Source organism: Salmo salar, chromosome 03, assembly GCF_965601325.2.
Source record: "Salmo salar chromosome 03, fSalSal1, whole genome shotgun sequence".
In the NCBI taxonomy this organism is placed as follows: Eukaryota; Metazoa; Chordata; class Actinopteri; order Salmoniformes; family Salmonidae; genus Salmo; species Salmo salar.
In genome coordinates, this window is record NC_138293.1 from 36,619,948 (window position 1) to 36,692,036 (window position 72,089).

General features: G+C 46.6%; 2 protein-coding genes across 2 annotated transcripts in view; one reads left to right on the plus strand and one right to left on the minus strand.

Moving 5' to 3' along the window:
- Positions 1-1,958: 1,958 nt before the first annotated feature.
- angl1 (Angiopoietin-related protein 1) lies at positions 1,959-38,124 on the plus strand. Its single transcript, NM_001173952.1, is given in 4 exon segments — positions 1,959-2,046; positions 23,269-24,135; positions 36,087-37,104; positions 37,238-38,124. Coding segments are annotated over 2 exon segments (1,032 nt in total). The 5' UTR covers positions 1,959-2,046; positions 23,269-23,333; the 3' UTR covers positions 36,317-37,104; positions 37,238-38,124.
- A 29,462-nt stretch (positions 38,125-67,586) lies between these two features.
- Positions 67,587-72,089, minus strand: part of LOC106600409 (leucine-rich repeat-containing protein 52) — a 10,439-nt gene continuing 5,936 nt past the window's right edge. Inside the window, exon 3 of the mRNA XM_014191727.3 lies at positions 67,587-70,277. Coding sequence (XP_014047202.1) covers positions 69,931-70,277 — 347 coding nt within the window. The 3' untranslated portion in view covers positions 67,587-69,930. The remainder of the gene's footprint in view (positions 70,278-72,089) is intronic.

Genomic DNA, 72,089 nt, shown 5'->3' on the forward strand with positions numbered 1-72,089 from the left:
TTCAATATATGCCTATCAAATATACAGTTTTTCAATCCAGTGTATAGATGTACAAGTTGCCTTGGGGAGAGACCATCTTTTCACCGCAAACATTAAGAAAATCTCGAGACAACGAGACATGATAATACCCATTCTTGCACTCATAGAAAATCACTAAGGCTTTTGTTTGATGTTTCATGGAAATTAAAATCACTTCTAATGATGTACAACTTTGGCAATCAATAATATTATTGTGGCTGATCCATACTAGTATAGACTGGAGGAAAATAATATATATAATATATAATAATATAAAATAATATATATAAAAACTAAATTAAATTAAAATGTACATTAGAAGCACTGGCCTACAGTGTCCAAATCCAACAAAGCAACAGAATTATTAATAGGGCAAGAAAAACTATTATTGGCTATAATACCTTTGTCTTTATTGAAGACTATGACTCTTAATAATAAAATAAATGTGTGTGTGTGATGGGTAACAGGTTACTTAAAGAGTGTTGAGGGGTAGAGAACGTATTAATTTAAATGTAAATCAATTCCAGACAAGGAATGCTACATGCTTTGTGTTTTCTTCACTCTCATAAGGGACTTTTTCTCCAAAGTTAAGAGTTACCTCTCTTTACATACAAACAACCACCTTTGAGAGACAATGAAACACCCAAGCACGCACGCACGCACGCACACACACACACACACACACACACACACACACACACACACACACACACACACACACACACACACACACACACACACACACACACACACACACACACACACACACACACACACACAGCAGACAAGAAAGTTTAAGAAAGTTCCCTATCCCAGTATTTTCCAAGTAGTACCCTTCTCCCACACTCACAAGTATTTCTTCCATTGGGTTTTATGTCCAAAACATTTTGCCTAAAGCCCTCTTTGTTTGCTAAGACCACATATTGTGTCCATAATCAAATAAACACAGCTGCCAATAGCACTGAGATGGCCACAATATACACACCCTGCCTTGTGGGACAAACACACATAAACGCACACCCATCCCTCACAGAAACCTCTTTTATAAGAGCCAAAACACTGGATAATCAAGATCATAAGTTCTTTTAATGGGACTTCTGGAAATAGAAACAGAGTATGTATGAGAGAAATGTTGAAAGTGATTGAGAGTGAGTTGTTGATAAGTGGGTTATATGGGAAAGTTTCAAAGCTTAACCACGAGATTGAAAGTTTAAGATTGATTGAGAGCGTGTGTGAGTGAAGCAAATACCAAGCACTAAGCTGCAACAAGAGCAAATGTGAGTATGTATGTGTGATCCAGAGCGGGTTTAAGTGTCATCACCACACACACCAATTCCAGGCAACCAGGCACAGTGGGTTTCGATCTTTTCTTTTTTCTTTCCTGCCTTCTTTCCTTCCTTCTTTCCTTCCTTCCTTCCCTCCTTCCTTCCTTTACACCTCACGGCACAGCGCCTCTCCCCTTTTTAGTTTGTGCGTATATATTGATATGTAGGCTACGTGTTCCATTTTTAAATGTATGTAGTTCTGTCCTTGAGCTGTTCATGTCTATTGATATTCTGTATTTGGTCATGTTTCATGTTTTGTGTTGACCCCAGGAAGCGTAGCTGGTGCTTTCGCAACACCTAATGGGGATCCTAACAAAATACCAAAATACCTTCCTACCATTAGCAGTTGAAACCTTATATTAGGAGTTTTGTTTTCCTTTAGAAGCACTATGACATCAAAGGTAGTTGGCAGGACAACCTCCCACTCCACAGTGAAAAATTACCATCACCCCAGGCTAGCTCAATCTTTTTGGACCAGCCTCCATCCTACTGTGAGTGTGTGTATGCATGCATGTGTGTTTGAATGCCAGAGAGAGAGAGACAGAGAGACCAGTACTAAGGAGAAGGCATGAGAGTCAAGAGCATGCAGTTATACAGGAGCCACAACGGAGACTGAGACATCGGCTCCGACAAGCCTGTAACAAAGACCAGCAGGAGGAACAAACGCCATTGGGACGCATAGACTGTCTTCACACAGCTACAGGTGTGTACACACTCCTCTTTCCTGTAGCTTATCCTGTCCTGTTTGTCTTTTCTTCAACTAAGTTAAACAGCAAATTCCAGTTACGGTATTATTTAGATGAGAGATAACAACATGTTTGTAGATCGTATCTGTCATCCTCAAGAGTAACATAGTTCTGAAATTGGGTTCTATTATCATTATGTAACTCATTTATTTAGTGGAAATGTCATTACAAAGGGCTTGTATTTTAATGGAAGCCTCCCATAACTTAAACCATTAACCACAATGAATTGTTCATCTATTTTAATACACTCCTGCTGTTTATTAACACTTTATTCGCTGATGTTAAAGGTTTATTAACTGTTATCAATGGTTTATTAACTTACAAATGTGAGCCATTATTAGACAAACGCTGGGTAAGGAGAAAAGACTGAGTAAACATCCCCCCTGGGTCTGCCTGTGACTGGACAGACACACTTCAGTCACAGCAGAACATCCAGTGACCCACTGGCACTGGAGGACAGTCACCCCAAAGACTGTCCTCTGCCAGCCTACTGTAGGACAGTCACCGCAAGTTTGACCAGTCTGGATGCAAACCGCCCCATTAATATAAATGAACTATCGGTCTGGCTCTACCTGAGGGAGAAAATTTACTTTGGAGACTTTGTTTTGCTTTTTATAAGTCAATGAAAAATGTAATGCTCTGAATGTGGCTGACTTAATGAAGAGTAGCAGGCCTAGGGTGTTAGCAACAGAGACATACTATACAGCAGTAATAACACACTATTAGATTAATAGTCCTGCTATATTGATCCTTTTCTGTAAACACTGTCACTTATCTAAATTGGTGTTTGGGACTAACTTTTAAGTAGGGTTAGTCGCTGAAGCCTAATTATTGATAGTGATGATGAATAAGGGTTTTGATAAAAGAGAGAAAGAGAGAAAGAGAGAGAGAGAGAGAGAGAGAAGAGAGAGAGAGAGAGAGAGAGAGAGAGAGCGAGAGAGAGAGGGAGGGAGCGCATAGTTCATGTTCACGTCCCAAGTCTCATTGACTTATTATGGCTTTAAAGTTCTAATATATCTCTTTCTAAATCTCTCCTTCTCCAATTTTCCTCAAAACTATTCTCCATCTGTAAGTATGTTTTTGGATGTTTTTGATTTGATTTGCCTGAAAGCCTGACTCAAAGGACATTTATGGATTTCCAGTGCTGGACTGGTAATGATAAATAACACTTAATCAATAGTACATACATAAATAAAGAACATCTGATGTTGCCTTCTGCTTGACGTCAGGCAGTAATACAATGTTTCTCTCTGTTGACAGTGAACAATTTTGCCACCACATTGGTTTTGGTTTAAGTAATGCTACTGGACCCCTCCCATTAAGTATGGTTGGGATGGGACCCTTCAATGCACCTCAGAACATTTCAGAGAAGACCGCAGGCAGAAATGATTGCGTGCCCCCACTACTTTTTCCATCCAAGACATATTGAGTCCTTACTTCCTCAGTATGTTTGAATCCAGAGGATTTGTTTTTATGGATAGCCTATTGATGTGAAGTAGGTCATATTTTGCACCTGTCTAAAGTGTTGGATGGATGAGGGTTCTATTTCAAATACTTGTTTCAATATCTCACTATGGGATATGCTTGGGCGTGGCCACAAGCTCGAAGTAACCAATCAAACAACATCTGTTGGAGACAGACAGGTCGATGGGCGAATGAGGAGAGTGCCCTTTCTCCATAAAGGTAGCCACTCGCCCGCCAAACTGGTCATTCTCACCTCTCATCCTTGTCGAAGTGACTGCATTGACTAAAGCTCTCCTCATCACGGCTGGATTTCTGTTTTCCTACTGAAACGTCCTCAGGTAAACCGTGAGGTTAACACTGCCAAATGTAGAACCTCAGCTCCTGTTGATAGTGTTGAGTACAGAACAAAAGGTTTTGCTTCGAGTAGAATTCATTTTCTACTCATCAGTCTCTCTTGAGCTAATTCCACATGGCTAGCTGTCAAGATTTGGTTAACCATCACCACAAGGCTTTAGCTAACTTGACTAACCAGCTGCAAGGCTAGCTAAACACGAAAGCAAAGGACTAGCTTTTCCCACCTGGCTAGCTTGCTGTAATGCAAGCTAACCACACCAGCACTACTACCTACAACAACAGTAGTGTTGCTAGTTCCCGTCTTTCGTCTTGCTAGCTGTAAAACTAGCTAACCACACTACAAAGGGTTAGCTCTCGCCGCGAGGCTTAGCTAACCTGGATAACTGCCCATACAAACATGTACCATGGTACTACTATGGTACTTTAATTTATAACTGTCACGAATCCCACCGAAGGTGGCTCCCCTGCCTGTTCAAGCGGCGCTCGGCGGTCGTCGTCGCCGGCCTACTAGCCACCGCTGATCCCTTTTTCCTTTTCAGTTTGTATGGTCTTATTGGTTGCACCTGTTCCCTATTGCGTTTCTTGATTTGTGTTTATTTAAGCCTGTTTAGCCCGCCCAGGTTTGTGCGGGAATATTTTTGCTGTCTTGTATTTTGGATGTGCTGGCTGACGCCTTATTTTCTCTCTCCGGACTGTTTGCCCGTTGTTTTGGGTTGGTAATTTGTTTTACGCGCCCGTCTGTTTTGGCGTGACCGGTTTTGTGCCGGAAGAAATAAAGTACGTTGTACTTTACCTCTGCTCTCTGCGCCTGACTCCAACCACCACTCCTAGTATCCCGTGACAGAATCCTGCACCAGTTATGGAGTCAGCAGGAGCATCCACGCCCCCTCTCCCATCGATGGAAGAACGGGTCCTCCATCATACCAGAATTCTCCACCGGATCGGTTCAGCCATGGATCAAATGATGGAGAGGATGGGCCGATGGGAGAGGAGTGGCCTCCCTACCTCATCCCCAGCTCCTCTTCCGCCTCCACCTACTACCCCTCCTCCAGCGTCCGGATCCGGGGCCCTACGCCTGGCTCTCCCCAGGGAGTACAATGGAGCGGCGGCTGGGTGCCAGGGGTTCCTGCTACAGCCGACTCCCTCGGGAGAGGAGAGCGTCAGCGTCCTCGTCTCCTGCTTAACGGGTCGAGCCCTGGAGTGGGCCAATGCAGTGTAGTATGGCCCAGACTCGGCGAGGGATCACTACCCCGAGTTCACCCGCCGTTTCTGGGCCGTGTTCGACCACCCACCAGAAAGCCGGGCGGCGGGTGAACGGCTGTTCCACCTGCGGCAGGAGATGAGGAGCGCACAGGACTTTGCTCTGGAGTTCCGGACCTTGGCTGCTGGGGCGGGGTGGAACGACAGGGCCCTGATGGACCACTATCGTTGTAGCCTCCGGGAGGACGTCCGCCGGGAGCTAGCCTGTCGGGACACTACCCTCTCCCTAGACAAACTCATTGACATGTCCATTCGTCTCGACAATCTGCTGGCTGCCTGCGGGCGTCCAGAACGGGCCCTGTGGGTTCCACCTCCAGGCCCTCCAGCTCCCATCCATGGAGATAGGGGGGGCCGCATCGAGGGGGACCGGAGGAGGAGGCTCCTCCTGTACCCGGTGTGGTCGGAGAGGACACACTGCCGACCGGTGCTGGAGGAGCTCCTCTGGGAATCGGGATGGTAGGCAGAGAACTCCTCGTTCACCCCAGGTGAGTAAGCACCAGCCTCACCCAGAGCTCCCTGTTGGCCATATGTTTGTGCTAATACATTTTCCTGAGGTTTCTTCCTCTTTTCAGCATAAGGCGCTAGTCGATTCAGGCGCAGCTGGAAACTTTATGGATCGTGGGCTCGCATTAAGGCTAGGGATTCCCCTGGTGTCGTTGGACCAACCTTTCCCCGTGCACTCCTTAGATAGCCGACCATTAGGGTCAGGGCTGGTCAGGGAGGCCACGGTTCCACTGGACATGGTAACACAGGGGGATCATGGGGAACGGATTAGTCTCTTCCTCATTGATTCGCCTGCGTTTCCGGTGGTGCTGGGGATTCCCCTCCTGGCCAATCACAATCCTGATATTTCATGGAGACAGGGGGCTCTCAGAGGGTGGTCAGAGGAGTGTTCAGGCAGGTGCAAAGGAGTTTCCATCGGTGCGATGACGGTGGAGAGTCCAGACCAGGTTTCCACTGTGCGCATTCCCTCTGAATATGCCGATTTGGCTATCGCCTTCTGTAAGAAGAGGGCGACCCGATTACCACCTCATCGACGAGGGGATTGCGCGATAAACCTCCAGGTAAACGCTACACTTCCCAGGAGTCACGTGTACCCATTGTCACAAGAGGAAACGTTGGCTATGGAGACATATGTCACTGAATCTCTGAGACAGGGGTACATTCGGCCCTCCATGTCACCCGTCTCCTCGAGTATTTTACATTGATTATCGAGGTCTAAATTCCATCACAGTGGGGTTTAGTTACCCGCTACCTCTCATCGCTACGGCGGTGGAATCATTTTCACGGAGCGCGTTTTTTCACGAAACTGGACCTCAGGAGCGCGTACAATCTGGTGTGTATTCGGGAAGGAAACGAGTGGAAAACCGTGTTTAGTACCACATCGGCCCACAATGAGTACCTCGTCATGCCGTATGGGTTAAAGAATGCTCCAGCCGTTTTTCAATCCTTTGTAGAGGAGATTCTCAGGGACCTGCATGGGCAGGGTGTGGTGGTGTATGTTGATGACATCCTGATCTATTCCGCCACACGCACCGCGCATGTATCCCTAGTGCGCAAGGTGCTTGGGAGACTGCTGGAGCATGACCTGTACATTAAGGCTGAGAAATGTGTGTTTTTTTCAAACGAGCCATTTCCTTCCTGGGTTATCGCATTTCCACCTTGGGGGTGGTGATGGAGTGTGACCGCATTAAGGCCGTGCGTAATTGGCCGACTCCGACCACGGTAAAGGAGGTGCAGCGGTTCTTAGGGTTTGCCAATTACTACCGGAGGTTTGTCCGGGGCTTTGGTCAGGTGGCTGCTCCCATTACCTCACTGCTGAAGGGGGGGGCCGGTGCACTTGCGCTGGTCAGCAGAGGCGAACAGAGCTTTCAGTCATCTGAAGGAGCTGTTTACCGACGCTCCCGTGCTGGCTCATCCGGACCCCTCTTTGGCATTCATAGTGGAGGTGGACGCGTCCGAGACTGGGGTGGGGGCCGTGCTATCACAGCGCTCAGGCACGCCACCAAAACTCCGCCCTTTCGCTTTCTTTTCAAGGAAGCTCGGTCCGGCGGAGCAGAACTATGACGTGGGGGACCGGGAGTTGTTAGCTGTAGTCAAAGCTCTGTAAGTGTGGAGACACTGGCTTGCGGGGGCTAAGCACCCTTTCCTCATCTGGGCTGACCACCGTAATCTCGAGTACATCCGGGCAGCTAGGAGACTGAATCCGCGTCAGGCCAGGTGGGCCATGTTCTTTACCCGATTTCGTTTCACAATCTCCTATCGGCCAGGCTCCCTAAACACGAAGGCCGACGCGCTGTCCCGCCTATATGACACCGAGCAGAGGGCCATCGATCCAACTCCCATCCTCCCAGCGTCATGCTTGGTAGCACCATTGGTATGGGAGGTGGACGCGGAGATCGAGCGGGCGTTACGGCTGGAACCTGCACCCTTTCAGTGTCCAGCAGGTGCTCAGTACGTGCCGCTTGGTGTCCGTGATCGATTGATTCGATGGGCCCATAATCTTCCCTCTTCGGGTCACCCTGGGATCGAGAGGACAGTGCGGAGTCTTAGGGGAAAGTACTGGTGGCCCACATTGGCTAAGGACGTGAGGTTTTATGTCTCCTCCTGCTTGCTGTGCACTCAGAGCAAGGCTCCTCGATACCTGCCTAGAGGGAAATTACAGCCCCTCCCATTCCACAGCAGCCGTGGTCGCACTTGTCTGTGGACTTTCTCACCGACCTTCCCACATCTCAGGGGAACACCACGATCCTGGTCGTTGTGGATCGGTTCTCGAAGTCCTGCCGTCTCATCCCATTGCCCGGTCTCCCTACGGCTCTACAGACTGCGGAGGCCCTGTTTACCCATGTCTTCCGGCACTATGGGGTGCCCGAGGACATCATTTCTGATTGGGGTCCCCAGTTCACGTCCAGAGTTTGGAGGGCGTTCATGGAACGGTTGGGGGTCTCGGTCAGCCTGACCTCGGGTTTCCACCCAGAGAGTAATGGGCAGGTGGAGAGAGTGAACCAAGATGTGGGTAGGTTTCTGCGGTCGTATTGCCGGGACCGGCCCAGGGAATGGGCGAGGTACGTCCCATGGGCAGAGGTAGCCCAAAACTCCCTCCGTCACTCATCTACTAACATGTCACCATTCCAGTGCGTGTTGGGCTACCAGCCGGTCCTGGCTCCATGGCACCAGAGCCAGACCGAGGCTCCTGCGGTGGAGGAGTGGGTACAGCGCTCGAAGGACACTTGGAGAGCCGTCCAGGACGCATTAACGAAAGCGAGTGGACGGCAGAAGAAGAGCACTGACCAGCACCACAGTGAGGCCCGTGTGTTTGCACCAGGGGACCGGGTCTGGCTCTCGGCCCGAAAGCTGCCCCTCCGCCTGCCCTGCCGGAAACTGGGGCCGCAGTGTGTAGGGACGTTTAAAGTCCTGAGGAGGATAAACGAGGTGTGTTACCGGTTACAACTTCCTTCTTGCTACCGTATTAACCCCTCATTTCATGTGTCTCCCCCCGGCCGGTGGTGGCTGGTCCCCTGCAGGAAGGTGAGGTGCCGGAGGTCCCTCCACCCCTTTTGCACATTGGGGGGTCCCCGGCGTACACTATACGCGCCATTCTGGACTCCAGACGTCGGGTGGGGGGCCTACAGTACCTCGTGGACTGGGAGGGGTACGGCCCGGAGGAGAGGTGCTGGGTACCGGTGAAGGACATTTTGGACCCCTCACTTCTGAGCGACTTCCACCGCCTTCATAGGGATCGCCCTGCACCTCGTCCTCCGGGTCACCCTCGAGGCCGGTGGCAGCGTGCTGCGGGAGCCGCGTGTCGGGGGGGGGGGGGGGGGGGGGGTATTGTCACGAATCCCACCGAAGGTGGCTCCCCTGCCTGTTCGAGCGGCGCTCGGCAGTCGTCGTCGCCGGCCTACTAGCCACCGCTGATCCCTTTTTCCTTTTCAGTTTGTATGGTCTTATTGGTTGCACCTGTTCCCTATTGCGTTTCTTGATTTGTGTTTATTTAAGCCTGTTTAGCCCGCCCAGGTTTGTGCGGGATTATTTTTGCTGTCTTGTATTTTGGATGTGCTGGCTGACGCCTTATTTTCTCTCTCCGGACTGTTTGCCCGTTGTTTTGGGTTGGTTGTTTGTTTTATGCGCCCGTCTGTTTTGGCGTGACCGGTTTTGTGCCGGAAGAAATAAAGGACGTTGTACTTTACCTCTGCTCTCTGCACCTGACTCCAACCACCACTCCTAGTATCCCGTGACAATAACATGGTACTACTATGGTACTTTCACTTCCCAATGCGGAAGCCTAATATATTTACATATGTACTAATATTTGAAATACATATATGGAAATACATGTATTACTCATATACAGTACCAGTCAAAAGTTTGGACACACCTACTCATTCAAGAGTTTTTCTTTATTTTTAAAATGTTCTATATTGTAGAATAATAGTGAAGACATCAAAACTATGAAACAACACATATGGAATCACATAGGAACCAAAAACAATGTAAAACCAATCAAAATAGATTTTTATTATTGAGATTCTTCAAAGTAGCCACACACTCTTGGCATTCTCACAACCAGTTTTATGAGGTAGTTACCTGGAATGCATTTCAATTAACAGGTGTGCCTTCTTAAAAGTTCATTTGTGGAATTTCTTTCCTTCTTTATGTGTTTGAGCCAATCAGAAAAGGTAGGGGTGGTATACAGAAGATAGCCTTATTTGGTAAAAGAACAAGTCCATATTATGGCAAGAACAGATCAAATAAGCAAAGAGACATGACAGTCCATCATTACTTTAAGATTAGAGGGTCAGTGAATCCGGAAAATTTCAAGAACTTTGAAAGTTTCTTCAAGTGCAATCGCAAAAACCATCAAGCATTATGATGAAACTAGCTTTCATGAGGACCACCATAGGAAAAGAAGACCCAGAGCTACACTACCGTTCAAAAGTTTGGGGTCATTTAGAAATGTCCTTGTTTTTGAAAGAAAAGCACATTTTTTGTCCATTAAAATAACATAATATTGATCAGAAATACAGTGTAGACATTGTTAATGTTGTAAATGACTATTGTAGCTGGATACGGCAGATTTATTGATGGAATATCTACACAGTGGCCCATTATCAGCAACCATCACTCCTGTGTTCCAATGGCATGTGTTAGCTAATCCATGTTTATCATTTTAAAAGGCTAATTGATCATTAGAAAACCCTTTTGCAATTATGTTAGCACAGCTGAAATACTGGCCTTCTTTAGACTAGTTGAGTATCTGGATCATCAGCCATTGTGGGTTCGATTACAGGCTCAAAAGGGCCAGAAACAAATACATTTCTTCTGAAACTTGTCAGTCTATTCTTGTTCTGAGAAATGAAGGCTATTCCATGTGAGAAATTTGCCAAGAAACTGAAGAACTCATACAACGCTGTGTACTACTCCCTTCACAGAACAGCACAAACTGTCTCTAACCAGAATAGAAAGAGTGGGAGGCCCCGGTGCACAACTGAGCAAGAGGACAAGTCCAAATGAGTGTCTAGTTTGAGAAACAGACACCTCACAAGTCCTAAATTACCAGCTTCATTAAATAGTACCAGCAAAACACCAGTCTCAGCGTCAACAGTGAAGAGGCGACTCCAGGATGCTGGCCTCCAGGATGAATTTACACTCACTCCACACTTGGCATTCCGCTTGATGATATTAGACTTGTGTGCGGCTGCTCGGCCATGGAAACCAATTTCATGAAGCTCCTGAGGAACACATATTGTGCTGATGTTGCTTCCAAAGGCAGTTTGGAACTCGGTAGTGAGTGTTGCAACAGAGGACAGACAATTTTTACGTGCTACTTGCTTCAGCACTTGGCGGTCCCGTTCTGTGAGCTTGTGTGGCCTATCACTTTGCAGCTGAGCCGTTGTTTCTCCTAGAGGTTTCCACTTCACAATAACAGCAATTATAGTTGACCAGGGCAGCACTAGCAGGGCCGAAATCTGACAAACTGACCTGTTGGAAAGGTGGCATCCTATGACAGCGCCATGTTGAAAGTCATTGAGCTCTTCAGTACGGGCCATTCTCCTGCCAATGTTTGTCTATGGAGATTGCATGGCTGTGTGCTCGATTTTATACACCTGTCAGAAACTGGTGTGGCTGAAATAGCCTAATCGACTAATTTGAAGTGGTGTTCGCATACTTTTGTATATATAGTGTATTATAATACATGCATTTTCTGTATGGGTTATACCATGGTATAGTCTGAATCGTGGAAATGTACCATGGTTTTAGCCTTGAAGTATGATGGTACTACCAAGGTACTGCCATTGCGGTACAACTCAATTTTAGGAAGGTTCCTAATGTTTGGTATACTTAATGTATATACCCTATATATAACCTGAGTGTACAAATCATTAGGAACACCTTTTTAATATTGAGATGCATCACTTTATGCTTTCAGAACAGCCTCAATTTGTCAGGGAATGGGCTCTAAAAGGTGTCTAAAGTGTTCCACAGGGATGCTGGCCCATGTTAACTACAATGCTTCCCACAGTTGTTTCAAATTATCTGGTAGTGGATCTCAACTCTGAATAGCTCGTTCCATCTCATCCCACAGATGCTCAATGGGAATGAGATCTGGTGACTGGGCAGGCCACTGCAGTAATGTGAATTAACTATCATGTTCATGGAACCATTCCTAGACAATCCTAGCCTAGACAATCCTAATTTTCAGACGGCTACATTTGAGGAAGTGGGATACATACTCATCCTTCCTGGAGAGGAACAAACCGGGTATTGACCTGACCACCACTCCACATGGACCTGACATGTCTGCCTCTCTTTGCCAATCTGCTCCTCTGGTACAGCATGGCACACAGTCCCCGGAGGCTCCGAGGTCAACAGCCAGCATGGACCACGGGGGGACAGGCCGCTCTGCCAATGCCCTCTATGCCAGCGACACAAGTTAGCATTCCCCCTCCATCTAGCCAAAGCACCTCTCCTTCGCCTTTCTGCTAATTAACAACAACAGCAAATCGTTCCTCTCGTCCAGGGCCTGGACCAGGCCAGTCATCAACCATCAACTCTCACTAATTTCAGGCTGCCACCAATGGAGGGTCTGGGACAGTAGGGGACAAGGCCAACGAGGCCACAGTGAGCTCATCAGCAGTCCCGGTTGTATCTGTCACGATCGTCGTTTAAATAATTTGACCAAGGCGCAGCGTGAGTAGAGTTCCACATTATGTATTACTTGTGAAACTTCAAAAAACAACAAAGATATAACAATCGTGCAAAACATAGCGCACAAAGGCACTCACACAAAACAATATCCCACATCGCAGGTGGGAAAAAGAACACACTAAGTATGATCCCCAATTAGAGGTAACGATTATCAGCTGCCTCTAATTGGGAACCATACACATACACCAACATAGAAATAAACTCACTAGAAATCCCCCTAGTCACGCTCTGACCTATTACACCATAGAGAACCACGAGGGATTTCTATGGTCAGGGTGTGACAGTATCAACCACAAAACCTGAAACTAGATGGAGAGGGTTAGGGTGGGCAACTAGCATCGGTGGCGGCTCCGGTGCGGGAAGTAGCACCCGCTCAGGCCACGGATCCGGCCATGGAGCCGGGCTGAATGTCGTGCCTGGACTGGGCACTGGCGCAGAGGAGGACTCCGGTCATGGAGCGGCACTGGACGCCGTGCCTGGACTGGGCACCAGCACAGCGCAAGGCTGTGGCCATGGAGCGGGACTGGACGCCGTGCCTGGACTGAGCACCGGCGCAGAGGAAGGCTCCAGCCATGGAGCGGGACTGGACGCCATAACTGGACTGAGCACCGGCGCAGAGGAAGGCTCCGGCCATGGAGCGGGACTGGACGCCGTGCCTGGACTGGGCACCGGCACAGAGAAAGGCTCCGGCCATAGAGCGGGACTGGACGCCGTGCCTGGACTGAGCACTGGCGCAGAGGAAGGCTCCGGCCATGGAGTGGGACTGGACGCCGTGCCTGGACTGGGCATTGGCGCAGTGGAAGGCTCTGGCCATGGAACCGGCGCAGGAAGCTCCGGGCCGTGGACCATCACTGGAAACTCCGGGCCGTGGACCGTCACTGGAAGCGCCGGGCCGTGAACCGTCACTGGAAGCTCCGGGCCATGGACCATCACTGGAGGCTCCAGACCGTGGACCGTCACTGGAAGCTCTGGACTGTGAACCGTCGATGGAGGTTCCGGGCTGTAGACCATCGCTGGAGACTCCGGACTGTACACATGCACTGGTGGACGAGTGCGGGGAGCTGGCACAGGACGTACCGGGCTGGGAAGGTACACTGGAGGTCTGGTGCGTGGAGCCGGCACAGGCTGCACCGGGCTGTTGACACACTCTTCAGGGCGAGTGCGGGGAGCCGGTACAGGATGCACCGGGCTGGGGAGGCGCACTGGCGGCCTGGTGCATGGAGCCGGCACAGGTTGCACCGGACTGATGACACGCTCTTCAGGGCAAGTGCGGGGAGCCGGCACAAGTTGCATCGGACTGATGACACGCTCCTCAGGGCGGGTGCGGGGAGCTGGCACAGGACGTACCGGGCTGGGGAGGCGTACAGGAGGCCTGGTGCGGGGAGCCGGCACAGGTTTCACCGGACTGATGACACGCTCCTCAGGGCGAGTGTGTGGAGCCGGCACAGGACGTATCGGGCTGGGGGAGGCGCACTGGAGGCCTGGTGCATGGAGCCGGGCACAGGTTGCACCAGACTGATGACACGCTCCTCAGGGTGAGTGCGGGGAGCCGGCACAGGACGTACCGGGCTGGGAAGGCGCACTGGAGGCTTGGTGCGTGGAGGCGGCACAGGTTGCACCGGACTGATGAAACGCTCCTCAGGGTGAGTGCGGGGAGCCGGCACAGGACGTACCGGGCTGGGGAGGCGCACTGGAGGCCTGGTGCGTGGAGCCGCCACAGGTTGCACGGGACTGATGACACACTCCTCAAAACGCCTGCGCTGCAGCATACTCCTAGCCAACATCTCTCTCCGATATCCCTCCTCAAACTGCTCCATCGACTCCCAGACGGTCTCTGGCTCTCTCCTCGGCTCAGCCGACCGCCCCTTGTGCCCCCCCCAACAAAAATCTTGGGGTTGCCCTTGGGTTGTTTGTGGCCGCGGACCCCGGCGTCGTCGCTGTCCTCCTTTACTCCTCGGCGACTCCCGCCAAGGAAGAGTCTCGCATCCACCAAGTATCTCTTCCCATGACCAACTCTCCTTCACCTCCTGGGCACGCTGCTTGGTCCTGACTTGGTGGGATATTCTGTCATGACCGTCGTATAAATAATTGGATCAAGGCGCAGCATGAGTAGAGTTCCACATTTTAATAATAGTGAAACTTCCAAAACAACAAAGATATAACGATCGTGAAAAATGTAGCGCACATAGGCACTCATACAAAACAATATCACACATAGCAGGTGGGAAAAGGACACACTAAGTATGATCCCAATTAGAGGTAATGATATTCAGCTGCCTCTAATTGGGAACCATACATACACACCAACATAGATGTCACATCCTGACCAGCAGAGGGAGCAATTGGATTAGTTTTGGTCAGGATGTGGCAGGGTTTTTTGTGTTAAGTGTTGTGTTGGTGATTGGACTCCCAATTCAAGGCAGGTGTGTTGAGTTGCCTTTGATTGGGAGTCCTATATAGTAGTGTGTGTTTTTCTTTGGGGTTGTGGGTAATTGTTTCTTGTTTAGTGTGGTTGCACCTGACAGGACTGTTGGCTGTCAGTTTCCTTGTTTTTGTTTTTGTAGAGTGTTCTTTCTAATTAAATTGAAGGATGAATACTAACTCTGCTGCATTTTGGTCCATTTCTGAAGACAGCTGTGACAGAATTACCCACCAAACTTGGACCAAGCAGCAGAGGAACGAGGAGGAAGGATGGACGTGGGCAGAGATAAGGATGAGCATTTCCAGGGCTATGGAAGAGTTTAGTAAACTCGAGAGGCAGCCCCAATAATTGTTTTGGGGGGGGCACAAGGGCAGTTTTGCGGGGCAAGAATGGAGCCCCAGGCCAGCTCCCCGCACTAGCCCTGAGGTGCGTGTCTCCAGGCTGGCATGTCCAGTACCAGCCCCACGCATCAGGCGTCTAGTGTGTCAGCCCAGCCTCGCCAGTCCGGAGTCGCCAGAGCTGCCCGCCAGTCAAGAGTCGCCAGAGCTGCCTGCCAGTCAGGAGTCGCCAGAGCTGCCTGCCAGTCAGGAGTCGCCAGAGCCGCCCGCCAGTCAGGAGTCGCCAGAGCCGCCCGCCAGTCAGGAGTCGCCAGAGCCGCCCGCCAGTCAGGAGTCGCCAGAGCCGCCCGCCAGTCAGGAGTCGCCAGAGCCGCCCGCCAGTCAGGAGTCGCCATAGCCGCCCGCCAGTCAGGAGTCGCCAGAGCCGCCCGCCAGTCAGGAGTCGCCAGAGCCGCCCGCCAGTCAGGAGTCGCCAGAGCCGCCCGTCTGCCCGGAGATGCCAGAGTGGCCCGTCTGCCCGGAGATGCCAGAGTGGCCCGACTGCCCGGATCAGCCAGAGTGGCCCGACTGCCCGGGTCTGCCAGAGTGGCCCGACTGCCCGGGTCTGCCAGAGTGGCCCGGCTGCCCGGGTCTGCCAGAGTGGCCCGACTGCCCGGGTCTGCCAGAGTGGCCCGCCTGTCCTCCGGGTCTGCCAGAGTGGCCCGCCTGTCCTCCGGGTCTGCCAGAGTGGCCCGACTGCCCTCCGGGTCTGCCAGAGTGGCCCGACTGCCCTCCGGCCCAGCCAGAGTGGCCCGCCTGTCCTCCGGCCCAGCCCGAGTGGCCCGCCTGTCCTCCGGCCCAGCCCGAGTGGCCCGCCTGTCCTCCGGCCCAGCCGAGTGGCCCGCCTGTCCTCCGGCCCAGCCCGAGTGGCCCGCCTGTCGTCCGGCCCAGCCCGAGTGGCCCGTCTGCCTGGCGCAGCTATCGGCGCCACCGAAGTGGGCAACGCCGAAGGTGGAGCGAGGTCCACGTCCCGCACCGGAGCCACCTCCAGGATAGGTGGGTTGGGGAGGGAGGGTGTAGCACAGTGCCGTCGTTGACGGAAGCCACCCTCCCTTCCCTCCCTTTTTGTTTAGGGGTTATTGTTTATTGGTTTTGTTGGGGTATTGAGATTTTTTGTTGTGTTTTCTTTTTTAAGGTGCATTACGGGGTCTGCACCTTGAGGGGGGGGGGGGGTACTGTCACATCCTGACCAGCAGAGGGAGCAATTGGATTAGTTTTGGTCAGGATGTGGCAGGGTTTTTTGTGTTAAGTGTTGTGTTGGTGATTGGACTCCCAATTCAAGGCAGGTGTGTTGAGTTGCCTTTGATTGGGAGTCCTATATAGTAGTGTGTGTTTTTCTTTGGGGTTGTGCATAATTGTTTCTTGTTTAGTGTGGTTGCACCTGACAGGACTGTTGGCTGTCAGTTTCCTTGTTTTTGTTTTTGTAGAGTGTTCTTTCTAATTAAATTCAAGGATGCATACTAACTCTGCTGCATTTTTGTCCATTTCTGAAGACAGCTGTGACAATAGAAATATAATACCTAGAAACCCCCCTAGTCACGCCCTGACCTAAAACACTATAGAGAACCCAGAGGGCTCTCTATGGTCAGGGCGTGACACCCCCCTTCTGGTCAACAGGAGTAGATTGTTTTGAGCCCTTTACAATCAAGCTAGATCATCCAGTGGAGAAGCACTGGGGCATTCTGTTCAAGTGCTTGAAAACTAGATGTATGCACCTGAAACTACTGGAGAGTTTCGATGTGGAAGCCTTCCTCATGGCCCTACGGCGGTTTAGCCCCCTACGGGGGAAACCCTACAAGATTCCTGGCTGACAGAGGCACAAACTTCAAGGCAGGAGAAGCCAAGTTGGAGGAAACCTTCCAAGCAATGGAACCAACCCTCCAGGATCAACTGATGGAGCCAACAATTGTCCTTCAAATTCAACCCTCGAGGAGCTCATTTTGGAGGAACATGGGAGCGAGAGATCAAATTGCCTTACAAGCCGTCCTGGGTGACCAAACTGTCACTTAAACCGTCTTGCGGACCGTCCTGATATAGGTTAAAGGAATACTGAACTACAAACGGTCGTGTTAGATCAGTGGAGATCCAGGTAAAGAACCAGACATATATCCAGCCTATTGTCCGAATAATTCCTCTCCCTGAGATGGCAGAGGACGTGGAGGGATGAGCATTTTGAGGAGTGTGGAATTTAACAAAATTCTGGGGTGGCTGTGGAAAAGGCCCATGGAGTTGGTGAAATCTCCCTTTAATTCATAGCCACTTCCCAGCTTGACCAGAGCGCTTTAATTAGGTCAGGTTGAAATGTCTGACAGATCTCAACTCATTAAAAGGAGGAAATCTCCACTGCCCGACCTCGCTGCTTTCTCTCCCCCAAACTCCATCTAATCCAGACATTGTGTGCACGCACAAATCTACATACATCCACAGAATCTGTTATCTTTCATCTGAACTATCTGTTACTCTCGGGAGAGCGGGACATCAGTTATCGTTTATAGTTATTACCACGGAGCGCAGCTTGGAGCGCATGCTTCAAACCTATTGTGTTATATCAATGGACAATGATCAAGGCCCTACAGATCATCATGGGACAATTATGCCACTGATATATGGTTAAAATGTAACAAAATTACATGTACATATGAAGACAAACCTGGAAGTATGACATATGAAACGTAATTATTATTTGCTAAATTGATCAATCCTGAGATCAAACTGATTGAGATTATAGATTGAATAATGTATTTATTTGCATTGACATTATCATGATTATATTTTGTGAGTTTTTAGGCCCCTCCAGTGACAAATGTTGTTACTTTTAGGCTGTCTTTGGGGAATTTTGACACAGGCATTCTGTGGTTTTGATCAAATTTTGCGACTTTTCCCACTAAATTCTGCTGCAAACGAGAGTGGAAGAAGCTGTCTGTGCAAGACACACACACAGGCAGATAAGCACAAGGGGAGGGGGTGTGTGAAGGGAGAGGGGTGAAGAAACTATGTCCGGACCGCAGCAGTACTGGAGAAAGGCAACCGCAAACGTCATCTAGCCCACTACTAGCGACAAATCAAGGAGCCAATACCAGATCTCACTGAAAAACAGTTGCGAACGCTAAGCCTGCCTAGTCAGTCAGTTGAATGAGAGAGAGCCAACTGAACATTGAAGAGAGAAGCACTAGATAAACAAATTATTTTCAACCTTATCTTGAAGGTGAGCGAGTTATAAAGCATAGGATATAAAACAAAGTTAGGCTGGGAATAATTATATTATTGTTCTTTTTTATGACGTTTTGATAATTGAATGGATTTAGAAAAGTATGTTAGCAAAAAAGCTAAAATTGTTTAACTTTAGTTCCAGTCAAGCTAGCCTGTAATCAAGGCAACAGAGGACTCCAACAAATTTGAACACGGTCACTCCCTGATCTGTTTCACCTGTCTTTTATAAACTTAGAGAGTGTAAAGGGGAACATTGTAACTTGCTGTTATTTGCATTGACATTATCATGATTATATGAATATGAAATGATGAAAATGTATCTTTGAGATAAGATTATTATTAATACCTTTTACAAATAGTTTTTAGTATGTTGGCTATGTACTGTATAAGATTAACCTTGCCATTGATGAGAGATAGCTGTATTGAAGAGAGAAGCACCAGAAAACACATTTTTTTAAACCTTATCTTCACGGTGTGTCAGTCTCCCTTCATTTTTCTTACCACACCATATCCAGGTCCCAAGGTTTAAGAGGGTACACTACACAAGAATGTGTGTTGTTGTTTTTCACTATGCGCTAAAGGGGTTTAAGAGTGTCCACTAGGCCTACGCTTTTTAATGGCAGAGCGAGTAGTGAATGTTGCATTATGTGAGTACCATAAATTATAGAATTTTTGGTCACTTAACCCGGTAAATATTGTTACGCAGAACATCATGATAATACATTATAACTAACATGCTTTCATGTTTACATGCTGTTAGTGTAAAACCATGGTATATTCCCTCCATCCATGGTAGTACAATAAAATAAATACCATAGTATGGTCATCATGGTTTTTGGTCACTGCAGTGGCAGGAAAATACCATGGTATTTGCACCAGTACCTTTACATGGTACATTTTTGTAAGGGTCTCCGCAAAGCTAGCTACCCCAAACTAGCTTTTTCACTTGCAAGGATAGAATTGCTAGCTCTCCTCTCACATTTAGCCCACCCACTTTCACCCATATCATGTTGACTAGACCGACCACCCTCGCTTCACAGCCTGACGGTTGAGAGACACGATTTGTTCGTTGAGAGACAAGCGAAGCACATGCTTTTCTCTGGCAAGCAGTGTGGTTAATAGCTAGGCTATTTAACCGCAAGGCGAATGCTAACTAGTTCACATGTACTATTTCTCTGAGCAATGGAGCCGGCTAACCCCTCACAGGGAGAACCAAGCGGGGTGCCTGCCCCTGCTCCCTCTACCGGAACACCCTTATCCGTGTTGGGCTACGATTTCAGACAAGCACACACTCTTTGTGTACCGCCTAGTTGGGGGTCCCACCCGCAAGTGAAGGCTGCGTAAAGCACTCACCGTGCTACCCCTTCACCCTCTAAACAGGGCGATGAGGAGACCCCGCAATCGCAACCCACTTGGGCAGAGGTAGCGGATGAAGGAGAAGGGGACCTTCTCATTGACGAGTTTAATGGTGGCCAAAATTCTGGCATCTTCCCAGAGGAAGAAATTGAGGAAGAAGAAGCCCAGGCCCTAGGCTCAAGTTTGCCTTTCTCCCTCAGTAGAACTTCAGTACCCAATGACAAATATGGGCTAATCGATGTTTGTAAACGATCAGCGACCAGACTCAATATTGAGTGGCCCGCACCCGTGGTGGGTGGCAGTGCCAAAAGGGACTGGTTCAACAGGAAGACACTCCCCTCTCTCACCATCCCAGGAAAGCAATTTCTCCTAGCGGTCCAAAGCCAAATGCAACTGGGACAAGCCCTTATCCAGCAGTGTCCAAACGAAGCATTTTCTGGGCATGGACATGGCTATGGAGACCTACATCGAGGACTCCCTATAGCTGCAGGGTGTATCCATCCTTCTGCCTCCTCTGCAAGGTTCTTCTTTGTGGAGAAGGACAGAACCCTGTGCATCGACTACCGGGGCCTCAATAACATCACGGTGAAGAACCGCTACCCGCTACCACTCATCCCCTCGGCCTTCGAGCCGCTCGAGGGGGCCACCGTTTTCTCCAAGTTGGACCTGTGGAACGCCTACCATCTGGTGCGGATACGGGAAGGGGACGAGTGGAAGACTGCCTTCAACATGGCCAGCGGCTGATACGAATACCTGGTCATGCCATTTGGACTTACCAACGCCCCTGCTGTGTTCTAGGCCTTGGTTAATGACGTTCTCTGCTACATGTTGAACCGGTTCATTTTTGTCTACATCGATGACATCCTCGTTTTCTCCCACTCAGCCCAAGAACACATGCTCCATGTCCGACAGGTCCTCCAGTGCCTCCTGGAGAACCAGCTTTTTGTGAAAGCGGAGAAATGCGAATTCCATCGCTCCACCGTCCCCTTCCTTGGTTACATCATTGCTGCAGGGACTGTACAGATGGAGCGGTGGTGGATTGGCCCCAGCCTACATCCAGAGTGAAGCTGCAATGTTTCCTGGGATTTGCCAACTTTATCCGCAGTTACAGCACCTTGGCTTCCCCCCTGTCTGCACTCACATCCCCCAAGGTTCCGTTAACATGGTCCCCAGCTGCTGACCGGGTGTTCCAGGACCTCAAGCACTGCTTCACCACTGCTCCCATATTGGCTCATCCTGACCCGTCCCGTCAGTTCGTGGTGGAGGCCAATGCTTCGGATGTCGGAGTGGGGGCTGTCCTGTCCCAGCGTTCTGCCCTGGACCTCAAGTTACATCCATGCGCCTTTTTCTCCCATTGCCTCAATGCCACGGAGAGGAACTACGATGTGGGGAATTGTGAGCTTCTCGCGGTGAAGATGGCGTTGGAGGAGTGGAGACACTAGTTGGAGGGGGCGGTACTTCTGTTCATTGTGTGGATGGATCACAATAACCTGGAATATCTCTGCACTGCCAAGCATCTCAATTCCAGGCAAGTTAGGTGTGCCCTGCTTTTCACCCGGTTTAACTTCTCCCTCTCCTACCGACCAGGATCCATGAACATCAAGCCGGATGCACTGTCACGCTGCTATAGCCCCGTGGCTACACTCTCACACCCGAGACCATCCTTCCCACCTCGTGTCTGGCAACGGAACTCAGCTGGGGAACAGGGAAGCAGGTCCATGAGGCGCATCGTTCCCAGCCAAACCCCGGGGGGTTTGTGTGTGCCTGACGCTGCCCACTCCTCGGTCTTGGAGTGGGCCCACTCCTCCAGGCTTGCCAGCCACCTGGGCTCCCATCGGACCCTGACCTTTGTGCGACAACGCTTTTGGTGGCCGGCCTACCATGGTCCCGGAAGTCTCCGCGTTCGTTGCCGCCTGCACGATCTGTGCGCAGAACAAGACTCCTTGGCAAGCTCTGGCTGGTCTTCTTCAACCACTGCCTGTCCCTCACCATCCCTGGTCTCACATATCCTTGGACTTTGTCACGCGTCTTCCCGCATCTGATGGCAACACCGCCATTCTGACAGTAGTGGACTAATTTTCCAAAACCACCCACTTCATTCCTCTCCCCAACCTACCCTCTGCCAAAGAGATGGCCCAGGTCATGGTGCAGCATGTCTTCCGGATCCATGGACTCCCGGTGCACATTGTCTCCGACCGGGGCCCTCAGTTCTAGTCCTGGAAGACGTTGTGCACGCTCATTGGGTTGTCGGTCATGCCTGTCCTCAGAGTTCCACTAGCAGTCCACCACGACAGTCGGAGGGAGACCTGGAGATGACTCTGTCAGCAACTCGTGTGAGTTGAATATGCCTGCAACACCCTCCCCTGCTCTGCCACTGGGCTCTCACCTCTCGAGTGTTCCCTGGGGTGTTAACCCCTGCTCTTCCCGGAGCAAGAGGAAGAGGTCGGCATACCCTCGGCCCAGATGTTTGTCCGCTTCTGTTGCCGTACCTGGAAGAGAGACTGGTCGGCTCTTCTCAAGACCACCTCCAGGTATCGACGACAAGCGGACCGCAAATTTCTCCAAGATTATTAGCCTCTGCTGTTTGTCTGTTCTGTTGCCCTGTACCCTCCGTATTCATCCAACTTTTCATGTGTCTAGGATTAAACCTATGTCTCATAGCCCTTTGTCTCCTGCCTGCCCTGACTCCGGGCCTGCCTGTCTTTCTGTACCTGCTTGACTCTGACCCATTTACGAACCTCTGCCTGTCCTGACCCCGAGCCTGTCTGCTGTTCTGTACCTTATTGACTCTGTCCTGGATTAAGAACCTCTGCCTGCCTTTGACCTGTTTTTTGCATGCACCCGGTTTGGGTCAATAAACATCTGTGACTCTAGCTGTCTGCATCTGGGTCTTATCCTGAGTTCTGATAAAAAATAGATTTCCAGAAAACATTATTTATAAGCCAGTCTCATACATCCAGCTCTTTCATTTGAGAAATAGGATGCGAATAAAATGGGTCAGTCTGAAACAATCATTGGCCTCCAACTGGCGCCCAAGAGATGCACAGGCATAATCTTATTATAGGTACACTTATGCACGTACTTCTTTTAGATAACTTCTTTTATTTACAATTGGGGCTTCATGTTTGCCTTCATCTAATTCCAAACAAAAACCTCCTACTTGTTTTCAGACTTTTATTATGAAGGAGTACAGATTTTTTAACAGTATCCCTCCACTTAATTATAATAATACATAGGTCCTATATAGCCCTTTGTTAAAACCCAAAGACACAATCTGGAAGCTTTTGGAGAAGCTTGAGTAAGCAGGGGAGATCTAGGAATATGAGAACCAAGGCTAACCAAACACACCCAGAGATATGATATAGCCTGGTTAGGGGCAGTAGCGTGAAGGAATATCCAAGAGTGAATGAACTTAAGTCAGAATTGGAGTTGTGATAACATATTTCTGCATGTCTGTTCTGCAATGCACACACCACTGCTAAGAATTCAACCACGTATTGACTCACTCTCCCCTGCCTATGTTTTAGGTGCACCAGTGACACAGTCAGCCTGGTTGTAGAGGAACAGAAGAAGAGAAGAGAAACCACTAGCCATGGGGCCCAGAGCTTGGTGCCTGTTTGTCCTGCTTGGGCTGTCCGTCTGGGGCAGCAGTGAGGGCCTCAGATCCCCCATCCTGACCCGGAGACGGAGGTACCTGGAGGACAAAGGAGAACCACCCAAAAAGTGCTCGTATACCTTCCTGGTCCCTGAGCAGAAGATCACAGGGCCAATCTGCACCAGCCGGGGCCTACACACGGACAAGGACCGCGTGACCCGCATGGACGTAGCGGCGGTGAGGGACCTGCTCTCCAAACAGAAACGGGAGATGGATACCCTGAAGCTGGTGGTGAACATTGATGGGAACATGGTGAACGAGATGAAGTTGCTGAGGAAGGAGAGCAGGAACATGAACTCCAGGGTGACCCAGCTCTACATGCAGCTGCTGCACGAGATCATCAGAAAGAGAGATAACTCTCTGGAGCTGGCTCAGCTGGAGGGACGCATTCTGAACGCCACAGCAGAGTCCCTACGTCTGGCCGCCCGCTACCGTGACCTAGAGGTCCGATACGCTGCGCTCTCCGCCATGGTCAACAGCCAGTCAGTTCTGGTTGGTGCCCTGGAAGAGCGCTGTCTGCAGGTGTACGGCCGGCGGCAGGAGCAGTCTCCCCAGGGCCCACCACTGGTGCAGGTGGTGCCAGAGAACATACCGGTTAGCATCCCGAGATTTACCAACGAGATCCAGAGGGACCATGGCCGGGCATTTCCCAGAGACAGGGGCTCCCAAGCAGGGCCAGCACCCACAGGAAGCACCCTGGAGCTCCAGAAGGCTCCGCAGGGCAACTTCAGTGCAGAGGGTGAGGCAACTGATTGTTAGATACACTATATAGTGCATTAGGACAGTATTCAGACCCCTTGACTTCATCCACATTTTGTTACGTTACAGCCTTATTCTAAAATGGATTGAAGCGTTTTTTTCCCTCATCAATCTGCACACAATACCCCATAATTACAAAGTGAAAACAGGTTTTTAGACATTTTTGCAACTGTATACAAAATAAAAAACAGAAATAACTTATTTACATAGGTATTCAGACACTTTGCTATGAGATTTGAAATTGAGCTCAGGGGCATCCTGTTTCCGTTGATCATCTTTTAGATGTTTCTACAACTTGATTGGAGTCTACCTGTGGTCAATTCAATTGATTGGACATGATTTGGAAAGCCACAAATGGAAGCCACTCCTCAGTAAAAGGCACATGACAGCCCGCTTGGAGTTTGCCAAAAGGCACCTAAAGGATTCTCAGACCATGAGAAACAAGATTCCCTGGCACCATGCCTACGGTGAAGCATGGGGGTGGCAGCATAATGCTGTGGGAATGTTTTTCAGCGGCAGGGACTGGGAGACTAGTCAGGATCAAAGGAAAGATGAACAGAGCAAAGTACAGAGAGATCCTTAATGAAAACCTGCTCAGGACCTCAGAATGGAGCGATGGTTCACCTTCCATCAGGGCAACAACCCTAAGCACACAGCCAAGACAATGCAGGAGTCACTTCGGGACAAGTCTCTGTGTCAAGCTTGTAGCATCATACCCAAGACTCAAGGCTGTAATACCTGCCAAAGGTGCTTCAACAAAGTACTGAGAAAAGGGTCTGAATACTTATGTAAATGTGATATTTCAGTTTTTTATTTGTAATAAACTTGCAAAAATGTCTAAAAAACTGTTTTTGCTTCGTCATTATGTGTGTAGATTGATGAGGAGAAAAACGATTTAATCCATTTTAGAATAAGGCTGTAACGTGACAAAAAAGTGAAGGGGTCTGAAAACTTTCCGAATGCACTGTATATACAAAAGTATGTGGACACCCCTTCAAATTACTGATTTGCCTATTTCAGCCACACCCATTGCTGACAGATGTATAAAATCGAGCACACAGACATGCAATCACCACAGACAAAACATTGTCATGTGGAATGGCTTAACTGAAGAGCTCAGTGACTTTCAACGTGGCAACGTCATAAGATCCCACCTTTCCAACAAGTCAGTTTGTCAAATTTCTACCCTGCTAGAGTTGCCCCGGTCAACTGTAAATTATGTTATTGTGAAGTGGAAAAGTCTAGGCGCAACAACGCATCAGCCGTAAAGTGCTAGGCCGTACAAGCTCACAGAACGGGACCGCTGAGTGCTGAAGCTGTCTTCAGTTGCAACACTCACTGCCGAGTTCTAAACTGCCTCTGGAAGCAACGTCAGCACAAGAACTGTTTGTCGGGAGCTTCATGAAATGGGTTTCCATGGCCAAACAGCTGCACACAAGCCTAAGATCACCATGCGGAATGCCAAGTGTTGGCTGGAGTGGTGTAAAGCTCGCTGCCATTGGTCTCTGGAGTAGTGGAAACACGTTCTCTGGAATGATGAATCACGCTTCACCATCTGGCAGTCCGACAAACTAAATTCGGTTTGGCAGATGCCAGGAGAACATTAACCTCCCTGGGCAAGGTGGGACGCTTACAAATACCTCATGAATGCTATAACTTCAATTTCTCAAACATATGACTATTTTACACCATTTTAAAAACAAGACTCTCGTTAATCTAACCACATTGTCCGATTTCAAAAAGATTTACAGCGAAAGCAAAACATTAGATTATGTCAGGAGAGTACCCTGCCAAAAATAGTCACACAGCCATTTTCAAAACAAGCATATATGTCACAAAAACCAAAACCACAGCTAAATGCAGCACTAACCTTTGATGATCTTCATCAGATGACACTCCTAGGACATTATGTTATACAATGCATGCATGTTTTGTTCAATCAAGTTCATATTGATATCAAAAACCAGCTTTTTACATTAGCATGTGATGTTCAGAACTAACATACTTCCGGTGAATTTTTTAAATCACTCACGATAATCGTTGACAAAAAATATAACTATTATTTTAAGAATTATAGATACAGAAGTCCTTTATGCAATCGCGGTGTCAGATTTTAAAATAGCTTTTCGGCGAAAGCACATTTTACAATATTCTGAGTAGATAGCCCGGCAATCACGGCTAGCTAATTTGACACCCACCAAGTTTGGCCCTCACCAAACTCAGATTTACTATAAGAAAAATTGGATTACCTTTGCTGTTCTTCGTCAGAATGCACTCCCAGGACTTCTACTTCAACAACAAATGTTGTTTCGGTTCCAAATAATCCATAGTTATATCCAAATACCGCCGTTTTGTTTGTGCATTCAGGTAACTATCCAAACGGTGACGCACGAGCGCATTTCGTGACAAAATTTTTTAAATATTCCATTACCGTACTTCGGAGCATGTCAAACGCTGTTTAAAATAAATTTTTATGCTATTTTTCTCGTAAAATAGCGATACTATTCCAACCGGGCGACGTTGTATTCATTCAAAGGCTGAAAGAAAAAAATGGAGAATTCTCATGAATGCGCATCTCCAGTGTCACTGTCCCCAGCCTGACCAGTAACAAACAGAGCTGCTGTAATTCGCCCAGAGACTGCAGACACCTCATTCCACTTTCTGGCGCCTTCTGAGAGCCAATGGAAGCCTTAGTAAATGTCACGTTACAGCAGAGATGCTGTATTTTCGATAGAGATGCAACAGAAGGATAACAAATTGTCAGACAGGGCACTTCTTGTATGGAATCTTCTCAGGTTTTGGCCTGCGATATGAGTTCTGTTATACTCACAGACACCATTCAAACAGTTTTAGAAACTTTAGAGTGTTTTCTATCCAAATCTACTAATTATATGCATATTCTCGTTTCTGGGCAAGAGTAGTAACCAGTTTAAATCGGGTACGTTTTTTATCCGGCCGTGCAAATACTGCCCCCTAGCCCCAACAGGTTAACTGCCCCAATGCATAGTGCCAACTGTAAAGTGTGGTGGAGGAGGAATAATGGTCTGGGTGTCATGTCCTGACCAGTAAAAGGGGTTATTTGTTATTGTAGTTTGGTCATGGCGTGGCAGGGGGTGTTTGTTTTGTGTGTTTCAGGTTTTTCGGGGTTTTGTTCTATGTTATCTATTTCTATGTGGTTATCTAGTTTTCTATTTCTATGTTGGGGTTTTGGCAACGATCTCCAATTAGAGGCAGCTGGTTGTCGTTGCCTCTAATTGGAGGCCATATTTAAGTGGGTTAGTTTTCTATTGTGTTTGTGGGTGGTTGTTTCCTGTATAGTCTGTGTACCTTACGGGACTGTTTTCGTCATTTGTTTTGTTTATGTGATTTTTCCTTCAATAAATAAGAAGATGATAAATATACCCGCTGTGTTTTGGTCCACCTACAACGACGCATGTGACAGAACCACCCACCAAAGAAGGACCAAGCAGCGGAGGAAGGAGCAGCAGGAGAGCTACTTAGAGTCGTGGACATGGGAGGAGATATTGGATGGAAAGGGACCATGGCACCAGGCTGGGGAGTAAAAGCGCCTGAAGGAGGAGCTGGAGGAAGCTAAAAGGGAACGACGGAGGTATGAGGCATTATATCCTCCATTTCAGGAGGAGAGGAGGCAGCCCCAAATACATTTTTTCGGGGGGGCTTACGGGGAGTTTAGTTGAGTCAGCGGGAGCCCTGACCTAACTTCCCGGGCATACAGGAGAAAGCCGTGGAGAAAAAAAGAGCCAGTCAAGGAATCAAGCGAGGAGCTTGACGCGAGATTCCGGAGAGAGGTACTGGCGGAAAGGGCACGAAGGGGCACCTATGCTTATTATGGGGAGCGACGGATTAAGCAAGCACCATGTTATGCGGAGATACGCACGGTATCGCCAGTGCGCAGCTACAGCCCGGTGCGCTTGATGAAAGCTCCTCACAGGTGTTATGCTAGAGCCAGCATCGAGCCAGGACCGGTGATGCAAGTTGCAAGCATCAGACCGCCGGTGAGGGTTCATGGCCCAGTGTATCCTGTTCCTGCTCCTCGTACTCTTCCTCTAGTGCGCCTGCCCAGTCCAGTACATCCTGTTCCTGCTCCTCGCACTAGCCTTGAGGTGCGTGTTACTAGGCTGGCGCTTCCAAAACCAGCCCCACGCATCAGGCCTATAGTGCGCCTGCCCAGTCCAGTACGTCCTGTTCCTGCTCCTCGCACTAGCCTTGAGGTGCGTGTTACTAGGCTGGCGCCTCCAAAACCAGCCCCACGCATCAGGCACATAGTGCGCCTGCCCAGTCCAGTACGTCCTGTTCCTGCTCCTTGCACTAGACCTGAGGTGCGTGTCAATAGTCTGGCGCCTCCAAAGCCAGCCCCACGCATCAGGCCTTTAGTGCGCCTGCCCAGTCCAGTACGTCCTGTTCCTGCTCCTCGCACTAGCCTTGAGGTGCGTGATACTAGGCTGGCGCCTCCAAAACCAGCCCCACGCATCAGGCCTATAGTGCACCTGCCCAGTCCAGTACGTTCTGTTCCTGCTCCTCACACTAGCCTTGAGGTGCGTGTTACTAGGCTGGCGCCTCCAAAACCAGCCCCACGCATCAGGCACATAGTGCGCCTGCCCAGTCCAGTACATCCTGTTCCTGCTCCTCGCACTAGACCTGAGGTGCGTGTCAATAGTCTGCCGCCTCCAAAGCCAGCCCCACGCATCAGGCCTTCAGTGCGCAGTCCCCGTCCAGAGCTTCCGGCGACAGTTCCCCGTCCAGAGCTTCCGGCGACAGTTCCCCGTCCAGAGCTTCCGGTGACAGTTCCCCGTCCAGAGCTTCCGGCGACATTTCCCCATCCAGAGCTTCCGGCGACAGTTCCCCGTCCAGAGCTTCCGGTGACAGTTCCCCATCCAGAGCTTCCGGCGACATTTCCCCATCCAGAGCTTCCGGCGACAGTTCCCCGTCCAGAGCTTCTGGCGACAGTTCCCCTTCCAGAGCTTCCGGCGACAGTTCCCCGTCCAGTGCTTCCGGCGATGTCCTACAGTCCGTGATCGACAGAGACGGCCTACAGTCCGGAACTGACAGAAATGGCCCACAGTCCGGAACCGACAGAGACGGCCCACAGTCCGGAACCGACAGAGACGGCCCACAGTCCGGAACCGGCAGAGACGGCCCACAGTCCGGAGCCTGCAGAGACGGTCCACAGTCCGGAGCCTGCAGAGACGGCCCACAGTCCGGAGCCTGCAGAGACGGCCCACAGTCCGGAGCCTGCAGAGACGGCCCACAGTCCGGAGCCTGCAGAGACGGCCCACAGTCCGGAGCCTGCAGAGACGGCCCACAGTCCGGAGCTTGCAGAGATGGCCCACAGTCCGGAGCCTGCAGAGACGGCCCACAGTCCGGAGCCTGCAGAGACGGCCCACAGTCCGGAGCCTGCAGAGACAGCCCACAGTCCTATGTCTCCAGCGACGTTCCTCAGCCCGAGGTCTCCAGCGACGCACCTCGGCCCGAGGTCTCCAGCGACGCACCTCAGCCCAGAGCCTTCAGCAGTGGTCTACAGCCCTGAGCCTTCAGCGGGGGTGGGCAGGTTAGAATGGGGACTAAGGCCGGAGCTAGAGCCACCTCCGTAGTTGGAGGATTGGGGGGGGTGTAGCACGGAAGCCGTCGTTGACGGTGGCCACCCTCCCTTCCCTCCCTTTAAGTTTGGGGTTATTTTGTGGGGTTTTTGTGTTTGAGGTGCATTTCGGGGTCTGCACCTTTTGGGGGTGGGGGGGGGGGGAGGTACTGTCACGTCCTGACCAGTAAATGGGGTTATTTGTTATTGTAGTTTGGTCAGGGCGTGGCAGGGGGTATCCCTCCACTTAATTATAATAATACATAGGTCCTATATAGCCCTTTGTTAAAACCCAAAGACACAATCTGGAAGCTTTTGGAGAAGCTTGAGTAAGCAGGGGAGATCTAGGAATATGAGAACCAAGGCTAACCAAACACACCCAGAGATATGATATAGCCTGTTTAGGGGCAGTAGCGTGAAGGAATATCCAAGAGTGAATGAACTTAAGTCAGAATTGGAGTTGTGATAACATATTTCTGCATGTCTGTTCTGCAGTGCACACACCACTGCTAAGAATTCAACCACGTATTGACTCGCTCTCCCCTGCCTATGTTTTAGGTGCACCAGTGACACAGTCCGCCTGGTTGTAGAGGAGCAGAAGAAGAGAAGAGGAACCACTAGCCATGGGGCCCAGAGCTTGGTGCCTGTTTGTTTTGGTCCACCTACAACGACGCATGTGACACTGGGGCTGTTTTTCATGGTTTGGGCTAGGCCCCTTAGTTCCATTGAAAGTAAATCTTAACGCAACAGCATACAATGACATTCTAGACGATTCTGTGCTTCCAACTTTGTGAAAACAGTTTGGGGAAGGCCCTTCCCTGTTTCAGCATGACAATGCCCCCGTGCACAAAGCGAGGTCCATACAGAAATGGTTTGACGAGATCGGTGTGGAAGAACTTTATTGGCCTACACAGAGCCCTGACCTCAACCTCATCGAACACCTTTGGGATGAATTGGAATGCCGACTGCCAGCCAGGCCTAAATGCCCAACATCAGTACCCAACCTCACTAATGCTCTTGTGGCTGAATGGAAGCAAGTCCCCTCAGCAACATCTAGTGGAAAGCCTTCCCAGAAGAGTGGAGACTGTTATAGCAGCAAAAGGGGTACCAACTCCATATTAATGCCCATTATCTTGGAATGAGATGTTCGACGAAAAGGTGTCCACATACTATTGGTCATGTAGTGTAGGTTGGTGGGTGAAGTGGTTGGTGAGGGGGTGGATGGGTGGTTAGTTGGTTGGTTGTTTGGTACCAAGGATAAAGCATAGACTTATTTCAAAATTAACCTCAAACCAATGCGTGTTCATTTTCTTCTTAGTCAGATTTTTTATTATGTAACATTTTCATATTCGGCTACAACTAGGTTTGGTGCAGCTCACCAGAAAGAACACAGACCTCGATGGAAAGAAAAAGGTTGTAGCATTCTAAGTTCAGAAGAAGGAAAAGAGAAAAAAGAAACACAGAAAAGAAACATTTTACTCATCTACAGAAATTCCTGACACATTTAGTTTGTTCCGAGCCAAGAAAAATAAAACGTGTGGGATTTGAAGGCAGCTGTGTATGAAAGTGAACCCTCTCCAGGATGGCTCCCTCTCATGCTAAGCATGGACAGAACCTAGGCTGAAATGACATGGTTTCCCCTGACCACAAAGTATCTGCACATCTGGTTTACTTCACCACCGCTTGCTGAGACTAATAACGATCCTCACTTATAAACTAGGCAAAGATTCATCTCACATTAAACAAACACAATAGTTTAACTGTTCACATCTGCTCTAAGACAAATGTATAACAAATGAACGGTAGATAGAGATAAATCCTAATACTCAATGTGTTCTAAACAAATCACTGCTTTAACTGCCTAAATCTGGTGTGTGATATTTTGTTATTTTGTGTGTTATTTCTTACATTATTAGCCCAGAAAATGTTGTGTGTAAACAAAAAAAATTAAAAATTAAAATAAAATATAATACCATGTCACGTCCTGACCAGTAAAGAGGTTATTTGTTATTGTAGTTTGGTCAGGACGTGGCAGGGGGTGTTTGTTTTATGTGGTTTGGGGTTTGTTGGGATATGTATTTATGTAAGAGGGGTGTTTGTTTTATGTGTTCCGGGTTTTTGGGTATTCTGTTTTGTATTTCTATGGTTTTTCTATGATGTGTATTTCTTTGTTGGCCTGGTATGGCTCTCAATCAGGAACAGCTGTACATCGTTAATGTTGATTGGGAGTCATACTTAGGTAGCCCTGTTTTCACCGGTCTTTTGTGGGAAGTTGTTTTTGCATAGCTGTCTGTGTAGCCTGCAATACTGTGCGTTCGTTCGTTCGTTTTCTTGTTTTGTTTTTGTAAGTGTTCAATAAAAGTTTAAGATGAGCACTCAACCCGCTGCGCCTTGATCTACTACATACGACGACCATTACAGAACTTCCCACCACCAAAGGACCAAGCAGTGGGGTAAGGAGCAGCAGATTAACTATATGAAATATGAGGAATCATGGACATGGGAGGAAGTTCTGGACGGGGCTGGACCATGGCACCAGGCTGGTGAATACCGTCGCGCAACGGAGGAAATAGAGGCAGCCAAGGCGGAGCGACGACGTTATGAGGCATTATACGCGCCGAGGGGCAAGTACGAGAGGCACCCCCGAGAATTTTTTGGGGGGGGCACACGGGTAGTTTGGTTGGGCCAAGGGTGAGCCCTAAGCCAACTCCCAGGGCTTATTATGGGGAGTGTATGGAGTGGAGAGCGCCGGAGTATGCGGAGGTGCGCACGATCTCGCCCGTGCGCACGCACAGTCCGGTGCGAGCGATCCCAGCCCCTCGCAAGTGCCGTGCTAGAGTGGGCATCCAGCCTGGAAGGAGGATGCCTGCGCAGCGCATCTGGCCACCGGTGCGCCTCCTAGGCCCAGGCTACCCTACACCTACTCTACGCACGGCAACCATCAGGCCTCTGCACAGCCCAGTTCGCCCTGTGCCAGCACTCCGCTCGTGCAGGGCTGCTATTACCATCCAGCCAGGACGTGTTGTGCAGGAGGTACGCTCCACACCTCCAGTGCCTACACATGGCCCAGTGTATCCAGTTCCTGCTCCTCGCACTAGCCCTGAGGTGCGTGTCTCCAGTCTGGCGTGTCCAAAGCCAGCACCACGCACCAGGCCTCCAGTGCGTCAGCCCAGTCTAGTACGTCCTGTGCCCGCTCCTCGCACTAGCCTTGGGGTGCGTGTCTCCAGTCTGGTACCTCCACTACCAGCCCCACGCACCAGGCCTCCAGTGCGTCAGCCCAGTCCAGCTCGTCCTGCTCCTGCTCCTCGCACTAGCCCTGTGGTGTGTGTCCTTAGTCTGGCGCGTCCTAAGCCAGCCCCACACATCAGGCCTTCAGTGCGCAGTCCCCGTCCAGAGCTTCCGACGACAGAGCCTCGTCCAGATCTTCCGACGACAGTGCCTCGTCCAGAGCTTCCGGCAACAATGCCTCCTAGAGAGACGGCCCACAGTCCGGAGCCGAGAGAGACGGCCCACAGTCCAGAGCCGAGAGAGACGGCCCACAGTCTGGAGCCGAGAGAGACTGCCCACAGTCCGGAGCCAAGAGAGACGGCCCACAGTCCGGAGCCGAGAGAGACAGCCTACAGTCCGGAATCGGCGCAGCGAGAGTCGCCCTACAGTCCGGAATCGGCGCAGCGAGAGTCGCCCTACAGTCCGGAATCGGCGCAGCGAGAGTCGCCCTACAGTCCGGAATCGGCGCAGCCAGAGTCGCCCTTCAGCCCGAGGTCTCCAGCGACGCGCATCAGCCTGAGGTCTCCAGCAAAGTACATCAGCCCGAGGTCTTCAGCGATGCGCCATAGCCCAGAGACTTCGGGAAGGGTAACATTTAATAATTATTTTGCGGGGGTGGACAGGTTAGGTGGGGGAGTGAGCCACCTCCATAGTAGGTGGGTTAGGGAGGGGGGGGGGTGTAGCACAAGAACCGTCGGTGATGGTGGCCACCCTCCCTTCCCTCCCTTTAGTTTGGGATTATTTTTTGGGGGGTTATTTTTGTGTTTTTTTGTGTGAGGTGCATCCGGGGTCTGCACCTTTTGGAGGGGGGGGGGTACTGTCACGTCCTGACCAGTAAAGGGGTTATTTGTTATTGTAGTTTGGTCAGGACGTGGCAGGGGGTGTTTGTTTTATGTGGTTCGGGGTTTGTTGGGATATGTATTTATGTAAGAGGGTGTTTGTTTTATGTGTTCCGGGGTTTTTGGGTATTCTGTTTTGTATTTCTATGGTTTTTCTATAATGTGTATTTCTTTGTTGGCCTGGTATGGCTCTCAATCAGGAACAGCTGTACATCATTGTTGCTGATTGGGAGTCATACTTAGGTAGCCCTGTTTTCACCTGTCTTTTGTGGGAAGTTGTTTTTGCATATCTGTGTGTGTAGCCTGCAATACTGTGAGTTCGTTCGTTTTCTTGTTTTGTTTTTGAAAGTGTTCAATAAAAGTTTAAGATGAGCACTCAACCCGCTGCGCCTTGGTCTACTACATACGACGACCGTTACATACCAGCATTTCGCTACACCCGCAATAACATCTGCTAAATATACTGCTCAAAAAAATAAAGGGAACACTTAAACAGCACATCCTAGATCTGAATGAAAGAAATAATCTTATTAAATACTTTTTTCTTTACATAGTTGAATGTGCTGACAACAAAATCACACAAAAATAATCAATGGAAATCCAATTTATCAACCCATGGAGGTCTGGATTTGGAGTCACACTCAAAATTAAAGTGGAAAACCACACTACAGGCTGATCCAACTTTGATTTAATGTCCTTAAAACAAGTCAAAATGAGGCTCAGTAGTGTGTGTGGCCTCCACGTGCCTGAATGACCTCCCTACAACGCCTGGGCATGCTCCTGATGAGGTGGCGGAGGGTCTCCTGAGGGATCTCCTCCCAGACCTGGACTAAAGCATCCGCCAACTCCTGGACAGTCTGTGGTGCAACGTGGCGTTGGTGGATGGAGCGAGACATGATGTCCCAGATGTGCTCAATTGGATTCAGGTCTGGGGAATGGGTGGGCCAGTCCATAGCATCAATGCCTTCCTCTTGCAGGAACTGCTGACACACTCCAGCCACATGAGGTCTAGTATTGTCTTGCATTAGGAGGAACCCAGGGCCAACCGCACCAGCATATGGTCTCACAAGGGGTCTGAGGATCTCATCTCGGTAACTAATGGCAGTCAGGCTACCTCTGGCGAGCACATGGAGGGCTGTGCGGCCCCCCAAAGAAATGCCACCCCACACCATGACTGACCCACCGCCAAACCGGTCATGCTGGAGGATGTTGCAGGCAGCAGAATGTTCTCCACGGCGTCTCCAGACTCTGTCACGTCTGTCACGTGCTCAGTGTGAACCTGCTTTCATCTGTGAAGAGCACAGGGCGCCAGTGGAGAATTTGCCAATCTTGGTGTTCTCTGGCAAATGCCAAACGTCCTGCACGGTGTTGGGCTGTAAGCACAACCCCCACCTGTGGACGTCGGGCCCTCATACCACCCTCATGGAGTCTGTTTCTGACCGTTTGAGCAGACACATGCACATTTGTGGCCTGCTGGAGGTCATTTTACAGGGCTCTGGCAGTGCTTCTCCTGCTCCTCCTTGCACAAAGGCGGAGGTAGCGGTCCTGCTGCTGGGTTGTTGCCCTCCTACGGCCTCCTCCACGTCTCCTGATGTACTGGCCTGTCTCCTGGTAGCGCCTCCATGCTCTGGACACTACGCTGACAGACACAGCAAACCTTCTTGCCATAGCTCGCATTGATGTGCCATCCTGGATGAGCTGCACTACCTGAGCCACTTGTGTGGGTTGTAGACTCCGTCTCATGCTACCACTAGAGTGAAAGCACCGCCAGCATTCAAAAGTGACCAAAACATCAGCCAGGAAGCATAGGAACTGAGAAGTGGTCTGTGGTCCCCACCTGCAGAACCACTCCTTTATTGGGGGTGTCTTGCTAATTGCCTATAATTTCCACCTGTTGTCTATTCCATTTGCACAACAGCATACGAAATGTATTGTCAATCAGTGTTGCTTCCTAAGTGGACAGTTTGATTTCACAGAAGTGTGATTGACTTGGAGTTACATTGTGTTGTTTAAGTGTTCCCTTTGTTTTTTTGAGCAGTGTATGTGTATGTGACCAATACAATTTGATTTGATTAACAGTTTGTAACTGATAAATCTCTCCATCTCTACCTTTGTCCCTTCATCTCTTTCCCCATCCCTCCATCTCTCCCTTCATCCCTCCATCTCTCCCTTTATGCCTCCATCTCTCCCTCCATCTCTCCCCCCATCCCACCCTCCATCCTCCCCCAGGTCCTTTCAGTGACTGTCTCCAGGCCCAGGAGGCTGGCCATGGCACCAGCGGTATGTACCTGCTGAAACCTGGTGAAGCGGAGAGGCCCATGCAGGTGTGGTGTGAGCAGGGCCTGGACAACGGAGGCTGGACCGTCATCCAGAGCAGGAGGGACGGCTCTGTCAACTTTTTCAGGAACTGGGACGCCTACAAGGTGATGATGAAAAAGACAAACGACACCGAAATCTAATAAGCCAGAGACAACAACGGCGCCGTTATATGACCTATCCAAAGAAACTTGTCTGGTCTGGTGTCTCAGGATCCTTTCCAAGGCCTGGACCCCTTGTGTTTTCACTTATAATATAAATTATTCTGTGTGTGTCAGTGTATTATTGCTGAAGTGATTTAGTTTGAGATTTCCATTGTGAATGAAGTGAAGACCCAACAAGAAGGTATATTCCACCGCTCAATCTCCAAAGTTTACTTCCAAACTACCACAGCTCTGCTAAGTACATCTTCTTTAATTACAGTGCACTAATTCAATCTGAAGTGAACTCTCTAATTATTGTTTGTCTTATATATTATCATGGCCAAAGAGATTAAAGCTGTTCACCTGAACAGACCAAAAAGTGATGTAGATGCATTTGTCTTCCAAAGGTACTTCCTGACAAAAATTGATTTATAGTATTCCTTTTTTTAACGTTCCTCTTTTTAAACCACTCAGACTATACAAAACCAACAACTAACTTTTAATTGATCTTTCTTAGAATGGATTTGGCAACATAGATGGGGAGTACTGGCTGGGGCTGCTGGGGATCTACAATTTAGGGAAGCAGGGAGACTACAGACTTCGAGTGGAGCTGGAGGACTGGGTGGGGAAGAAGGTGTATGCTGATTACAGCAGCTTCCACCTGGAGCATGAGAACGAGGGCTACCGCCTGAGGTTGGGCAACTACCAGGGAAACGCTGGCGACTCACTCAGCAGCCACAACGGCAAGCAGTTCACCACACTGGACAGAGACAAGGATGCCTTCTCAGGTGGGTCAATCAATCAACCGGTTGATCAATCAATCAATTCATATACTGTTGGCTAAATACATAAGATATACAGTAGGTCCTAAAGAAAGCACATGAGACAAAAAAATGGGCTATTTACTTTATCTCTATGCAGGTAACTGTGCACACTTCCTTAAGGGAGGCTGGTGGTACAACTCCTGTGGCCAGGCCAATCTGAACGGTGTTTGGTACACTGGCGGGGTCTACCGCAGCAAGTTCCAGGACGGAATGTTCTGGGCAGACTACGGCGGAGGATTCTACTCTATGAAGGGAGTCCGCATGATGATTAGACCTATAGACTGAGACTACAGAGGGAGAGACATGACCATCCTATCCCTCAACCAACACATGTACAGTATTGCCTATCTCAGACCTACTCACTCACAGAGATTGAGTACAAACATTGTCTGACCTCATTGTGGGATGGTAAAGTATTGTGAGGTGGTAAGGTATTTTACATGTGAAGCTAATTTGCAGGCAGACGAAAGGTTTTTTCTGTAGGCCTCGAGACCCTCAGCACTTCCTGTAGAGACTACTAATGTCTGGGCTTCACTGGCAGCACTAGACTTAGAGCAAGGAGTGCCAGACCTATCGGTTACCATGGAGAGCAAAACAACTGACCATATGGTATGGAATTGATATCTGTGTATGTTACTAGAGGTAAAAGCTTGCCTATTTTAGAGGTGTGTAAATATATTAATAACATCTTATATAAGCATTCAATCTACTTTGTTTCAACTTCTCCATCTTGAGATGCTTTATGATTTGCATCCCTCAAGATATTTTTTCATGTATTTGAAATAAACCAGGGAGAAGCTGTAAATTATCCTATAGAAAACATTGGGTTTTCTATTCACTGTCTATATTTGTGGATCATGCACCATTTATTGTGCTTTCACAGCTGATTTATGTACTGTAGCCTGTATGAATGTTTTTCTCATTTTGCAGTTGATTAAATCTCAATACGAGCCAGAGACAAAACAAGAAAAAAAAGGAAAGGAATTACGGTTTGTTTTGTGTGGTTTTTGGAGATTTAAAAAATGCACACGAAGCAGAGAGTTAGTATGAAGTATCGGAACAAACAACGAGAAACACATGGCTGAAAGCCACAGGATAGAGTGAAGGGAAGAAGGGAGAGAGGGGGAGAGGGAAAGAGAAAGGGGTAGTGAGGGAGGGACTGGGATGGATTCTGTCCACATTTTCAAGTGATCTTTTTTTCTTCCTTTTAAATACAGAGAAACGTACATTCTTTCCGTACAAAAGTGCTTGGGCTGTATGTTTTTTAATTATTTTTCATTGAAAAAGTCACGACTCCCTGTGGTCTGTAATCACCGGTAGAACAGGCTAGATCTGGAGGGAAACTGACCCCAAAGGAGAGACCAGGGGGTTCCTCTGACTGATGGGTCTGCAGCACATGGCACACTACTAAAGACATACTGTATCACACATTAAAGTCAATGGGAAAGAGACATGCATAAACTTCAACAAAACATACGATTATAATGAGCTTTGCTGTATTTTTGTCACACATGGACACAAGATGAAGGGTAATATTCAAGTTTAAGTCACCAGACTTTAATATAAACCAGTCAGAATGAACCAAACAGGCTCTTTGTACTGTTTTATAGACATGTTTACAGACCAAAAACTCAGAGCCAATACTCAATCCAAAGATTAAGGCAGAGACAAATTTAAAGTATAATAGTGAATCTTTTAATGCAAGCAGCTGGAAGGTAGATCCCTCTCTGATCTCAGTCAGGGAAGGAGCTCGAAGAGTAACTGGTTACATGTTGTTAGTCAATTTCTTCAACAGATGATCAGATCTATATAATTATCAAACTTATATACAGTTGAAGTCGGAAGTTTACATAAACTTAAATTCTCCAACCTAAGTGTAAGTTAAACAATTTAAAGGCAATGCTACCAAATACTAATTGAGTGTATGTAAACTTCTGACCCACTGGGAATGTGATGAAAGAAATAAAAGCTGAAACAAATCATTTTCTGTACTATTATTCTGACATTTCACATTCTTAAAATAAAGTGGTGATCCTAACTGACCTAAGACAGGGAATTTTTACTATTTGGCTAAGGTGTATATAAACTTCCAACTTCAACTGTATATTAGTAGTAGAATGGAAACACAGACTCTTTGTTTAAGTATTAAAATTATCCTTTAGTAATACAATTGTAGGCAGAAGTTGGAACAGAGTACAGTATATGATAGCTCTCTCCAGGTTCTGCAAAGTGTCTGAGACATCCTGTAACTCATATAGCCTCCCCAGTCCTACTTGCGTGAGTTTCCCTGGCAACAACATTTTAATACATCTAACCCTGACAGCAGCAACCATCTTGTCAGCAATTAAAAGCTCAGAAGTGGGTTTGACCGAAACTTGAACTTTCATCACAAGTATCGGGTCATAACAAGGTGAACAAGTCTAAGCATCTTCTGACAGGGGGCTGGTTTCATCAGGCCTTGTGTTCTCAGAAAACCAGTGATATTCTCAGAATCTCAGATAGCCACAGTGGGGCCCAGACAGGAAGAATATGAGCGTAGGTAGTTTCCGTCTTCCGATAGTGTCTGAAGGGCACAACACTCAAAACAGGTGTTTACACACACACAGAGGTCTCCTAAAGAGGAGACTTTACAGTTTATCATAACACAATTTATTAACCTTTTAAAAGGTATCAGGCCTTGGTTTAACCCCTTCAATGTCCCTTATATAGTGGGAGGTGATAATACAATCATGTTGTCTACGCAACAGTTATTTTATACAAGCAACAATTCCAGAACACAATGTCCTTGTGTTAGGCTGCAGAGATAACAGGAGTCTATGAAATGCATAATATCACAGTCCAACACAGAGCAGAACATAGCCCTTGAGAAGTTAAAACAGCTCACCCCAATTATGCCGCAACAATGCTTACTCACAAACTATTACAACAGTGTTTTACATTTACTAGACGCTCTTATCCAGAGTGACTTACAGGAACAATTAGGAGTAAGTGCCTGGCTCAAGGGCACATTGACAGAATTGTCAGCTCAGGGATTCGAAGCAGCAACTTCTGGGTTACTGGCCCAACACTCTTAACCACTAGATTACCTGCCACCCCTTAAATTCTACATCCATTTTTGAAAATGAATTATATACCCATTGATTCTTGAAGAACATGTCTTATAAATGCCTCATGAGGTTAGTTCAACTGTCACACCCAGTCAGAACCCAAAATATAAGCTTGTTTTACTCCAATGTTTGTAAACATTGCAAATGTAAACAAACACGGTATAGCTTCAAAACATAGTTAAAACTTGAATTTTGATATAACGGATGGCCAATTCTTGCATATTTAGCCCTGTCTATGAACTTCCGAGTGGTTTCGTTTCTCCACTCCCATCCCCAGCTTCTTACCAAAAAAAGAGGTGGGTGACTACTTTGTTATTGTTTCAACTGCCGATTCGCCCTTTAGAAGCCCATTGGAACAGATGACGTGGGACACTTTGCTTCTAATGGGAAAAATCCCCCAAAATACGGCAGCTTAAGACAACAAGGGAGTGGACGACTAAGAGAGGTCATCCAAGGTTATTCTCTTTATGTGAGAACAGGTCAGTTCTATATGTATTTCAGCAGATTGAGCATTACCGTGATCTACATTCTGAGACCTTCTCGCCCTCAACTGATTTGCATGGGTTGCTTGCGTCTCTGTGTGCGCTGTGTGCAGTGGTATGGTACAGTGGGGAAGAGAGAAAGAGATTTCCACCGGAGGCCTGAGGTACTGTACATTTTTTTTTTTACAGATTCTCTAATATTTGCATTGGATGGCGCTGGGGCCTCTCCTAAAGGTGTGTGTGTGTATGAATGAGGCTGGTGCAGCTGTTAACATACTCAGATTCCACAGCTTTACACTGTACTGTACACTTTCTTTGTGTGTGTGTGTGTGTGTGTGTGTGTGTGTGTGTGTGTGTGTGTGTGTGTGTGTGTGTGTGTGTGTGTGTGTGTGTGTGTGTGTGTGTGTGTGTGTGTGTGTGTGTGTGTGCTCACGTCCACCGTTTGTAAAACACATCCACCCTGAATCTTCCCGTCACTCTGTCTGCACCTTAAACCCTCAAACTTTACATAGCCAGTTAGCCACACACCTGCCACCCTCTGCCAGAGAGCCACTGCTGTCAGGAGCCTGAAGGGAAAAGGTGAGATCCTTGGTCCTGTGAGGAGAACACACTCAGGCACTGGCTACAGCCAGGCTCTGGAGACGGCTGGTGGTCTTCCAGGAAACCATCAGTGCTTTCAGGGGTGAAAAGAGTCTTTGACCACCATGACAGTGCTAAGCGGAAAATAATTGTGGAACCTTCAACCAACAGGTTCCTGGTGACAGTTGGGAATCTCCATAGAGATCCATTTATCCATCCCGGCCTAGTTGTTCTTAAACTTGTCACAGGCAGCACACCGACAATCAAAATATCCCTGTATAAAAATATAACCAATTAGCTAACAGAGCTCATTTCTGTCTGGAGTCTGGACTGAGCAACTCCTCCATTAAGACATACAGTTTTAGTTCCTAGTCATCCAGTGAGAGCTGGGAAGTTTCATTTAAAGGCAGCTGCCGGAGGAGTTTTCCTCTCACTCAAATAACATTAAAACGTGGTATGATATTTCAGTGAGATGTGAAACACAGGAGCCTTTGCCAAGGTTCAATTCAATTTATTTTAATAGCACACAAGAGCAAATCCAAGCACAGAAAACGTATCCAAGGACAACAAATAAAAGAGAGCCTTGAGCCATGAAAAGAGCGTTTCTCGTCTCTTCAAGCCAAGTTTCGGCTGCCATTTAGAAGGTATTTAGTCTATTAGACGTCTATTAGCTGTCCTTCAAAGCATATCAGTTGTCAGCAAGAGCTTTCCACAGTCCCTATACATAAACATATATATTATGTTTGCTCCCTCAACAGCCAGAGCATGGCATGCAATTGTAGATGATGCTAGATAAAACAACACATTTTCATATATTTTTTTACGAAATGTTATTCCCCAAACCATGAAACCCGGAGAACATCAATCGTTTAAACAGAAGTTTGATCTTCATTCAGTTGGGCAGACAGCTTTGTCACTTGGCAGTGGCCTAAGTGTCTGCTTGCCCCTAATGTGACTCCTTACTGTGTGACATAATAAGAATCACATTTGGGGCTAGATGCCTGTATGTCTGTCTGGCCCCTGGTAATAGAGCCAATACTGCCCTCCTGCTTATTGCTCAGCTGTTTTTATGGCCAAGTTAAGTCCAAACAGCTGAAGTAACGGTCATGAAGAATGTATAAACAGTAGCCTACCGATAATATTTTCCCTGAAGCCAGTGGCCCCTCCTTGTGGCAAAACTAGTTACTTGCCTTCTTCAAAAACATTACATAGGCCTACATCAGATAGGCTACTGAACAAATGGTACTAAATCCCAATGAATAAATAATTCTGCATTCTATTATCGAATGCAAATAAAACGACAATCTGTAATGTTGTAGCACAGAAAATTATTAGTGTATCCCACCTGCTTTGAAGTGAAGTTGCCATTGGATGACGTTTGACTTCTGCTGACCTACTACTAAGCGGTAAGACAGCGCGCGGTGGATCTACTCCTGCCACTGTATTAACACTCAACGGTCATTTGATTATCAGTATATACTTTGTAACTGGATTCTACTTCTGTCAACAGACGGGAAATGAACTGAATATTCATGTAAATATCCAAGACAAAAGACAGTCTTGCAATTAAAAAAGCGGCGAGTTATTACCCCCACCAAAATCAATGACGTATTACCATACTGTCCCTGTCAAATAGTACATTAGCAAGCGCCTTGCTTTTGTCCACTTTGTTAAAGACATCTGTAGGATTAGAATGTAATTTAAAAGGAATATAAATGTGCCTTGTCTGTTGTGGTTAATGTCGCAGATCCTATGGCACCCACTCTATCACTGTGTGACTCTGAATGATGCACACGTTGTTATGCCTTGAGTAAAAGGCTATGCATGGTCAATCTGAAGTGACCGTACGGTATTTACTGCGATGCAGTCTCCGCAGACGTTAGGGCTTTCATAGTTCTTGCGCTCAGTGGGGCAGAGCCGAGTTATTGTGAAGGAAGTTGTCAAGGAAGTGAGATTGTGTTTATACAGGACGTACTGCCCCAACCAACCATCAACGAATAATGTCAATGTGGAACTACGGAGCTCTGCATTGTTACAAAATTTGAGAGGTGCGCGGTGATGCAGTACAGAGCTCGATTTGGCCTCTGCATGCATCCAGAGGCTTCACAGCATATAGCACCACGTTCGATTGTGCATCAAGAATTCAGCATAGCAAGTTTGTATGAAGGTCTGGTTATTATATGGGTAAATAGTTTAATCCATTCTCTGTTTAATTAATTTATACACAGGTAAGTAGTCAAACGCTCTAAACCAACAAACAAACTTTGTTGGCCTGTCTCCAATCGTCCACATGGCTGGGATAACCTTTTTTTTAAATAATAATAATTATTAATAATTAGGGGATAGATCAGCTTAATAGTGACTATAGATTGTAGATTCCATCAATGTAATTGTCTGCATAATTTCGAATCCCCCATATATATTTTTGTATATACAGTATATACAGTTAAAGTCAGAAGTTTACATACACTTAGGTTGGAGTCATTAAAACTTGTTTTTCAACCACTCCAAACTTCTTGTTAACAAACTATAGTTTTAGCAAGTCAATAAGGACTGTAAGGGTGTGTGCTGGTGGCAGGGAAGTCAGGCGCAGGAGATCGAACTTGGTATAAAAAGGAGCAGTTTAATAAGTGCTCAAAAACTCTGAAAACCAAAATATACAAAATAATACAAGTGGGTACAAAACCCGTCGCACACCAGAACATATCTTGCACATAGCTTACAAAACAAACAATCACCGACAAGGACAATGAGGGGCAACAGAGGGTTAAATACACAACATGTAATGAATGGGATTGGAACCAGGTGTGATAGAAGACAAGACAAAACCAAAGGAAAATAAAAAGAGGATCAGCGATGGCTAGAAGGTCGGCGACTTCGACCGCCAAACGCCGCCCGAACAAGGAGAGGGACCAACTTCAGCGGAAGTCGTGACAGTACCCCCCCCCCCCCCCCCCCCCATTCACGGCTCCAGCAGCGTGTCGACACCGGCCTCGGGGACAACCCGGAGGGCGAGGCGCAGGGTGATCCGGACGAACTTTTGGAACTCCTGCAGCATAGATGGGTCCAACACGTCCTCGACCGGAACCCAGCACCTCTCCTCCGGACCGTACCCCTCCCACTCCACGAGATACTGAAGGCCCCTCGCCCGGCGCCTCGAATCCAGTATGGAGCGAACGGAGTACGCCGGGGCCCCCCGATATCCAGAGGGGGCGGAGGAACATCCCGCACCTCAGACTCCTGGAGCGGGCCAGCCACCACCGGCCTGAGGAGAGACACATGGAATGAGGGGTTACGCGTCACGGCCTGCTGAAGGTGAACACTGACGGCTTCCCATGTCTCCTCCTCGCGCCTGAACCAGTCGTCCACCGCAGGAACCTCAGTCTGACCCTGATGCCAAGGCGCCAGAACCGGCTGGTACCCCAGTATGCACTGGAAGAGAGAGATGTTAGTGGAGGAGTGGCGGAGTGAGTTCTGTGCAATCTCGGCCCAGGGCACGAACTCCGCCCACTCCCACGGCCGGTCCTGGCAATAGGACCGCAGAAACCTGCCCACATCCTGGTTCACTCTCTCCACAACCCCCCCACATCCCAAGTTGGGTTGTCATCCCAGTGATTGGCAGACCACCTCTGGATTGTCCCCCTGGATTGGAGAACCTATTCAAGTAAGTAAATATATTTTGAAAATGTACAAAAAAACAATGTATTATTATCTAGTTAGCCTGCACTGTAGCTAACTCAAATGAGCTGCTAACATAGCTAGCTAGCCAACTTCACATACTGTATAGCTAGCTAAGTGATTTAAATATCCCCAGCCACCTAACTTCATATTTGCTAGCTATCTTGATGCATTTATCATTGTAAATTGAAAACAAATTCCAAATGCATTTGTATGTAGCTAGCTAACAGCCATGGAAGAGAATGAAAGGATAGCAGCACCAGCTGTCAAAGAAGGGAGATTGCAGGCTATTCTGGATAGGGCATGTACATTTGTGTAGTTCCAGTCCCTAGAAAGATGTGAGGACATAGATAATGGAGTGGAGTTCCAGGTCTCCGGCAGCCTCTGGAACTGCCGGTCTGCGGCCAACAAGGCTGAGTTCATCTCAGCCTATGCTACCCTCCAGTCCCTAGACTTCCTGGCGCTGACGGAAACATGGATTACCACAGATAACACTGCTACTCCTACTGCTCTCTCCTCGTCTGACTACGTGTTCTCGCATACCCCTAGAGCATCGAGCCAGCGGGGTGGTGGCACTGGAATCCTCATCTCTCCCAAGTGGACATTCTCTCTTTCTCCCCTGACCCATCTGTCTATCTCCTCATTTGAATTCCATGCTGTCACAGTTACCAGCCCTTTCAAGCATAACATCCTTATCATTTATCGCCCTCCAGGTTCCCTTGGAGAGTTCATCAATGAGCTTGACGCCTTGATAAGTTCCTTTCCTGAGGATGGCTCACCTCTCACAGTTGTGGGTGACTTTAACCTCCCCACGTCTACCTTCGACTCATTCCTCTCTGCCTCCTTCTTTCCACTCCTCTCCTCTTTCGACCTCACCCTCTCACCTTCCCCCCCTACTCACAAGGCAGGCAATACGCTTGACCTCATCTTTACTAGATGCTGTTCTTCCACTAATCTCATTGCAACTCCCCTCCAAGTCTCCGACCACTACCTTGTATCCTTTTCCCTCTCGCTCTCATCCAACACTTCTCACTCTGCCCCTACTCGGATGGTATTGCGCCGTCCCAAATTTCGCTCTCTCTCTCCCGCTACTCTCTCCTCTTCCATCCTATCATCTCTTCCCTCTGCTCAAACCTTCTCCAACCTATCTCCTGATTCTGCCTCCTCAACCCTCCTCTCCTCCCTCTCTGCATCGTTTGATTTCCTCTGTCCCCTATCCTCCAGGCCGGCTCGGTCCTCCCCTCCTGCTCCGTGGCTCGACGACTCACTGCGAGCTCACAGAACAGGGCTCCGGGCAGCCGAGCGGAAATGGAGGAAAACTTGCCTCCCTGCGGACCTGGCATCCTTTCACTCCCTCCTCTCTACATTTTCCTCTTCTGTCTCTGCTGCTAAAGCCACTTTCTACCACTCTAAACTCCAAGCATCTGCCTCTAACCCTAGGAAGCTCTTTGCTACCTTCTCCTCCCTCCTGAATCCTCCTCCCCCTCCCCCCCCCTCCTCCCTCTCTGCGGATGACTTCGTCAACCATTTTGAAAAGAAGGTTGACGACATCCGATCCTCGTTTGCTAAGTCAAACGACACTGCTGGTCCTGCTCACACTGCCCTACCCTGTGCTTTGACCTCTTTCTCCCCTCTCTCCCCAGATGAAATCTCGCGTCTTGTGACGGCCGGCCGCCCAACAACCTGCCCACTTGACCCTATCCCCTCCTCTCTTCTCCAGACCATTTCCGGAGACCTTCTCCCCTACCTCACCTCGCTCAACAACTCATCCTTGACCGCTGGCTACGTCCCTTCCGTCTTCAAGAGAGCGAGAGTTGCACCCCTTCTGAAAAAACCTACACTCGATCCCTCCGATGTCAACAACTACAGACCAGTATCCCTTCTTTCCTTTCTCTCCAAAACTCTTGAACGTGCCGTCCAGCTCTCTTGCTATCTCTCTCAGAATGACCTTCTTGATCCTAATCAGTCAGGTTTCAAGACTGGGCATTCAACTGAGACTGCTCTTCTCTGTGTCACGGAGGCTCTCCGCACTGCTAAAGCTAACTCTCTCTCATCTGCTCTCATCCTTCTAGACCTATCTGCTGCCTTTGATACCGTGAACCATCAGATCCTCCTCTCCACCCTCTCCGAGCTGGGCATCTCCGGCGCCGCCCACGCTTGGATTGCGTCCTACCTGACAGGTCGCTCCTACCAGGTGGCGTGGCGAGAATCTGTCTCCGCACCACGTGCTCTCACCACTGGTGTCCCCCAGGGCTCTGTTCTTGGCCCACTCCTATTCTCGCTATACACCAAGTCACTTGGCTCTGTCATATCCTCACATGGTCTCTCATATCATTGCTATGCAGATGACACACAATTAATCTTCTCCTTTCCCCCTTCTGACAACCAGGTGGCGAATCGCATCTCTGCATGTCTGGCAGACATATCAGTGTGGAAGACGGATCACCACCTCAAGCTGAACCTCGGCAAGACGGAGCTGCTCTTCCTCCCGGGGAAGGACTGCCCGTTCCATGATCTCGCCATCACGGTTGACAACTCCCTTGTGTCCTCCTCCCAGAGTGCTAAGATCCTTGGCGTGACCCTGGACAACACCCTGTCGTTCTCCACCAACATCAAGGCGGTGACCCGATCCTGTAGGTTCATGCTCTACAACATTCGTAGAGTACGACCCTGCCTCACACAGGAAGCGGCGCAGGTCCTAATCCAGGCACTTGTCATCTCCCGTCTGGATTATTGCAACTCGCTGTTGGCTGGGCTCCCTGCCTGTGCCATTAAACCCCTACAACTCATCCAGAACGCCGCAGCCCGTCTGGTGTTCAACCTTCCCAAGTTCTCTCACGTCACCCCGCTCCTCCGCTCTCTCCACTGGCTTCCAGTCGAAGCTCGCATCCGCTACAAGACCATGGTGCTTGCCTATGGAGCTGTGAGGGGAACGGCACCTCCGTACCTTCAGGCTCTGATCAGGCCCTACACCCAAACAAGGGCACTCCGTTCATCCACCTCTGGCCTGCTCGCCTCCCTACCTCTGAGGAAGCACAGTTCCCGCTCAGCCCAGTCAAAACTGTTCGCTGCTCTGGCACCCCAATGGTGGAACAAGCTCCCTCACGACGCCAGGACAGCGGAGTCAATCACCACCTTCCGGAGACACCTGAAACCCCACCTCTTCAAGGAATACCTGGGATAGGATAAAGTAATCCTTCTAACCCCCCCCTTAAAAGATGTAGATGCACTATTGTAAAGTGGTTGTTCCACTGGATATTATAAGGTGAATGCACCAATTTGTAAGTCGCTCTGGATAAGAGCGTCTGCTAAATGACTTAAATGTAAATGTAAATAATAGTAACATAATATTCAGTGCTGTCTAATATGAGTATGAAGCCTGTTTTTTGTGATGTTTTCTATCCTCAGATACAAAGAGCTGTGAAAGCCTGTCTGCAGATGAAAAGGTCTGAATGAAGTGCAGTGGTTCTTAGTCCTGGGGTCTTAAAGGGGTGCACATTTTAGTTTTTGCCTTAGCACTGCACAGCTGATTCAAATTATCAACTCATCAAGCTTCAACTGGCATTTATGTATGCATTTGTGATGCTATCCTTGATGTGATCCTGCTGTTGTCACATGCATCCATCTATCCAATGTTCTCATGATTTGTTATAAGATATATTATACTTTAATAATCCACAATGACCTGGTGATGCAAAAGTCTAATAATGACATTATCTTCCATATTCCTACAGGTACCTTGCAACTGGAGATTCTTTCAAAATGATTGCCTACAGTTACAGTGTAGGGCACTGCATGGTTGCGAGTGTGACCAGGGCCACCTGGGACTGCCTCCTGAGGGAATTCAGGTGTGTGTGAAGGCTACCTGTGTCCTACATAACTTCATGAGGATGGACACGGGGACCAGGAGGAGACCTTAAGAAGAATCTTATCTTTAAAATGGTGTATAATACTTGTATGTTTGAGAAATTTGAATTATGAGATTTTTGTTGTTTGGAATTTGCCGCCCTGCTATTTCACTGGCTGTTGATAGTGTGTACCGCGTGTGGGACGCTAGCGTCCCAGATGTCCCAGAGTTAAGAAGGAAATAAATTCCACAAATTAACTTCTAAGAAGGCACACCTGTTAATTGAAATGCATTCCAGGTGACTATCTCATGAAGCTGGTTGAGAGAATGCCAAGAGTGCAAAGCTGTCATCAAGGCGAAGAGTGGCTACTTTGAAGAATCTCAAATATCAAATATGTTTTGCTTTGTTTAACACTTTTTTGGGTTACTACATGATTCCATATGTGTTATTTCATAGTTTCGATGTTTGCATTATTCTACAATGTGGAAAATAGTAAAAATTGTGAAAAACCCTTGAATGAGAAGGTGTGTCCAAACTTTTGACTGGTACTGTATATTATGAATACACATTTGAACTTTTCTAAAATTACAGATCCAGCCAAAGAGTTAATCAACTTTGATGGAGATTGCTTGGTGGGTTTGCAGTTCTGAAGTTTACACAGTGTTGTGTACAGTACGTATTTGCTGAATAAACCTTGAAAGAGAACAGCACTGTGTCCTTTGTCAATGAGCCATATGAGAGCAGTTACACTAGCGCAAGCTTCGGGTCTGACCCAAGTTAATAGTTGATACAGTGTTTGAAGTTCATTGCAGACAGGCCATGTGCAGCCAATGTGATTTATATAATATTTACTTTTATCAGGATATGCAATGTTTTTATTTGTTGGCTTTATGTAGGCTATTTACATAGTTGGCAATGGCAATAGCAGTTACTTTTTAGGTTTGTATAATTTTCATTTAGATTTGGATGTAATTTTGATTAACCACATGACACTGATTTTGAGATATGAAGACGTTATTATAAGTTAAATTAAATTGTTTCACAAACATTTGCATATGAAAACCATAACTGGCACACAGATCAGTAGAAATGGTAAGTTAAATTGGCATTCCACATGAGAAAGGTTGCTGACTCCACATATAGCCTATTACCGTCAACTTCAGGAGAGTAATGGCAGAATCTGCGAAAGCCAGCAGGAGCGGGAGGAAAATTGTTGGGTTTGGTTTTCTACTTCTGGTTTTCTAGATATCTGGCGCCCTCATGAGGCATCAAACCATAAACTTAAAGCATCAGACAAGCTCAATGCATGTAGTTGATTTTATTACAACACATAGGGTGTGTCTATATATGGAAAAATACATGTTTAAAACTCTAACTATAATATTTATAATGCATGTATTATATAATTATAACAGTTGGATAATTAACTTTGAATAAAGCTTTTCACATTCTCTACTGGTTGAAATGAAGTCTCATTTGATGAAATACTACACCTATCCTGTGTCCTCAGATCAGTGCAGATGAAAGTAATTAGATGGTGAGATGAACCTGTTTTAGAGTACTTACATGATGCAAAGGAGGTGTAGTGTGTGCACAGTTTTTTTAAATTATGGTCCTGAATTACAAATCAGCCTTTAACTAGTTGAATAATGTGTTCTCATCTACTGATGTCCCAAGACCAGGATTGGTAAACACTGTTGAAGTGTATAATTGTAATACATACATGCAGACACAGTTTCATTTAAAGACTGGAGTTTGATACTCCTGCTATTGGATATGACTGAAAAAGAATGTCTAACAGACATTCATATATAAACCGTACCTTTATTTGTCAAGGTAGAGTACTGTACATGATCAGTGAATATATTCAATGTACAGGCTACAATGTGGGAAACTCATGCTTGGTAATAACTACATATATATACGACTTAAAGTTATATTATATTCTACTTAATCCAGAGGCTTCATTGCCATTTAGAGTGTCTTGAAGTCAATACAACCGGCTATGATAGCTGAGCTTCATAGCTAGGTTCAAAGCTAGCTAGCTAATATTGACATTAGAATATCGACATGTAACAGTCATTTTCTGCAATTTCTTGGGGATTCATGATTAACTGGTGGAAATAATTAAAAAGACTGTTCTGAACTAATATTTATACCAAACGTTTTAAACGGTCCATACACAGATCGTCTACATAGCTAGCTACACATCCATAGGCATAGGATTTTTATCCTCCACAACATAATAAGCAAGAAAAGAGTTAGTGAGCTAAGTTGCATGGCAAATATTGGCAAGGCAAGCTTACAAAATTGTACATTCAAATTTGCAGTAAATGCTTTAGCTAGCTAGATTCATTAAATCCACTGTTTCACAAGATGACAGCCTGGATTGATGGTTTTCTCAGGAGTCCCTAAAATATTAAACACACTAATTAAAATGTCATACTCATGTCAAAACGCCCATAAAGCTAATCAGCTAGCTTGCTAAATTAACTTGTTATGGATAGGGGGCAGTATTTTCACGGCCGGATAAAAAACGTACCCGATTTAATCTGATTATTACTCCTGCCCAGAAACTAGAATATGCATATAATTATTAGATTTGGATAGAAAACACTCCAACGTTTCTAAAACTGTTTGAATGGTGTCTGTGAGTATAACAGAACTCATTTGGCAGGCCAAAACCTGAAAAGATTCCAAACAGGAAGCGCCCTCTCTGACTATTTCTTGGCCTTCTTGATCATCTCTATCCAAAACAGGGGATCTCTGCTGTAACGTGACATTTTCTAACGCTCCCATAGGCTCTCGGAAGGCGCCAGAACGTTGAATGATGACTTTGCAGGCCATGGCTGAAAAACAGTAGCGCATTTGGTAAGTGGTCGATCTGAGAACAATGAGACTGAAAACAGGGTTTCCCGGTCGGAATATTATCGCTTTTTTACGAGAAAAATCGCATAAAAATTGATTTTAAACAGCGTTTGACATGCTTCGAAGTACGGTAATGGAATATTTTGAAATATTTTGTCACGAAACGCGCCGGGCGCGTCACCCTTCTTTACCCTTCGGATAGTGTCTTGAACGCACAACAAAACGCCGCTATTTGGATATAACTATGGATTATTTGGAACCAAACCAACATTTGTTATTGAAGTAGAAGTCCTGGAAGTGCATTCTGACGAAGAACAGCAAAGGTAATCCAATTTTTCTTATAGTAAATCTGAGTTTGGTGAGTACCAAACTTGGTGGGTGTCAAAATAGCTAGCCATGATAGCCGGGCTATCTACTCAGAATATTGCAAAATGTGCTTTCACCGAAAAGCTATTTTAAAATCAGAGACCGCGATTGCATAAAGGAGTTCTGTATCTATAATTCTTAAAATAATTGTTATGTTTTTTGTGAACGTTTATTGTGAGTAATTTAGTAAATTCACCGGAAGTGTTCGGTGGGAATGCTAGTTCTGAACGTCACATGCTAATGTAAAAAGCTGGTTTTTGATATAAATATGAACTTGATTGAACAAAACATGCATGTATTGTATAACATAATGTCCTAGGAGTGTCATCTGATGAAGATCATCAAAGGTTAGTGCTGCATTTAGCTGTGGTTTTGTTTTTTGTGACATTATATGCTAGCTTGAAAAATGGGTGTCTGATTATTTCTGGCTGGGTACTCTGCTGACATAATCTAATGTTTTTATTTCGCTGTAAAGCCTTTTTGAAATCGGACAGTGTGGTTAGATAAAGGAGAGTCTTGTCTTTAAAATGGTGTAAAATAGTCATATGTTTGAAAAATTGAAGTTTTCGGATTTTCGAGGAGTTTGTATTTCGTGCCACGCCTATCATTGGATATTGGAGCAGGTGTTCCGCTAGCGGAACGTCTAGATGTAAGAGGTTTTAACCTTATGACCAAAAAAATATGCATAATCGTTTGCCTCTACATTAATTAACATATTTCTCTCAACTGTACATTTTTTGGATGATTCGTTGTGACGTTATAATTACTTACATTTGCTTAAATCCTAGTATTTTTGTCAGCCATCTTTGCTGAAGAAAGTCTCCAGTGTTGGGTCTCAGAACATCATGTTCATCATGGGGAGCACTCGATATGATCGCCCAGCGTTCGTCGCTTGTGATTTGCAAAAGTTGGTAAATGCTGAAAATGCTTTTTCACTGCCTCCCACTCCGCTCCTCACCTCTTTCCTTACATTGAAAATGAATGGGATGCAGTGTGTCACCGCGCGATGCCGCCCACTAATGTACATTGCTTACCAGTTGAACAAGTTTTGTGTCATCAATAAAGGAAAAGGTTTATTCCAAATACTTAAAATACAGAGTGGCAAATTCAGGCTGCCTGAGCATAAAATGCTCATGTCCCTGCTGTAATGAAATTACACATACCAAGTGTACATTCATGTCAAATGTGGTTGCATCAACTGTAATGTAATGCACTGCAGAACCAAAGCCAGCTGTGTGTCTGACTGCAGGCTGAGGAGTCCTGTCTCGTGGCCCTGTCGGAGCTTTGTCTGGCCAGGTGTGTCTCAGCCTGGACTCCTTCTGCAGCATGCAACCAGATGTGTCCCGGAGGCTCAGCTGGGCCCCACTGCTCCCACAGGAGATGGCTAATCAGATACTGCACAAGATGGATGCACAGGGTGAGTAGGAGGGAGGGAGGGAGGGCACCAGAGAACGTTCAACAGACACACACAAATGGAATTAAATAAATGTAATAGTTAACAAACATTCTATGGGTTTCAAAAAGTTCATTTCTATTCAATAGGTTGCTTTTAGGTCATTTTTAGAAATCGATCTTGCTGCTTAAAGCTAGGTCTGCATCCTGGTCATCACTGTTCTCATCCACATTTCAGCTTTACCTTACAACGACCGAATGGTCTGCCACTTCCGCAGCTGTGAACAACTCCGTCTGCGCCGAGGGTGTAGCCACTCCAACCCCCTCTTTCAGGTGGCCTTCTGCTTGGCCCTCTGCCCTCACCGGCTGCAGGAGCTGGACGCTTCCTGGGTCCCTGGGCGCCTCATTGGTGCCCCCATCCTATCAGGCCTGGCCTCCAAATCGGAGTGCAGAGTCAGCCTGCAGAGGCTCACTCTGAGTGGGGACCAGATGGGCTGGGAGTCCCTCGAGGTTTAGGAAGGGGCCCAGGTGGGCTTCAGCTCTCTGCTGGGCCTGAGGACACTAAACCTGGCATACACAGACCTCACAGACCCCTTCCTGGAGGACCTCTGTACTCTCCCACAGCTTGAGGGCCTGTACATCTCCAGCAACCCCGTCACTGAGCTGAGTACCCTGCTGGGGTGCCGGGTTACACTGAGATCCCTGACTGCACGAGCTGAGGCAGCTGGACATTTCCCTTGCCAGGGTGATCTCCATCCTCAACCAGCTCCACACCATCGGGCACCTGGATCTCTCTGATGACTGCTTTGCCTCTGCACTGTCCTCCGCAGAGGATGACGAAGAAAGGGAGGGGGATGAGGCGGTTAGGCTGCTTCTGGAGGGGGGTTCTGGGGTTCTCCCACTGCTTGTGTCTCTGGATGTTTCTGGAAGGAAGAGGATGACTGAAGTGGCGGTCAAGGTCTTCGAGGAGGAGTGGGCTGGTGTTTTTGGGGCTGCTGGCTACTGTTGTTGGCTCCTGTGACATTCTGTCTGGGAAGGACAACTTAAAGGTGAGGTGACTTATTGTATATTACAAAACATTGTCTCATCCTTTCTGCTGTCATTGATTGCCTTGGTGGATCTGAGACATCTGTGAAAATGTAAAGCAGTAGCTCCACCTGGTTTCAGCCATATTGCTTACACCAATGACCTATCCAGTCCTATCAGATCTGTTCAGAGGAGTGAGTGAGGGATAATGTTCTTGTGTTTGTGTTCCAGGTAACAGGCGAGGCCAATGAGAGGCAGATATGTGAGTTTCTGAGGAGGTACACACAGAGAGAGAGAGAGAGAGAGGAGAGAGAGAGAGAGAGAGAGATAGAGAGAGTGTTTCACACGCGAGGCCCTGGTCCATATCTACCAGACCAGAACAGACATCCTCAAGAAAGTGGTCGGAATATGGCTGCATCTGAAATGGCTCCAAAAATGTGTAGCAATGAGCTGGCGAAAAAAAAATCTGAAGTGAGTAATAAATTACTTTAAATGACCGCAAAATGCACAATAGTAACAAGACCATGTAAACTAAGTGCTGCATAAAGTTTCATAGACCAAATTAGTAGCCGTTAGCTTGTTGACGGTAGACTGATTCCTACACTTGATTTAACCTCTGGTTTTCATCACGTCAGTTGAAACATCATTGTTACATTGATAAGAGCACAGCTTTAGAGCTAGTCCTGCGGCCAATTATGACATACAGTGTCTTCAGAAAGTTTTTTCTAACCCATCTACACACAATACCCCATATTGACAAAATGAACAGATTTTTGCAAATGTATTGAAAATTAATTACAGAAATATCTCATTTACATAATTATTCACACACCTGAGTCACATGTTAGAATAATCTAACATGTAACCAACTTGACAGAGCTTGAAGAATTTTTAAAAGAATAATGTACAAATATTGTACAATCCAGGTGTGAAAAGCTCTTAAAGACTTACCCAGAAAGACTCACAGCTATTACAGCTGTAAGTCTTTCTGTGTAAGTCTTTAAGAGCTTTGCACAAAATTCTTCAAGCTCTGTCAAGTTGGTTGATCATTGCTCGACAGCCATTTTCAATTTAAGTCAAAACTGTAACTAGGCCACTAAGGAACATTCAATGTCATCTTGGTAAGCAACTCCAGTGTATCTTTGGCCTTGTGTTTTAGGTTACTGTCCTGCTGAAAGGTGAATTTATCTCCCAGTGTCTGTTGGATAGAAGACTGAACTAGGTTTTCCTTTAGGATTTTGCCTTTGATTAGCTTTATTCCATTTATTTTTATCCCCCCAAAAAACTCCCTTGTCCTTGAAATCCCTGAGCGGTTTCCTACCTCTCCGGCAACTGAGTTAGGAAGGACGCCTGTATCGTTGTAGTGACTGGGTGTATTGATACACCATCCAAAGTGTAATTAATAACTTCACCATGCTCAAAGGGATATTCAAGGTCGACTTTTTTTTTACCCATCTACCAATAGATGCCCTTCTTTGCGACCTCCCTGGTCTTTGTGGTTGAATCTGTTTTTCAAATTCACTTCTCGACTGAGGGACCTTACAGATACATGTATGTGTGGGGTACTAAAATAAAAAATTCATGTTAAACACTATTATTGCAGACATAGTAAATCCATGCAACTTATTATGTGACTTGTTAAGCACATTTGTACTCCTGAACTTATTTAGGCTTGCCATTTTTTATAATAAAAATGATTTAAAAACATAATTCCACTTTGATATTATGGGTATTGTGTATAGGCCAGTGACACAAAATCTCAATTTAATCCATTTTAAATGCAGACTGTAACACAACAAAATATGTAAAAAGTCAAAGGGTGTGAATACTTTCTGAAGGCACTGTATCTTTATAACTGAAATATTATTCCATGCACGTTGGTACTCAGACTAGAAAGCTCAGTCAGAAACCAACTGGGTGGTGATGGTCCCCGATTCCTGGGGTCATCTCTCCAGGGGTGTTGTTTCTCCAGTACAATAACGTTAACTCTTTTGGGTGAACCCTCTGCTAGGTCTGTTGCGGTGAGCTTATTACCGCCACACCGGTGGACACGAGTCATGAAGGCAGTCAAATTCCACGTGACCTTTTAGTCACAGTAATTAGGCTTTTCCAAGCTATTTACATTTACATTTTAGTCATTTAGCAGATGCTCTTATCCAGAGCAACTTACAGTAGTGAATGCATATATTTCATTTCACACATTTTTTTATTTTTTATTGTACTGGCCCCCCATGGGAATCAAACCCACTACCCTGGCATTGCACACACCATGCTGGCGTTGCAAACACCATGCTCTACCAACTGAGCCACAGGGAAGGCTATGATGAAGCTATGATGATGTTGTCACTAGTAGCCCACCAAACTTGCTAACTGCCTGGTACTCTATTGTCCCTCTAATCACTCTGACATCAATGCAAATGTAATCGAAAATCTAATCAAACACTTCATGAAAGCCCATGAGCTCATGTTGCGCAACATTTCTATAGGCTATGCAATTGCGCGAAGAAACAGAGTGATGGCCTCTACTAAAAAGAGGAGGTACCCATGTGTCCTCCATTCACTATTTAAGTGCATAGATTACATGTATTTTTTCCCGCTGCCCCTTTTTTGATACAGGTGCATGAAAATGGTCCATTCTAAATCAAAACAAATTTCACACATATATTATTTAGTAGATGAAAAGTAAATGTGGACAGTACTTCCAATATCTTCAATATGCACCTCGGAATTGAATAAGGACGCGCACAGTTGCGTCCCCGATGTGTCTATCTTCACTTGTAGCCTGTGAGAAAGACCCGATCACATGATGGAGAGCCATGTGAGTGAGAGCTGATTCTGAGCACTCAGCACTCAGGAAGAACGGCACAATGGCCACTAGCCGCAAAAGGCATGGATTTTTTTAGGTTGCATTACAGTCACACAAAAGGGGATGCCGCAGTGAAATTCTAGGCATTATCAAGTGCTTGTCCAATTGTGAACGAGAGACTGATGTAGTGTGTACAGCATGCGCAAAAAAACAAAGCAGAGCTCATGCCTTTCAAGCAACTTTTTCTGAAATCATCATTAGTCGCATCATGCAGCCTTACAATGTATTAAAAATCTAAACATATAGTCCAACATTTGTAGAACAACTAAAGTTACATTGATAACTCTAAATTAAGCATATAGGAGTACCTATTTCTTTGTTAACCGCTCAACACAGAATAGCCGTATGTGCGCACTCCCTCAAATTGTTTGGAGAAAATATCCTATTTTATTCAGCTTTTTTCAACTGTATTCTTCATACTATAAAATATTGCCACGGAATTCTAAGCAAATCTTGTCTGCTAAATGAACTAGTGTAGCCCACAGCCATTTGGCATAGCCAGATCAGGGCCTAACATAAGGACAACTCAGAGTATGCTCTTCTGTTCTTCTGAAACAGACAACATTTTCTTCATATCATGTTTCTTTAGACCTGTCTAAAGACCTGTAGGGTATATTACATGGATTTATTAGACTTTTTAAAATGTAGGTCTGCATCAGTGGCTTGTAGGCTATGTGTGGAAGTTAGGAGATGCTAAATGTGTTTATGTTAATTAACAGTCAATTACCGTGAGACCAACAGCTATTTGCTTGACAATCAACCGGCTGACGAAGTTTTGTGACCACCACAGCCCTACCCTCTGCTTTTATGACACAACAAGTTGTCCACATTCCTTTTTAATTCACTTGATAACATTATAGAAAATAACATTATGGACAATATTTGATCTAAAGAAAATCTATTGAAATAATTAATATATCTAGAATGTATTTGTTAAGGGACAGATACAATTAAAACATTCTAAACCAACACATTTCTGCAGCATTGAAGTTCCCCAAGAACACAGTGACCTTCATCATTCTTAAACGGAAGAAGTTTGGAACCACCAAGACTCTTCCTAGAGCTGGCCGCCCGGCCAAACTGAGCAATCGGGGGAGAAGGGCATTGGTCAGGGAGGTGACCAAGAACCCGATGGTCACTCTGATAGAGCTCTGAAGTTCCTCTGTGGAGATGGGAGAACCTTCCAGAAGGACAACCGTCTCTGCAGCACTCCACCATTCAGGCCTTTATGGTAGAGTGGCCGGACAGAAGGCACTCCTCAGTTAATGTGTTGTGAAATTTGTTTAGAATGTATTGTAATGTTTTTAAAATTATATAACTACCTTAATTTTGCTGGACCCCAGGCAGAGTAACTGCTGCATTGGCAGCATCTGATGGGGATCCGTAATAAATACACAAATACAAATAGACACATGACAGCCAGCTTTGAGTTTACCAAAGGGCACCTAAAGAACTCTCACACCATGAGAAACAAGATTCTCTGGTCTGATGAAACCAAGGTTGAATTCTTTGGCCTGAAAACCAATCGTCACGTCTGGAGGAAACCTTGCACCATCCCTACGGTGAAGCATGGTGGTGGCAGCATCATGCTGTGGGGATTTTTTTTTCAGAGGCAGGGACTGGGAGACTAGTCAGGATCGAGGGAAAGATAAACAGAGCAAAGTACAGAGGGATCCTTGATGAAAACCTGCTCCAGAGTGCTCAGGACCTCAGACTGGGGCAAAGGTTCACCTTCCAACAGGACAACTACCCTAAGCACACAGCCAAGACAATACAGGAGTGGCTTCGGGACAAGTCTCTGAATGTCCTTGAGTGGCCCAGCCAGAGCCCGGACTTAAACCCGATCAAACATCCCTGGAGAGACCTGAAAAAAGCTGTGCAGCGACACTCACCATCCAACCTGACAGAGCTTGAGAGGATCTGCAGAGAAGAATGTAAGATACTCTCCAAATACAGGTGTGCCAAGCTTGTAGCATCATACCCAAGAAGACTCAAGGCTGTAATCAATGCCAAACGTGCTTCAACAAAGTACTGAGTAAACGGTCTGAATACTTATGTAAATGTAATATTTCCGTTTTTATATTTAATAAATGTGTAGAAAATTCAAAAAATCTGTTTTCGCTTTGTCATTATTGGGTATTGTTTGTATATTAATGAAGAAAATGTTGTTTTTTAATCCATTTTAGAATATGGCTGTAATGTGGGGCCGAATAGTCAATGCCAGCCTATTCAGCCATTGCTGTATACAGTATATACTATTTTATCCTACGAATTCTACAGATAAACTTTACATTATATCCACTTACTCTGTATAATGTCTATACATCCCATCACATATATATACAGTATATATATATATATATTTATATTTATACTCCGGACTTCGACATTTCTCGTCCTAATATTTATAGATTTCTTAATTCCATCATTTTTATTTTAGATCTGTGTGTATTGTTGTGAATTGTTAGATATTACTGCACTGATGGAGCTAGGAACACAAGCATTTCGCAACACCAGCATTAACATCTGCTAAATATGTGTATGCGATCAATAAAATTAGATTTCTGTTTGAAAATCTGTTCTCTACGAGTAGAACAGAGACTGTGCGTAACGTTGAGAATCCCGCACATGCGCGGAAGCTTCAGGACCTTTAGCTATCAGAAAGAGGGTCCAGTAAAGTCTGATTCTCAGCCACTCCATTTGTTGAAACGACTTGTCTCTCTGCAGCTGTCCACAGAGCAGACCACACAGCTGGGGGCTGATATCTTTATTATGAAGGTAGGATATCCATATCCCTCCATTTTCTTATCACTCTCTCTCTCTTCATTCCTCCTTACACTCTACACTCTATTCTTCTGTCCCTCTCTATCACTCCATCCCTAACCTCACCTCTATCTCTCCCTCCTCCTCTCCGTCTCACCTCTCTTCTATCTCCTCCTCTCTCTCTCGCTCTCCCCTCACCTCATATCTCCCTCTTCACCCCCCCACCTCATCTCTCTATTCCTCTCTCCCCCTTCACATCCCTCTCAACCCTATCTTCTCCTCCCTCACCTCACCTCACCTCTCTCCCCCCTAACTGCTGCTGGGTATAATGCAGCAGAAGGCAATGGCAGGAGTAGTGGACTTCACTCTGAAGTTTGCCCTGAGTGCTCTGTGGAACATGACTCATCAGACACTCACTGCCCTGCGAAACTTCCTCCAGTTTCAGGGCCTGCAGCTGTACGAGGAAGTGCTGGAGGTAGGAGAAGAAACACACACACACACTTATAGTGTATGCCTGTCCATACCATAACCCCACCACCATCATGGGGCACTCTCTTTACAATGTTGACATCAGCAATCCACTCGCCCGCACGACGCCATACACACGGGTATGCGGTTGTGAGGCCAGTTGGACGTACTGCCAAATTCTCTGAAATGACGTTGGAAGCGGCTTATGGTAGAGAAATTAGCATTCAAATCTCTGGCATGAGCTCTGGTGGACATTCCTGCAGTCAGCATACCAATTCCATGCTCCCTCAAAATTTGAGACATCTGTGGCATTGTATTGTGTTACAAAACTGCACATTTTAGAGTGACCTTTTATTGTCCCCAGCACAAGGTACATCTGTGTAATGGTCATGCTGTTTAATCAGCTTCTTGATATGCCACACCTATCAGGTAGATGGATTATCTTGGCAAAGGAGAAATGCTCACTAACAGGGATGTAAACAAATTGTTTTTATTTCAGCTCATGAAACATGGGACAAACACTTTTACATGTTGCGTTTATATTTTTGTTCAATGTAGTTGAACCATTCAATTAATCTTCTATACAGCAGAAACTTCCAGGTCTTCTGCTGGGTCTTTCTGTTTCAACATGTTGTTGATGTGAGTGTGTGCTTTGTTTGAGCCAGTAAATATAAACCTGGGCAATATTCAATTGAACATGTGTACACAACCACAGCCCGCACACGTCTTATTCTGAAAACTGGAAAGATTTATCGATTGAAGATGCATGGTGTTCTGTCGTCTGAGGAGGCGTTCTCTTACTAGTTAATTGTGTGTATATTATTTTTTATAGTGTTTTATGTTTTGTAAATCAAGGGTGATTCTATTTGATCTCACGTGTGCAGTACTGCCGTATACTCCAGGAGGAGGGAGCAGTGGACCTCCTGAAGACCTTGACCTCTGACCTTGACACCCACAGCGACGTCAGAGGTCTGGCAGAGAGCATCCTGGGTATGTTGGAGCGCCAACAAACCACAAGCGACCCATAAAAACACACCCAGAACAGGGGCATCATGGGAGGTCATGATGGATCTGTGACCCTTGACCCCTTAGTCACAGGTGGGAGGAAGATTATATAAAAAATTAAACAAATGTTGTATTAGGAAACGGTGTGTTTAAATATAAAGAGGATTTTCATTTATATTAGTTTCATTGGTGGGACTTAGGTTAATACATAAATACATGTTTCAAAATATATTTCATTATTGCACAGAAAGACATTTTTTTTTTTACATCAGACTCATCAATACCTAGCTGTAGAAATCACACAGGGCACAGACGTCAATTCAATGTCTATTCCACGTTGGTTCAACGTAATTTCATTGAAATGACATGGAAACAACATTGATTCAACCAGTGTGTGCCCAGTGGGATTCCAGAAATAAGTGACCTAGATAACTGCATAGTTGCTGCTGTTAAAAAAGAAAAGCAGATATAGTTTTAGCTGAGGCAATGAAAACAATTTTCAAAGAGACTAGGATAATGAGCATTCCTAATTCAAAAGGAATGCAACAACAAACATTCTACTGTGTGTTTGGGGATTAAATCCAAACACTGTCACCAGAGGGGCTGCATCTATACCAGTCTCCACTCAGAATTATATTTAAGTAGGCAAGTCAGTTAAGAACAAATTCTTACTTACAATGATGGCCTACCAGAGCCAAACCCAGACAACGCTGGGCCAATTGTGCACCCCCCTATGGGACTCCCAATCACAGCAGGTTGTGATACAGCCTTGAATTGAACCAGGGTCTGTAGTGACACATCTAGCACTGAGATGCAGTGCCTTAGACCACTGCGCCACTCGGGAGCCTTAATTTAAATTTGTGGAACTTTGACAAGCTAAGCAGGTAATTTTTTATATCCCAGTTCATACTTGCATTATATATAAGCTAAATTACTTTCTTACCTCATTAAGCCACAAAATCCTTACCTTGAATATACTAATGTACTGTACCACACACACACTCTTCCTTCAATTAGGAAAGGCATCTAATCTACATTGTAAATGTATTCCGGCTTTACATAACCCAACCTGCAAGAGAGACTACCGTTTATTCCAAGATGGTCTATTAATAATTCCTTGAGTAAGAAGTAGATTAAAATAGATCACATTAATATTGGAAAAGTCTCGCTGGGTTCAGAACTAAAAGTTTAAATTCCCTTGATGCCGCTTAGTGGAAAAAAAGGATCGGAATATACAGTACCTTGAAATGTGACCTGGAGTAGTGTAGTATAGAGTTAACGTGCAAAGAGGTCATCAGGACCCTGGTGTGACAGTCTTATGGGGTCAAAGGTCACATTCCCAGGGAGGGAGAGAGAAAAACAGAAGGGCGGTAAGAGGAGGACAGTAAGTGAGGGAACTTACTGATAGATGTGGGAGCAAGATACACAAGGACATATGGTGAGAGAGCAAGAGAGAGAGACATAAACAGAAGGGAGGGAAAGTGACAGGTGAAAAAGCGGTGTCGGTGGCCCCGAGCCAGAAAAATCACCAAAAAAGAAAGGAATAAAGAGAGTGAGAACGATAAAGGAGAGAGACAGATTGGAGATAAACTGGGACAAACAGAACAGACAAAGTGCGGGAAAAGAATTGAAAGACTACACAAATATGTTTCAGGCCCTCGACCAACCATGGCACACAGAAATACCACGGAGCAATTTGCAGATGGCCTGTCTGTTCGAGTCTGAAATATCACTGTGCTGCTCGCTCCTCTGTGGGAGCTTAGCATCTCGTTATCTCGCACTCCCAGACAACACTATTGGATTAACATAATTGTGGATCAGTCTGGACACCCAGAATACTCTATCCAATATTCCATAATACACTGACAGAGAGGGATAGAGAATGTGTATATGTGTGTTTGTGTGCATGCGTATGTGTATACCCTGGGTCAAAGATGTGTGTAAGTTATTTAGGTGTTAATAAAGCTGCCAGTGTCCCTCTCCCTCTACAGAGGACAGTCAGAGAGACAGATACAGTGGGAGTTACACAAAGAAGACAGAGGACACACAAGACAAAGCAGGACGCCTCTCCAGGCTCTTCTGTGTTGCACAAAAGGACACCACAACTCCTCTCGGATCCAATGACCTTTTATTGCTTTGGAAGGGTACAGAGTTGGCAAGCCCTCTCAGGCTGTTGTGCAGTTAAACCACACAGAGGAGCCAACCGCTGCCCTGCCAAGTACAGGCAGGGGCTGATGGTCCACCCTACTACACCAATCAATCAATCAGTCATACTGTACATCAGTCATTCATTTCATTTGATTCATCAACCTGTGCTTCTCAGATTAGCATTCTTTTGTGCTGTCAGAATAAATAGGTTAGTTAGCAACGACAAAAACAACTTCAGAAAGGTACAAAACAGGTACAGAACACTCAGAATATACCGTCGTATATGTTTACAATTGTAAGCACTAGAGATATTCACTTAATATAAGCTACAGTAGTTTTCTTATGTCTCGACCCAGTTTACCGTAAATCTATAGTAAAGTGTGACTTAATTCTATCCAAGGACTTGGTACGACGAAATTATTGTATAGTAAGTACCCAATACTTAGTTGGGTAGTCTGTAGGGGTGTCTGTAGGGGTGTCTGTGTGTGTGTGTTGGGTGGGGGTGGGGGGGTAAGGCAGTGTAAAGGTGACTCTTGGACCTTGCTGGCCCCATATAAGAACACAAACACGTGGGTTTGTGTCATACCGCCTGTCATACTGTCACAGCCCATGTGACTAGCTAGTTCAGAGAGACAGCTGTGACTGTGTCTAACTAACCCAGGTCAGCCTGCTCCTTCCTGGATCACATGCTGCCCAACTCCTCACCCACCCAATCAATGAAGCCACAAACAGGACCCATGTTTTATGCGAGAGCAATATTCAGATCCAACATTAACTTACCTCGAAGCTATCTTGAAAGAGTCACAAATACCCTGTCCAATGAATAGTAAAGATAGTAATGTAGCTGGATTGGAGTCAGAGAGTGTGTGTGGGTGTTTGCGTGCGTGTTGGAGGGAAAGTGGTTAAAAAGGGAGCGGGGTCGTTCCGTGGTTCGTTAAGACAGGGACAGACATGTGGTCTTTCCTTGGCATTCCTGCTGGGTCGCCGTGGAGACATGAGTGAGGGTTAGAGAAAGGTATCCTGTTGCAGCACCCCGCCCTACCCTTCCCCTCTCCAGAGCACCTCGTGCCTGCGCGCCCTATTGCCTAACCAGATACCTTACCAGAATGTGATGTACTCATACTGTGGTGAGCATCTGGCATATACTGACTGGTATGTGGTTTAAAGTTCATACACAGACCTTAGACTGAACATGCATAGTGACTGTATATCATATACACTGTACTGTAGGGACCATGCAGATAGGTACTGTAGCCACATACTATGGCTGTTGTATGACATGCAAGTATAATAGCAACCAGCAACCTGTGGTTGAAAATGTGCATTGAGACATCCAAGCATAGCAGGGTAGAGTATGTATTGTATGTACATGAGCAACCTCCAACCTAGACAGACTGACACTATTCTTTAGTCTGTTGGCACACAGACCCTGTGTGGGTGATTATTAAATGAAGGCCAGGCGCCACAGGCTAAAATGTCATTTTTTGGTATTGGTCCATTTAATATTTTCAAAAAGTATCATATCATATATTACCGTCATCAAAATGTCACGAATTGTAACCGCTTTAAATGGACATACATCCATAATTTCAAAGCTCACCACATTGAATCACACATAATTTAAATGCCCATTTTATAGAGAATGTTACAAACTGGACTATATTGGGACATTGACACATTTTGTGTTGTTTTGGATCTGTACTCCAGCACTTTGGATTTGAAATGATACAATGAATACGAGGTTAACGTGCAGACTGTCAGCTTTAATTTGAGGATATTTTCATACCCTCAAGGCAGGTATTTTCATGCCCTCATGGCAGGTAGCCTAGTGGTTAGAGAGTTGGACTTGTAACCGAGAAGGTTGCTAGATCGAATCCCCGAGCAAACAAGGTAAAAATCTGTCGTTCTACCCCTGAACAAGGCAGTTAACCCACTGTTCCTAGGCTGTCATTGAAAGTAAAAATTTGTTCTTAACTGACTTGCCTAGTTAAATAAAGGTAAAAAAATCCGTATCAGGTGAACCGTTTTGAAATTACAGCCTTTTTTGTATATAGTCCCCCAATTTGAGGGGACCAAAAGTATTGGGACGAGTCCACTTATATGTGTATTAAAGTTGTCAAAAGTGTAGTATTTGGTCACATATTCCTAGCACGCAATGATTACGTCAAGCATGTCACTCTACAAACTTGTTGGATGTATCTGCTGTTTGTTTTGGTTTGTTTCAGATCATTTTGTGCCCAATAGAAAATAATGGTAAATAACGAATTATGTCAGATTGTTATATATATATATAAATAAAGGTATTCAAATTGTGTCCACATTCAACTGGTAAAAGTTGATTGTGATATGTGGTGCCTGGCCTGAGATGCATAAGACTAGGCAGACAAAGTGTGTGTCATCCCCCCTCAAAAGAAATACGCAAACACACACACACAAACAAACAAACAAGCACGCTTGCACACACATTCATGAGTAATCTATTTGAGGGGTACAGCAGTACTATGCTCATTCCGCCAACATACACTACACGGCCAAAAGTATGTGCTCGTCCAACATCTCATTCCAAAATCATGGGCACTAATATGGAGTTGGTCCCCCCTTTGCTGGGAAGGCTTTCCACTAGATGTTGGAACATTGCAGCGGAGACTTGCTTCCATTCGACCACAAGAGCATTAGTGAGGTCGGGCACTGATGTTGGGCGATTAGGCCTGGCTTGCAGTCGGCATTCAAATTCATCCCAAAGGTGTTTGATGGGGTTGAGGTCAGGGCTGTGTGCAGGCCAATCAAGTTCTTCCACACCGATCTCAAGAAACCATTTCTGTATGGACCTCGATTTGTGCATGGGGGCATTGTCATGCTGAAACAGGAAAGGGCCTTCCCCAAACTGTTGCCACAAAGTTGGAAGCACAGAATCGTCCAGAATGTCATTGTATGGTGTTGTGTTAACATTCCCCTTCACTGGAACTAAGGGGCCTAGCCCGAACCATGGAAAACAGCCCCAGACCATTATATCTCCTCCACCAAACTTTACAGTTGGCACTATGCATTCGGGCAGATAGCGTTTCCCTGGCATCCACCAAACCCAGATTTGTCCGTCAGACTGCCAGATGGTGAAGCGTGATTCATCACTCCAGAGAAGGCGTTTCCACTGCTCCAGAGTCCAATGGTGGCGAGGTTCACAACACTAAGGTCACCATGCACAACGCTTGGCACTGTGCATGGTGACCTTAGGCTTGTTTGCGGCTTTTCGGCCATGGAAACCAATTTCATGAAGCTCCCAATGAACAGTTCTTGTGCTGACGTTGCTTCCAGAGGCAGTTTGGGACTCGGTAGTGAGTGTTGCAACCGAGGACAGACGATTTTTACGTGCTACGCATTTCAGCACTTGGCGGTCCCGTTCTGTAAGCTGGCGTGCCACTTCAAGCTGAGCCGTTGTTGCTCCTAGACGTTTCCACTTCACAATAACAGCACTTACAGTTGACCGGGGCAGCTCGAGCAGGGCAGAAATTTGACAAACTGACTTGTTGGAAAGGTGGCATCCTATGACGGTGCCACGTTGAAAGTCACTGAGCTCTTCAGTATGGGACATTCTACTGCCAATGCTTGTCTATGGAGATTGCATGGCTGTGTGCTCGGTTGTATACACCTGTCAGCAATGGGTGTGGCTGACCTAGCCGAATCCACTAATTTGAAGGGGTGTCCACATACTTTTGGCCAGTGTATCTCCTGGTTCAAACTTGCCTGGTGCTGACTAGAAACAGAGTGTCATAGACATTGTCACTATAAAAGTCATTTAACTGTAATAACATTTCTGCTTTGATCAGGACACCAGCCCACACCACGCCCCTCTCCTATTCCTAGAGAACATGCTTCCAGTCGGTTAGATACATCAGAACAGAAGTTATGACATTAACACTGGCTGTACATTAATGTAGTGCATTAACCTTGGGGGCACCTTGGACCCCAGTCTATCTCTGTAACAACCATGTGCATCACCTCCTAGTGTGTGTGTGTGTGTGTGTGTGTGTGTGTGTGTGTGTGTGTGTGTGTGTGTGTGTGTGTGTGTGTGTGTGTGTGTGTGTGTGTGTGTGTGGGTAGGGGTGACAAACTGACTTGGGTGCACCAAGTATGTCTCATGTTGGCTTCTCTGTCAGTCATATAACTTTATTCCCTCTCACACCACCACTCCAGCTGATCAATCCTTTGTGTAATGGATATGTCCTCTGACAGCCCCTCAGAGCCAGTGTAATCCCACCGCAGCCTTTCCTTGAGGCAGCTGTTGTTGTTGGGGTGAATGGGGAGACTCACCTACGTTTATAACAGTCAAGAGTCAGGATCCCCGTCAGAGTGCAGCCGGAAGACCGACAGGACAGATAGGGAGTGCAGTGAGTGTTGATCCATGTGATCTGAATTTAGCTTTAAAAAGAAGCCAGTGAACGATAGATGGTCAGTAGTATTTTGAGGGGTTTGGATTAGATTAAAGCAACTGTGCCAAAGTAGGCCTAGTACTGTGCTTCATAATAATCATTCCGATTCACAGTAGTGTTTTGTGCTATTGCTGTAGAAATAGTTCCGTACTTCAATAAGGCTTTTGGTGCAGTCAGCGCATGTGGAGACAGCTAAGGTGAATGGGACTCTGTGCATTGTTCTAACCAGGGACAGCAGGAACACTGGGAATCAATTATCACATTCTGTGTTTACCTGGCCCCACTGAGAGGCCAGCCAGAAAAGCTCCAACAGCATGCTGGGTTAAAGCCAAGTCCATCATCAGACAGGGCTCTACTTGGGTAATAGTAAAGGGTCAAACTCCCAACACACACACACACTCACACAGAACCCGAGAGGAACAGGGGCCTCATGTATCAATCGTGAGTTAATGTCTCCCTAAATAAATCAAAGGCATACAACACTGTATATTTGTATTCTCGTGAACGAGCGTTACAACCCTGCCTGGAAAACGCCCTCCATTCACCTTTTATGATAACAAAAATGCCTTTGCTGTATGATTTGGAGATGTTGGAACTGGGCCATGATAGTTTCTTAAAGAAAGTGCAATGGCAAATTTAATCACATTTCTGTAGAGGTGTGGGCAGAATGTATTAATCTTTTGCAGTGACTTTTTCAAACTAAAATTGCAAGTGCCAAACACTGGCCGCGCATTCTGTAAGATTGAATGTCTATTCGAACAATTTAAAAGTAAATGCTACAGCCCACACTTTTATGCAAAAGACGAATTGTTGTTCAATATTTTGTTCATCAATACAGGATTCTCCTGCCTTGGCAAAGGCTCTGAGATGAAATAGGCTGTGATGTCGCACTCCTGATAAATGGTATTTGTTGTGTAGCGGTCATAAACCAGTCATGACATAAACCAGTCATGTCAGAAAAGGAGAGATGTCCTGCAATATGATTATGATTAGGCCTATATAATAAAACCATTAGGAACACCTGCTCTTTCCATGACATAGACTGACCAGGTGAATTCAGGTGAACGCTATGATCCCTTATTGATGTCACTTGTTAAATCCACTTCGATCAGTGTAGATGAAGGGGAGGAGACAGGTTAAAGAAGGATTTTTAAGACTTGAACCATTGAGACGGATTGTGTATGTGAGCCATTCAGAACTTGAATGGCACACATAGACATGGCACACATACACATTAAGTGCCTTTGAACGGGGCATGGTAGTAGGTGCCAGGCGCAGCGGTTTGTGTCAAGAACTGCAACGCTGCTGGGTTTTTCACGCTCAACAGTTTCCCGTGTGTATCAATAATGGTCTACCACCCAAAGGACATCCAGCCAACTTGACACAACTGTGGAAAGCATTGGAGTCAACACGGGCCAGCATCCCTATGGAACGCTTTCGACACCTTGTAGAGTCCATGTCCCGACGAACTGAGGCTGTTCTGAGGGCCAAAGGGGGTGCAACTCAATATCAGGAAGGTGTTCCTAATGTTTTGTACATTCAGTGTATATGACTATGACCATTCAACTCTCAATCTCAATGACAGTCAGGCAAATCTCTGTGTTGTCTCTCGTTTGTCTTTTACAAGGGAGTCAATAGAAATCCCAGTGTGCTCTACTTTGAAGTTTCTTCTTAATCTCTGCCATCCTATGACATCATAGGTTTTGTAATTCTGTGGGTTCCGAGGCACAGCCGGAAGGGGGGGGGGGGGGGGGCTACAGGGAGGAGTCAAACCACCATGTGACCAGTGTTTTTCAAACCTCCATTGCCATGTGGATTTGCATCGTGACGACCCCCGCTCCCCGTGCCAGGTCCTGCGCCCTGCTCCACCTCATCCTCGGGGTCCATCTGCTCGCTCTTCTTCTTGACGTAGCGTTCGTACAGCACCATGACCACCCCGATGGCCCACGCAGACACCGTGCCCGCCGCGAAGATGATGAAGCCGATGGCGACGAAGAACAGGTAGTCCCACGATCCCAGGCCCTGGTGGCACCGCGACCGCAGCTGCAGCCCCAGCTCACCCAGACGCTGCCCCCGCAGGTCAGGAGGACCACCGCACACCGTCTGGCCCTCGTCTGGAAGAGAGAACACAGCACAGGTGGGGGTTAATGACATTACTTACGTAAGTCATACTAGAACTTGCATTGGTGGCACAGCAGTAAAAGCCAATCACTAGCTGTAATGATTAGAGGTTTTCTTTAGCATGTCACCTGACCAGTAAAAACTCTGGGTCCTAGTTATAGGCTACACTAGTGCAGACTGTTTTTCCTGGTCCAGGAAAGAGTGCGGGCCCTAGTAGTCATTGAAATTAGTACTGAGCCCATACAGTATTACCAAAACAAGAACGACTAACTAACACCATTATTATAATCAATTCCCTAACCCTAACTTGAGCATTACTCTTAGGACTAGGCCTGCTAAGGTTAAGACAGCAGTAGTAGTTTGTTTTTCTCTATAAAAGCTGACGTGGGAAATATTCTAAGTCAGATGCATTAGTCAGCACTCTGCGTACACATAATAATGATGGAAATGTTCTTTGAAGTGTTGCCAGTGTTGGGGAGCGCGTAGGTTACCCACCCAGGGAAGGGGATATCAATATTATATTTCATCAAATAGAGATCTCTGGCCTGTTGAATAATTCAAACACATTACATTATATAGTTTTACATAACCTTCATGAGAGATGGATCCCCACACACACACACACACACACACACTCCCTACTGAAATATCTTCCCATTTGCAGCTATAATAAAAACTGCCATGTAAGAAAACAGTACCTGCTAAATCATTTTTTATTGCTAGATATTGCTCCACTGTTGGACATAGAAACATAATCAAGCTGCTGCCCCTGCGATAGCATCTGCAAAACTGCGTATGCGACCAATAAACGTTGATTTGTTTCCCTTATCAGAAAATAACCGAATAGGAGTGACAGCCTGCTATTGGCGTGTTGTTACGTTGATATTACATTACACCAAGTTCAAGGCTTTTGAATAATTCAAGCACATTTCAGCCCCTCTGGATTTCACTGGGTAATTCTCTTTTGTGTCTGACTCGTACGGTACAGTTAGCATGGCTTTTCATTTTCTAAGCTGCCTGGCTCCAGCAGGCTCCTAGTTGGATCATGACTAAGCCCCTCACTCACTCAGAATTCATGAATCTCAATAGAAAAGGGGATGTTTGTTTTGAATGGCAGAACAGGGAACTGCTGTTCTGTAGCTTCAAACACCTGACTGACAGGTGACACATATCGTGCGGGGGAAGAGGAAATGTGTTTTGGGATGCAAATAGTTTGATTTAGTACGTTGGTCTAATAACAGAGGCTACCGATCTAATGATGCTAATACTGTGTGTATGGCTGCCTGGGTATCATCTAAAAGTCCCCGTTTGTTAGGGGTAATATTTCGGAAGAAGAAAAATGCCTGGAATGTGCTTGCAATACCCATAGCGTTAGAGAATTTCAAAGGACACGCTTTAATTTGCTTTTGTTTTCGCAGCTTTTTGTGTTGGGGGGGGGGGGATCTCTCTCGGGATGAGATCAAACAACTTTTGCTTTTTCTGCCTGGCTGCCTGGCTGGCTGGCTGACTGGCTGACTGGCTGGCTCTGCTCTGTCCTGTATTTCATGCCAGCAGACTTTGCTCTTGCTTATTTTGCCCAACAGAACCTGTGCAGGCAGGCTTTGTCCATACATTGTGCATGTATGGACTTGAGGAAATGGAGACACATAGTATGTTGTGCTACTGTCACTTTAGAGACATTTCAAATCCTCAAGTAGAAATCTGAATGGAGCTACAGACAATGATATGTACTGAAACAGAATAGCACAAGGGAAAGGCCATGATGTATCCGATTTACATCAAATTAATACTTAGTGTTCCATTGT